Consider the following 72,089-nt stretch of genomic DNA (forward strand, 5'->3'; position numbering starts at 1 on the left):
TGTATAGAATTCACCAGTTAAATATTGCACAGATAAGCCCAGGGATGTTTTCCATATTATCTAGGTTTTCTTCTCTTTCAGAAACATTCAGATCATGTTTTTTGTATTTTAGTTATCTTAGTACCTTGGTGGAAATACCTCTTTCTGTGTCCAAGATGGTTCCCCAAGCACTTTTGCCTAAGCAAAACTGACTTGGAAAGTTTTATTCCATCTCTGAAGAGAAATGTGCCTGCAGATGGGTCTAGAGCCAGACCACAGCAGACTCTGAGCACATTAGAGAAGAGAAGCAGCACATGAATGGAAGAAGCTGAAGGAACTCACCTGCTTGCCCTCTGAAGGGAGGTTGGTTATTGGCAGCAGGGAGAACTGCTCTTCATTGTGCCAGTGTCACTGCTCACAGAAAAGGGTTGAGCACTGCGGATGCTGTCTCAGAGACAGAACCAGCCCAAGTGATTAGAGATTCATTAGTGCTTTTTGTGAATTCATATCCTGGCCAAACTGTCGATTAACAAAATAAAAAAAATAAACACTATTTGTGGACAAACAAACAAACATTCATTATTGTGAATGTCAGGTTCTTATAGTAAAGTCTTCAGACAGTCACCGAAGAAAACTAGGCGCACTCACTCCCAGACAACTCATCACTTCTTCTGTGTGTGCAACTGAGCTCAAAACAGGCTTCCTGTGAGACTTCATCCACTTCCCAGTCATATTTGCAGTTGAGCTAGCACAGCAATGGATAGCAATGCTATCAGAGTATCTCCTCATTCCTGCTTCACTCCAACAAAAGGGTGAAGGCAGAAAACTCAATTTTATAGTGTATTCTTTGTTTATCCAACTGCGAAAGATTTCAGCTTGAAATCAGTCAGATTTTTGGATCCAGGCTTAGCCCATTTCTTGTTTTATTCAAACTGACTTATTTCAAGTTCTGTTACTGTCCTTTTGAACCAGCTGTTCTCCTGCTCTCTTTGTGTAATGAGCTGTACTTGTGCCAAAACAGTTGAGTGAAGTTAAACCATAAAACAATGGATCTCTGCTGAACCTGAGTGTCAAGGAAAAATTAAAAACATACTTTGGAGAAAGGTTAAGGAATCACATGAGCCACCAGTCTGGGTACATTCAGAAGACCCAGGAAAATTAATAAACCCCATTTCAACTGGTAATGTATGTACAGAAGTTTGTGTTCAAAAAGTTCTAGTCTCCTGTTCAACTCACTTATGCACGTAGCAGAATCAGTTCCCTTACCCGAAATGAAATCTTGGACTGAACTCTTCTGTTTCTTGAATTAAATTGTTCCAGGTAGACACGAGTTTTGGACTGCTATTCACCTATTCATAAAAAGTTTTAATGGAACTAAATGAAAATTTATTGCATTCTTTGCGGTATTTTTCAACATTATCTATAGCAATATTAAAGCAGATAAATCACTATATTAAATACACATGTTCCCTAATTGCTATTGCTTTTAGCCTGGTTTCCCATAATTCCTGCAACAGGGCAGTCTGTCTGTCCTCCTCTCGTGACCTCCATGGCCCATTTCAATCAAACTAGAAAGAGTAAAGTTCCAACTGGAATCTTATTGTAGGTTCGTACCTTGAACAAACATTCCAGGGAACTGAAGAAGAAGTCCTCCTAGAACAAAGTTATCCTTTACAGTCCATGGAGACAGGTAAATGCCTTTAGATGTCTTTGAAGGCAGACCTTACCTGTGAAATTTAGATGCCTGGTCTCAGAAAGGCAGTAATGATCTTCTGTTGCTTGTGGGAGGGGCAGAGACACAGAAAGAAGGCTGGCCTCCTGGCTTTCTTGAATTTAAGTTCAAGTTGGGTCCCTCAGTTGGGTCCCTCAGGCTTAATTGCATCCTGGGCATCTAAAGATCCATGGGGATCTTCTGGAGGATATAGGTTCTCAAGGAATTTGTCCTCCACACCAAGTTCAGCTATCAGTTGGTCCTTCTGGCTGTGGCCAGGGGGTCAGCCAGCACACCCACAGCTCCAGATATGATGCCACATATGGTGCATTTCAGCTGGTTGAAATGGTCAGGAGGACCTGTGCAGGGAAGCTGAGGTTATGGTGGGGAAGGCTGAAGAACAAAGAATGAAATCCAGAAGAAACAATTCGTTCCTTTTAGAATTTGTTTGCATTCATTAGTTCTGCCGCTCACAAAAACAAGTTATTCAAGTATGTCACTTGCTTTTGTTCGCTCTTGTAAATGCCAAATGCATTCCTGATTTAACTGCTGGGGTGATGGGTAAGCCTGTCCTTACCGTACCAATTGCTTTTCCAGGACATCAAATGCAAATCCTGTGTTGTAGGAATATATCTGTTGTGGGAGGATTTGCTGATATTGCAGTCCAAATGCCTAACTATTACAGGAACAACCATTGCACTGACTCTTGCTTACATTTTTAATCTTTCTTTGGCCTCTGGCCACTTTCTAAATAAATGAAACATGCCTGTATTGTTCCGTCCAGCAGACAGATGATAAAAAGCCTGTTTCAGACTATAGGCAAGTCAGACTTCAGCCAATCACTTCTAAAGATATGGAACAAGTACAGCAGTCTTTGAGTTTAATACTACCCTTTCACATTTTAAATCAATTTACAATCTCTCTTTGTAATCAGTTTGGTTACTTCCCAAATCCAGTACAGGGGATGTTTTATTGCCAATTCTTCATTTCTGGTATGATGTTCTGGATAAGGGTTATGTCAAAGACAACACTTCTTGATCCATACAGAGTCTTGGATATAGCATCTCAGGCAGGCCCTTCGTTTCAATAAAGCTATGGATGGTACATATATCTTAACAAGTCATTTTTCTAATGATCTACTTTGAAGGTCACAAAATACTGTTAATGATGTTCCAAATAACAAGGACCTTTTGCCTTCTAGAATTCCCCTTGAGAACATACTTGGCTATAATCAGCTTTTATGTATATTAAGAATAAAATCTCTTTGCAGTGTTCACAAAATAATAGACTTACTTGCATTAATGAAGACACAACACTTCAGAAGCCAATATATAATTCAATTGAGAATTCTGATTTTAGCCTGATTTAAAAGTAACCTTAGAATATAGCCAGTTTCGACATGATCAACACATGCAGCAAGCTAAGAATTCACCAAATACCTTATTACCGGAAAGATTCATTCTGTACATGAATTCAGAAGATCTAAAAGATAAATGAAAAACTGTTGTGAAGTGAAAAGTTTTATATAGCACGGGAACTGAGACCATTGCTCAGAACCAACTGAAAATCTTAAATTCTTATGTATATAAAAAACCCCAAGCCTTTAGGTATAACTGCATATTTCTACAGAAAAGGCCCCTTTTTACACCTCAGATTGTTGCATTGTCAGAAAAAATAAAACCATGGTCATTTGTTGAAGATTCCTGCATGTCTGGCTGTCTATTTGGAGCCATGGCAATATGTCTGCCAGGGCTATTAGTTCTGGTCAAATGGCCCCCATGCAAGCACCAGTACCTGCACTCGCCTGCAATTACACAGTCTGTGTGCACACAATAGGGATACAGATGCACAGCATGTTTTCTGCATATATGTGCAATAAGCCCTATCCTTCCAGAAATGTCAGGCTCACAGTGCACAAACTGTCCATCTCTACGCAACCTTCACCCACCACTCCTAAAAACGGATGAGCCTTATAAGATTTATTTGACTATTAATCTCTCACACCTGCTTGTGGTAGACTTATTTGGCAAAAAATTCTCACTGGCCACACTACGAACCACACTGGAGCATGGCTGCACCTATACTAGTAAATAAACCAGGTGCCAGGGTGCCTACCATGACCCCAAGGGAAGAAGCATGATGATGAAATCATTCCCTTTCCCCAAAACAGGGTGGCCCCTGTTTGAGCTGCTTAATGGGAACAGTCATGTTGTCCCTTATGTTGTACTGGGGCAGTGCCTGGGACCTAATGGATTGGCACGTGATTGTGCTGGGAGTTACTACCAGTTAGGCAAAGCAGAGTGGGCAGTGTTTGAGGCTCTGTTTATTTTATGTTTCACACCTACAGTAAAGAAGCCACAAGCAGGAATTAGGGAAGAGGCAGGCAAAACAGCCTGTGTCCCAGGGGACTGGCCACTCTAGCAATGGTAATACTGAACCCTGGCCTCAGGATTGCATGGAAACAAATAAGGAGCCAATAACTTGTTTTAAATACATTTATTTGCCTGTAAGGGCAGCGCCTGTGTTCTGCTTTGCATTAGGCTCCTTGCATATAAAACTTGTGTGACTCAAACTGCTATAGACCTGGTTCTTCTTCCTAATTTTGCTCATATGAGTCCCATCTGCTTACAGATCACCCTGCTTCTACCTGTAGGCATGTTCAGCTCTCAGCTCTCCCCCAGTCACTATACAGCCCACGTTTCTGGCCCTGTGGAGGTATTTTTATGCAGAACCACCGATGAGATACAACTAGAGAGTAGGCAGATCACCCCTCACAACATATTTGGCTTTTAAAATAACAACACAGAACAATAGTTCCAAATTCATCAGTGAAGCCTGCTTTCTAATGAATTTGTATCCTATAACTGATGGAATCCTTTGAATTGTGGCATGAGCTCAAGTTCTCATTCGATATGAGATAATCCATGCAGATGCTAGCCATTTTATAAATGCAATCATTCATAGGTTGGAAGACTTCAGGATATTCACACCTAGTTTGGCATGAAAGGACTCTTAGGAGAGAAATCTTGACTATGATGTTGATACTCCACTGCCTTGTGGGCCTGGACATCAAAATACTTATGGCTAAGGCATTTAGAAATTGTCTTTCTTCATCTCACAATCCTCTTCTGCCCCAGAGATGTCACTGATGCCATCTCAGATACCTGAAGATATCTGACACACGTATACAGAGCTAGATGGTATGGCAAAAGACATACAGGAGACCAGTGCCCTGCTGGACCAGAAGTGGATGCCTAAATGTTCCTTCTCCGCAACCAAATCAACCCTGCAGTTAACAAATGCCATAGATTTGAGAGAGGTGTTGGGCTGTGCAGATATGGACACTCTGGTTTATCAGAAGCTGAATGTCACATGAAGGGTGTTTCTCTCATCAACCCAGATGCGTGTTCTCATAAAATATGAAGCTGTCTCAAAGGTAGCTGAAGTCACTGACCACTGTATGCTCAGACATGTATACATCTATAAAACATGCTCCCCTAAGCCCAGCTTATTTAGGAGACTGGGCTATAAACACCACCCAGAGCTTCCATAATTATTTTTCTGCTGCTGTTTATTCTCTGTCCTATCCTACCCATGGTAGAGGGCAGAGACCTACCTAATCTAGAGAAAGACTGCTGTGATAGCCCCAGTGACAGAAATTCAGTGGGTCTGCTGGGAGACTAAGTCTGGGTTTGAAGCACGTGAATGATCATCTTTGGTGACAATTGTGCTTGGGGGATTGGCACAGTGTTTGCTAGAAAAGAAACTGAGCCTGTGTGGAAAGAGCTGTCTGAGGACAGCACTATAAACAGTTCTGTTCCTTGAGATCCCACCTGGAGCATTTTCTTCAAGAGGAAAAGTCTGTTGGTTTACACAGAAGTATGACTGGAAGCAGAAGTTAACTACTTAAGTTTCGTACTTAGCCTTGATGGACTTCTGTAATGCCTTGTGAACACAGAATGCTGTCTTAGTCATCGCCGGATATTAGAATTATGAATGTGTTGCTTTAGTAACAGGATTGCTGTTAGTAAAAAGCAGGGAGGAGAAAAAAAATGGCAGAAATTAAACCACTAAACACACAGAGGCTGTTCAGAGAGAATTCCTCAAAGGGGAAAAATGGGAACACAAAAGATCAAAGGGAATCACAGCTGTTTAAAGATGGATGAGGAGAAGAAGAGGCATTTTCTGGACTATATAGATAGCATTATAGGAAAAATAGTACTGATTTGTCTGAGAAATCTAGGCAACATCAAAGAAATGAAGCCTCAGGTCCAATAGACTAGCACACAAACTTCTGAAACAGCGCACACAAACAAGTACAGCTAGACATATGCGTATATGTAGTTTAAATGACAAATGTCTACTCCATATATTTTAAATTGTGGTGTCTGTGTGCACAGGTTTATATGTACATGTATCACTGTGTAGAAGGGATTTTTTTCTGGGTTTTAGTGGGGTTTTATCTTCATGTATAGTACACTGTTAACCACTGATACCGTGAAAGGGCAGCATCAAGACTGCCAACATACTGTCAGATAAAAATAATAATAATAATAATAATAATAATAATAATAATAATAATAATAATAATAATAATAATAATAATAATAATAATAATAATAATAATAATACCATTACATGGCACTTAAGAGGTTCAACGTAACATTCAAACTCTAGTATTGTCTTCTTTCTTACCAGCACAGAGATTTTATTTGCACAGTCTTGTTTCAAGTCCACATTCTGAGCCTCCTCTGATGGGGCTAAGAAACCCCTTGAAATCCACAGTACAGGAAGGCAGGGTTAATATGGCCAATACAACACTTCTGATGCAACAACTTTTAACCTGAAAATGTTCAGAAACATGTCCATATTTTGTGGGGTTTTAAAAATATGCTAGTGTCTTTTTTTGTCTTTTTTTTTTTTCTCCCCCACTGTCTGAGTCATAATCTGGAGGATATTTTGCAGTAACTTACTGCTGTGGATGAATGTATCACACACATTAAACAAGTGTTGCTACTGTTCACTTTAAGCCAGCTCAGAATCTGTATACTCATTCAACTTTTTTCTCCAAACAGTATACATCATTCTGAGCAGCTTCTATAAACAGACCAAGTTCTGCTTGCTATAGCAACACACCTCCAATAAGTGAATTTTCTATTTGATTAAACAGAGGAAAAATAATCTTTCTTAGATGCTCTGAAAGAGAATTGAGAGATCCCGCATATTTGGGCCAACAGATACCTGTTTTTGCTAACACCACAATAAGATCCTCATCCATCCTTATGGTGTGATGGGTGCAAAAATGATGGGGAAAAATAGTGGAAGACAATGATAACATCTGTATGTAAAATGAAGCCTGTCCCAGTACAGAAAAAGATAATGGAGAAAGGTTTTTACCTGCTGATCGGAGGTATTTGCAGTTCTAGATGGGCAAACTGAGATAAACTTGAAAGCAGGTCAGATGAATGCTACACAGTTTCTCCCCATTAACTACAAAAACACACTAAACAATTACTTTGAAGCTAGACATTCACAGTATAAAATTAGGCAATACAATTCCTGTGATTTCTGTAGTTGTGCCTGTGTTTCCCCACCTAATTTTGATTTTTGATTTCTTTCCTTTTCTCTCACTTACTCACGTTTGACCTGACGTGAGCAGACTTTGGAACCTGGTAGGTCTAGCCTGTCCAGGTCTTGCTGAATGGCAGCATAACCTTCTGTTGTGTCAGCCGTCCCTTTGGCTTTGTATCCTCAACAAGTCTGCTGAAGGTACACTCCATCCCTTCATCCAGGTCACTGATGAATATGTAGACCAGAACCACCCCCAGCCCTGACCCCGGGGGCACACCACTGGCTACAGGCTTCCAGCTAGACCCTGCTTCTTGTCACAACCCTCTGGGCTCTGCCGTTCAGCCAGTTCCCAGACCACCTCACTCTCCACTCATCCAACCCACACTTCCCAAGCTTGCCTATGCATTAATTTTCAAATTAAAAAAGAAACCAACCCTGAGATTGGGAAATGGTTTGTGAGGCAAGCAGACCTATTCCGGAGGACAAGCCGATTGCGCACTAGGACCTGTTCCCTCCTATGTGCCAACACATGTGTGTTTCATGTGACTGAAGTGGCAATTTCTCCTGCTGCAGAATGAGACTGTGCCAAGGCTCGCGTGGCGCGACGATCCCATTGCGTGACCCGAGGGAGACGGACATCGCATTTTGGTCAGATCAGGGAGGATTTCTGGTCATGCAATGAGGATGCATCATGATTTGCTTTGGTGGGTCAGAGCACTGATACTTCATCGCCAGTGTATGTTCACTCAAAATATGCTAAGAATATACCATTTGTCATTCAAATGAGCTTATTTTAATGTATAATGAAGCATGATTCATGTTTCCTTATGCAGTCTTATTAGGCTTTTCAGTTTTCATATTTAGCTGTTATTTTTCTTTCCTTGAGTCTATCCACCATTAGTGGCAAGGAGGAAAGGGGTGTGATTCTTGTCTAATAGGAACAAAAACGAGAAAAAAAGACCAAGTAAAATGTTTTCAGTTTGTTTCAATGTGACACATATTTGTTTTTAATAAAACCCGACAAAACAATAATTTGACCTGTAATCAAAAGAACAGTATTTCAAACTAGACACCTTAAAATGGATCACAATTATCCTGGTACATCAGATAACATTTCATGCATCAATAGGCTTTTTACTGGGATGCAAGGTAACACTTCCATAGATACAGCTGACCCTTAAACCTGCAGACTTTAAGTTATGCATGTAAATGTTTGAACCACTGATGCGTAAAATAGATAAACTTGGCACATAAATATAATTTCTTTGTTGAAACAGTGTAAAATGAAACATAATCATAAGTTGAAACATTTTTGTCTTTGAAATGACAGCCTTGCCTCCACAAGGAATCACACTTCTTTCCAAACATTGTTTCACTTCTTGCTCCCAGCAAGATTCAAATGTTGCTTCACTTAAGGCTGGTGTAGGGGGGGAGAGAGGGGCAAATCGCACAGCTGAAGGTGGACAAAGGTAGGGTTTCTTTGGCAGCAGAAAGTCAAGTCATTTTTGTTTGGCAAAAAAATGCATTTGCACAGACATTTGGATGATGAGAAGCAGCCCCAGAAGAAACGAATGACTGGGCAGCGTGCAGGTGAAGTCCAAATGCACATCAAATGTCTCTGACACATGTAGAATGACCGCCCTCGGATAAGAAGCTGTCCCGCATCGCATGCATTTAGCTCTCTGGGCATGATGAGTCATACAGACCCAAATGAGAATATCCATGTGTGTAAAATTAAGATTTCAGTATTTACAGTGATATCACCACAGCAGTTCCGAGCAGTCTGGTGTTTTAAAATTCAGCATTTTCTTTCTGGGAGATATCACTGTTGGCAAGCCTGGAGGAAAAGTGTTTAATTCTTAAGCAAATAAGATTTTAGTATCATCAGCTCCTGACAGAAATCTCTAATTAGTATATCTTTTGTTTATAATGATATAGTATATCCTCTGTTTATAAAGACAGATAATATATCTCAAATGTTAATGAGTAACAACAGAAAGTTTTAAATATTTAATATGTATCAATTACTGCATTAGTTTTACTCCGAAGCTGATGTCATTCTGGAGCCTTATTCAGGCCCATTTGTGAATTTCTGTTTGGGGTACTTTGAAGCATCTGAGAAAAGCATTTCTACATGAAAGTTCCCGGGGAAAAAGACCTTACAGATCCCAGGGCCAATATGCATATCTCCAATATATCCAGAGATGCACATTGTGAGATGCTCATAGATCAAAATAAATTAACAGCTGCAACGACCCGTGCAGTTTCACTGGTGTTAGGAGTGGTCAGCACCTCTGAAATCTAGCTGGCCTGAATAAGGATGGATTCGTGCTTTGAAAAATGTGAGCTTAATAAGTTCATTTTATGGATGTACAGCAATGTCTGTTGCAACATTCCCATCACACACCATGGTCAGGGAGGAAATAGGGCATCTGAACAACAGCAGGTTGTGCCTCTAATTTTTTACTGACAGAGTTGTCAGGGCCTGGAACAGGCTGTCAAGGGAGGTGGTTGAGTCACCTTCCCTGGATGTGTTTAAAAAAAAGGACAGATGAGGTACTTAGGGATATGGTTTAGCATAGGACAGGAACGTTTTGACTTGATGATCTTAAAGGTCTTTTCCAACCTTGTGATTCTGTAATTCTGTAAGCTTGACCCTGACACTTGCTGCAGCTGGAGGCTTGCAGGGGTGGATTCCCAGCTTTTCCAGAGCTTTGTTAAGCTCACCAGTGCACAATAGCCTGCAACTCGTCATCGTTTTCAGGACTAGAGGCCAAACTGATGTTGTTATTTATGAAGAACCTTTTCGCCATATGGAAGGCTTTCCTTCGAAGGTTTCAAACACAGAAACCAGCTCTGTTCTCCTCTTCCAGTGTTCTTCTCCAGATGACAGCAGAGCAGTCGGGAGACTCTTCTCTTTGCTCACACAAGTACTGAGGAGGGTTTTGCAAGACCCATTGGTGAATGTTGCAACCCAGGCATATGCCATGGCAAATCGCAGACGCTTTGAAAGCAAGAGATTTCAGTGGGGACTTCTTCAAAACACATGGTGTGGTGCGGTCTTCGGCACTTAGATCTTGCCCTACTTCAAGCAGGGGGGGAAAAATCAGGAAAATTAAAATAAAACAAATTTAGATTAACGTAATCTCAGCGTTATGAATGTATATGCTCAAACTTCAGGAAATTATTTTTTTTCAGCCTTACATCAACTCAGCTGTTTTGCATATGTTGGCCTTGGTTAGTTCTGCTCTGTTTTGGGACATAGATGTTAATGTTTTTAATATTTGATGCGTTAAATCTCCAATATTTAAAATTGATATGAATACTGTAATACTTTGGATAACTTTTGCCTCCTAAATCTCTGGGCCAGTGGCCATCAACCCATTCCTGTGTTGGCAAAGCAAAGTTAATGCATGTATGTGCATGCATATGAAAGAAAATATGCAAAAGTCTGGATCTTATTTTGTGACTATGACTCCTCGGTGTGATCTGTAGTGGAGGACCTACTTAACGTAATCATATTATACACTGGGAAGAATGGCTGCTCATGCCCCAGCCTTGGAGGACCAAAGTTTCACAGAACATCAGGGGCTGGCAGGGTCTAGTCCAGTTCCCTGCTCAGGGCTGGGCCAGCTACAACGGGCGCTCAGGGCAGCGTTCAGTCAGGTTTTTGCATCTCCACAGATGGAGACTCTGCAGTCATTCAGGGCAACCTGGTCCAGTGTTCAACCACTCAATCCGCACCACTGAGAAAAGCCTGGCTCCATCTTCTTGCCTCTCCCCATGAGATAATCGCCCATGGATTAAAATCTGCCCCCCACTGAAGCCTTTCCTTCCCGGGGCTACACAGCCCCAACTTTCAGCCTTTGCCTCATGTCAGATGTTTAAATCCGTTAATCACCTCCATGGCATTTCTGCCTTCACGTCCAAACTCATCACGCCTAAAAGAAGCGGTACTCCCCTCAGGACAAAGCTTTCGACAGGGGCTGGCAGCGATGGAGCAGCGAACAGGCACCGCTCGGCTGCAGCAGCCCGAATGCCTGCCACAGACCCCTGCGAAACTGCCACCTCCCCGCCTGCAAGGGAACGGGGTTAAAAAGAAGCTTTTGCCTGTCAGCACTCAGAGCATGAGGGGCAAAACGTGTATGGAAAAGCAGCCCTACTGCCGTTCGGCTCCTGGGCCGAGAGCAGGGAGAGGAGCTCCGAGGAGCTACACGTCGCTGCCCGCTGGCATGCCCGCCCGCCCGCCTGCCTGCCTGCCTGCCTGCCTGCCCGCTGGCATGCCCGCTGGCATGCCTGCCTGCCTGCCTCCTGCCTCCCGCCCCCTGCCCAACAGCCTACAGCCCGCTCAGGGCGAGGGGAGAGGAAGGAAGAGATTGTGCCGCTCTTCGTCCCGCCCGCAATGGCTTGTACCATCTCTCCCCTTGGGAGGGGGAGGAGAGGTGAAGCGGCGCTGTAGCCCCAGCCATCTCAGTGCTCTGCTGGCGCCCGCCCCCCTTTCTCGCCCGCAGGGTGGCGCCGTCCTGCCGCCTCGCGCGGGACTGCGGGGCGCGCGGCCGCCGGGCGAGCAGCGGCGCGTGGTGCTTCTTCCCGCCTCTCCCCCCCCACCCCCTGCGGTCCCGCCCCGGCCGCCATGTTGCTGCGGCGGCGGGAGCGGCGGCGGGAGCTCGGGGCGTACGGAGCATGCACGGCGCGAAGCAGCGTCCTGCGGGCGCGCACCCTCGCCAGTGGGTGCTGATTGCACCAGGTAACGCAGCGGGGCTCTGAGGTGGGACAGGCTCTGCCGCAGCGCCGATCTCTCGTTCTCCACCGCGCCCTGCTGACCGGCCCAGGCGCTGCTTGCCCGTACCGCGGCGGGGCCGGACCGGGCCGGGCCGTCGCTCGCACAGGCGATGGGTGCTTTTCTCTGAGGAATGGGGCAGGTCTCTGGGCTGCGGTGTGCAGCCAGCCCCAGCCCCGGAGTGGTAAGGACGTTTTGAGACACAGCCTTTTACACGAGGCCCTGCAAAATACCCTCCCTTCTTTCTCTCCAGGGACCCATGTTCCCCCCTCTGCATCTCTGCGTTTTGGTTTTGTGTGTCGTTGGGGTTTTTCCAAAGGTCAGCTCGCCCCTGCTTTGCAGACACTGTTTTGAACCCTGGGGAGAGGAACAGTCTTGTCACCGAGGTCCCTGGTGTAGCCTGCTGCTGGCAGCCCACCTTGCTTCTGTCCTCTTAGCCCCTTTCTGTGTTTGTTTGGCGGGTTTTTTTAAGGAAACGGTTTAGTGCCCCACGCCTCGTCTCTAAAAGAAATTCCTTGGAAATCATAAGTCCTCAGGCAGAGTGAGATGTCCACAGCTCTACCCCTCTATAGGCTGAAGACAATATTCGCAAGGACTTAAACACCGGGTTTGGATTAGTTTCTCTCACCACTGAATAAATGGGATGATACCTTTCCCACTTTACATTTATGAGTGCCTAGTATCACCGTTTAAAATCGCAGATCACAAAAGGTTTTTGTATTGGAGGATATGAGTGAAACAGGATGTGCTTAAACTCCCAAGTCACAATGAAGGAGGAGATGTTTCATAAGTGCTTTATTTAGTTTACTTTTTTAAGGAAATGAAACTTCCACAGTTGTCTGTGGGTCTGTTTTGTACTGTGCCTATTTCTTCCCCCACCTCAAAACTTTTGATTGTCAATTTCAACCAAAGCTGATAAAGAAGAGCTCTTGGGATAATTTTATGAGTCTTGCAAAAATGACTCTGATGACGTGACAAATACTATAAATGACACCACTGAAGTGAAGGTGTAGGAAGAGCTAGCTTAGTTCAGCAAAGGTTGAAAACAAGTAAGGAGCTCAGCCTTGAGGCATGCATCCTTAAGCCATGTAACCTCTCTAGCTAGCAAAATAAGAAACAACCAATTGTTAGGACTTCACTGATGCCTCTCTTCCTCTGGTTTTAACTTTTCACTTCAACCATTTGGTATCTGACATGCTTGATGCCTAAGAAAGGAATTTATAAGTGAGGAGGGTTTTTAAACTTTTTTTAATATTGACTCTCTCCAGGCTAGGATTTAAAGCTGAATCTTGTATCAGATGACTGGCTATGCCAACAGATGTCCATACTGTGCAAATATTTACAAATATGCTTAACTTATGCATGAGTAGTCAGTTTTGTGCAGTTAGTTAAATTCTTCAGTAAGTGTTTGCAGGATTGGAGCCAGAACTTGTAACTTTCGTGAAGCCAGACAGTTTGTATTACCAATTATGCCAGCACAGCTCTGACAAAATTTATATAGTGCTCCAGACCTGTAAGAAAGTTTATTAAGCCTTAGTAGAACCTCAAAGTACATAGTGATTTTTAAAAAAAGTCTATGGCTGATAATCACGGAATAACTCCATGGCTGATGAGGTTTACCAGTCATATGAATAGGACTGCTGAAATTAAATAAATGTAATTATTGTAGTTTGATTTTAACCTTTTTTTCTTTTTTCAGAAAGGAGAATAATTTTAAAGTTAATGTATATCACTTATCAAAGTTTTGAATTCCTAACTGTTTTTGGAATGGATCTCAGAAGTTCTTCATTGGCGATTTAGCAGAATTTGTAGTAGGAAGACCTGGTTACCTTTAGGAATGAAGGTGGATGTAGTTGGATTTGCAACAAAACTTGCTTTTTCTTTGACTACGTTACATTGTATTCATGTGGCAATTCACATCTTCATAATAGCTGCCTGGCATTATGCTACATACATGCATAAAAATGACTGGATCTGTTTCTGGAGGTGAATTTAACACCATTTTTTCAGTAAGTCTACTAAGAGCTTCTAGGCTTATTTATTTTTTTGTATCTGTGCCCTTTATTCTGTATGTAGCTGGAGGAAGGAACAAGGTGTGTTCTAATGCTATGCAAGAAGCTCTAAAACTTATTGCATTAAGGGTACTTTCTGAGGTCGTGATTTTACGTGTTTAAGTTAGCTTGAACTACTCACCTGGGTAGTCTGCTTCCTAGAACAGCTTGTACACTTAATAATGTATACTATCCCACACAACCTAATAGCATCTCCACTTGGATATATGCCATTTATCTTGCTTTGATTGTGACATCTTAAAAGGCCCTGTATGGATGGAGATGATAACTGGTTCTGCAAAGAGGCTAGATATCTCAGTCTGAAAAGGAATGAGATCTGTCAGAAGTATAGAATGAAAACAATGAGAACTCAAACTTGCTTTCTTAAGCATCATTATTTTTAAATCATTCAGATTGTTAGAGGTTCAACAGTAGCTTTCCAGAACAAGGTGAAGATAGAGCTGGATTTTGAACACTGATGCATGTGTTGCTCTGATTCTTTAGTTATTACATTGTTCTGTGTCTCATTTTGCACAAGTCTCTGACTGATTTTGCTGCTTATGTGACAAGTAGAAACACTTAACTGTCTAAAAAGCCCATCTAAGAAACAAGTAAGATTTTTGTCTTATTTGGACTTAAGCAACTGACAACATCAGGTTGATATCTGGAACAGAACAGCTAAAAAGCAGGCAGATTTTTTAACTGGAGAAAGTGAGCAGAGTATGCTTGTCTTCTTCAGTATTGAAGGTTACAAAGTTGCTGTTAATTTCCTTGTTTCAGTACACACATATACTATGTTTTATTAAATAGATATTAAATTGCTTCTGTGCAGTTCAGAGCACCATTGACAACCAAGGCCATAAATTTCCTTTATGATTTCTGAATTTTTATATAGATTTCAGTGTTCTGGAAACAGCTCAGAAACAAGGAATCTCCTCTGTCAGGTAGAACTGCCCATGTTCTTTGTTGAAGGCATGATTATGGCTAGAGGAATGATGAAGTTGGAGTAGTTGTTTTGCCAATGATGTGTCCTACCCTGGCCCTCTTGAACTGTTCTGGAGGGCCAGACTGTCGCTTTCTTTTGCAAGCGTTCAACTTTATCATTATATTTAGGGTATGAAAAAACCTTGATCCTTGGTGACTGTGGCATGGTCACTGTGATCTGTGCCTGCACATCACAGGACAGAGTTATAAACCACATAGGTCAACAGGTATTTTTCATGGATTGTAGAAGTGAGCGAAGTCTGGGAAGGCAGGGAGCAGAGCTGTCTGAGCTGAGAGGCATGGTTGATGTTCAGTCACCAGTCCAGTCACCCTGTGCTTCATTTGAATCAGTCTGTCCCATGATGGTCTTTCCTCATTCACTGTTCTTGGCAGCAGACTGGTGACAGTCTTTGCTCTCACCAGCCCCTTGGCACACCAAGATGCTTAAGCTATTTGGCGTGGGAGAGTCACTCAAGGGAAGAAGGGAAGTCTTATTAGGAAGGGGAAAGGTGAGCCTCAGACAGTCATATGTGGACTGGCTAGTAAGCAACTTCTGTGTGTGGCAGCAAATGTTACCTTTAGAAATGGTAGCCCATTCTTGTTCCAGTGAGACCTCTTGTGATGGTGGTATTTAGTTTTTTCCAGGAAGACAGGATTATTTGATATACCAATATAATAATCTTTTTGTTGTTTTTATAAGCGAAATTGTTCCTATGTTGGGGATTGAAAGACCAAGGACAGGACAAAGGGGCAAGCCAGAAGTCGGGAGAGAGGATTTAGGAAGTGTTGATCTGGAGGAGAACATAGAATGAGGTGTTAGCCATGAGGACAGGGTGCTAACCATGTTAATTGCTCCTGAAAGGCTGGAAGCCACTAGTGTACACTGTGCAGTCTACATTTAGAGGACAGTTGAGAAATAGATGTGAATAGTCAGGAGAGAAAAAAGTGATCAAATAGGAAGAAGGTAGATGAAGGGATTGGTCATATGGAGGGAGGTGATGAGGACAGAAAATTTGGGTATGTGGGTAGGGGGTGGAGCTGGGCATGCTTTAACTATGCTGTGGATGCACAGGCACCAGATTTGGCCTAGAGCAGACTCAGCTCAGCACTAACAGTTTATTAGTTCAAGTGCTGTGCCATGTTAACACATCTCTGCTATTTCCAGGACCAGTTTTGCAGCACAGCTGCTTTCAGACAGTGTCTGAACAAACAAGTCCTGATGGACCCAAGCTGGCTCTGTGCAGACCAACTTGGGTGTTTCTGTGCTGTGCTCCACGTTCCAGGAGGATTTTATTAGCTTGGCTGGAAATCCGGATCTGAACTTGCTCTTTGCAGGGTAGTTGATGGCAATGGTTAAGAAGACCTCCTGAATCTGGAGTTCTGGAGGAATCATGGCACAGAGACACCAAAGTGCTAATAAGTCCTAAAGGACTCATGTCGACTTCATTGGTGGGTGGCTGACTTTCCATATTGTGCTTTTCTCATAGTATTTGGATAACCAGGGATGTTATATTACCCATGTGTCTGAGCCCCCCTTTACACCTTAGAATGTAGAGCTTCCTATATAGACTTCCTGTTCTATTGGTCTAGCCACCAAATAGGTACAAGGGAAAAAAGTAGCTCCTGAGGATTAAAACCTGGCCATCTCACAGCTAGAAAGTTGCTGGTGATGTGCTTCAGCAGAGGAGGTTCTGTTTTCTGTATGTTTTTTTAAATCCCCCTACCTGAACCAATGAGATAAGGTTTGGGTTTTTTTCTGTGCTTATAGGAAATTTCTCTTTGCTTTATGAGTTAGCCCCATGGAACTGTCAATTTTAATGTTTTCTCTGAAAATCATAAGAACTACAAATTACTGTCTAGACAGAGAAATAATACTGACACCCCACCTAATTGTAGGGTTCTAAGGACAGAGCTCTGGAAAACCCTCAAATACTGTGATAAAGTCTTATGACATAAATCTGATCTGGGCTCTGTATAACAAATAAACATTCTTATGTAATGGCTTCTAGCTGGTCTTACCAATAGCAACCAAAATCACACTAGCTGTTTAACAGGATGGGTGTGAAGGGCAGTGTCTTTTCAGTACACTTTCTCAGGGATAGGTGTTATGTCAGAACTGAAACTATTTATATCCTTCACAGGTTTTAGCAAAGAGGTCAGGAATTTAAGGCAGTTTTTTAAGCCACACTACACCTAAAGTTTAGACTGCTGTATTTAATTTGTTCTGTGTTTGCATCTATTAGGAAACAAAGTAAAGGTTAGCTGCAAGCAGAAAATTATTTTCAACCTTTATTTTTCTGAACTAGACAAGTTTAGTTGACTGTGCTTTTTTTTTTTCAATCTGCTGTTTTCTTAAACAGTAAATTGATTAGCATTCTTTTATTATTTTTTATGGGAACTGCCATATGAATAGCACTGGAAGGATTGTAAGGGGGAGGGAAATTTAACAATCGTATTATTTTTAGGAATTACTTATTTAAAAATAAAAGGAGCAGTTTCACATTAGGCTTGGCAAGTTGTTTGAACAAATCTCATATATGCCAAAATTCAGATGGAGTCAGAAATAAATGGACTGTGATGCCAAACCGTAGGGCATCAGCCCATATTAAATTAATCCTTTGCTCTTTCAAATGAGACCAGGGAACTTTTGTATCCATGCAACACCAGAGGAAGAATTTGACTTGAAAATTGGGGGTCATATTGAAAGATGTCTTAGCAAAAGACATTATGGCATACTTAATGTGTGAAAGTAGTTTGCTTTAAAGTCTGAAGTGGGCAGGTTTGGGTTTGTTTTGTGGGTTTTTTTCCATTCTCGCACCTTGCACTTAAAACTTTGATACACGGTTCTGTTTAGCATTTAAAAAGCAGTTCAATTTATCTACTAAATAGACTACGTTGCTAGGCTGTTAGGAAGCTTGATTCAGAAGTTGTAGTGAATGTCAAAATTGAGCAGGATACTCAAACAATACTTCTGAATAATTTAGATAAAGAACTTGGAAATAATATTTGCAATAAACAAATACGTGTGTTTTTTAGCATCTGTCTTTAAACATTAGTAATATATAAAATATATGCACATATTTATATACCTTTTTAATAAGGTGAATGTGAATACACTGATTTTAGAATTTAGCACTCTGTAGGCATATTTTACTTACCCTCCTCCTAAACTGGCATTTGCATCTCCTGAATAAAGCCTTTTGCCTTCAGGTAATTTGTACCGTTTCTTGTATGTCATTTCTTAAAAGGCATACTGAGCTCAGCTGCGTATAAAACAGATATAACTGGCAACCTAAGGAGCCAGAAGGAAGCACAGCAAATAAAATAACTGAAAAGAGATGTTTTAATGTGTAACACCATCTCCTACTTCTGCTTTCTGCCATCTGGCTTGGAAGAGACCAACTTATGCCAACTTAGGCCTCTCTGCACATGGGAGTAGGGCTGATTCAGCCAGTAGTACAGCTGCACCAGTGCTGACCCTATAAATATTGAGAAGGGAAGTATGAAGTTTTTATCCTTTCAAGTGATAACCTGTTCTTGAACTTCTTGAGATTGACCTCTCTTTCATTCAGCTTGAACCCCTGCATGATCTGCCTAGTATCTAGATTTCAGTAACGGGTGAATTAGTACTAGGCATTGCTGCCAGTGAGTACATGAGCGTGTTTTTTTTGGGCTGAAGAAGTGAACTGTGCCAACGTGAGTGAGAGCAAAAAGATGTTCTCAGGCAGAAGTCTTAGTATTAGCTGTATTGCATAGCTATGTACTGGAGCAAAAGACCGCTGAAACGATCTATTAGCATTTCCATGTGAAGTTTTGCCTTTTATAATTATTGTGTTTTATTGTAGAATTTTCTGGTGAAATGGGAGCCAGAAAGACTTTAAGGGATGTACATTATATGACATTAAATGTTATTTCCTTAGGGCATCAAATAATAAATGCTGTGATTACCAAACTGGTAACCATTCTGTCTTTTACAACAGGCATGGCAAAAGTCCCCTCAGGGAATCCAGTACTGTGAATGGTCAAGGAGAGGGTAAGGTGGTGAGGTAACATCAAGTTAACATAACTGAGTAACAACTAATAAGATATGTCCAAAAGTCAAGTGTGCGCAAGTTGGAAGCCCTACCTCTCTATGTGAGCACCTGAAAAAGAGGGTGCTTGCAGAGGTAAATTAAGCTGTATGCCATTTAGTACTCCCCTGAGAGTATTGTGAGCTAAGGAAGCAACAGTGTAGTCCTGTGGCTCATTTCTTGCTTTCCCACCTCTGTAAAGTCACGTATGATCTGGTTTTCTAATGAGCTTGAACTGGCCAAAGACCCCAGTGTCACATATCGAGCAGGTTATATGCTATGTCCTCTGCTTCTGAACATGAGTTCTGTCCCTTTGTTCCAGTGATCATGTAACCATATGGTGAGAATAGCTTACTGATCTGAGTGAAAATTAATACTTCTTTTTTGTGACTGCTTATTTCTCAGCTGGATCAGTGAACGTAGCTGACTTGCTATGTGGCCACAAGATTGATGGTTTTGATAGAAAGAATGCAGCAGAGATGTGCAGCAAGGAGGGAGCAGAGCTGCGAGCTCAGGACTGCGCTTCTCAGTGGCCTGTGATCTTTGGTCTTTTGAAGCCATTTGTGAAACTGTTCTCAGTCTCATTCATTACGCTAATAGTTAATTGCTTTGTAACTTATAAAAATTGACAAAAGTTTGAGTGATACAAAGTACTGGATTTATTAATTTTCACTGGGTGTTTTTCAGGGCATACTGAAGGATAAAGGACACAGGCACTGAATTAAAGCCATTTACTTCAGGGTTGACTGATTCTAAAAAGAACATAAACAAACTGATTATTAGATCTAACAGCTGTACCCTTAGGCTACATAGTTTAAAGTCTTCCATAAAATGTCCATTTAATGGGCTCCATCATAATGTCTTCATCTGACACACCTTTCGTGCATGGTTAGAAGTTAAGAAGGGAATGGAAAAGACTTGTGTAGGTGACATATGGTTTAATATCTGTTTTTAAATGAAATCTTAACTTTATATTTCCAGACTTTTAAATAATCCTGTTTTTTTGCAGGGTGATGGTGGTAGGGAAATTTGTGCTCTCAGAGGGTTTTTTCCTCTTACGCAATTGACAGATATTTACAGCCTTTTTGCTTGCTTGGCTGGCAGCTTTTTGCATGGGAATTCCATATAACTTGATATTAGTCTGTTATATATAGTATTCTATAAGCTATTTTTTTAAGAGGAAAAAAGGTGAATAGACCTTGCATCATCCATAAGAGTTTCATACATCTTAGTGGGAGTTTTATGTCCTTTTCCAATTTATTCGTGTTGCTGTACCAGCTAACACTTCTTTTTTAATGGCCAGATTCATTAGTGCCTTGTATCTATCCATTGTGGAATAAATTATTGCCAGAAATTTGACAGCTGGTTCATTTTCACTTTGTTCTGTTTATGTATTTTATAGAATATGCCTGGTTGCATGTCTGACCTCCATGAAATATGATCGGTTTTTCTTCTTTTCTGTAATGGAAAGCTTTGTTTAAGCTTTTATAGTCTCTCTTGCTCAGCTTCAGGATTCTGAGGTTGTGTGGGTAGACTCCAGTACGATTGATGGCTTTATCACTCACACTTTTAAATGGACCTAAAGGTGTGTCACTAGCGAATGAGCAGTAAACTGTAACTTAAGCAAAGTAGGCATATTTATCAGTCCACTGTTAGCTTTTAGCCATCCTGCATTGTGCTTAGCTCCGGACTCCCTCTGGTATAGCTGTAGTGGTATTGCATCTGGATTCATTCTGCATTGTTGGAGGTGTCTGTAAGCTCAGTTGAGAGAGAGGCATATACGTGCAGGGGATAGTCTTTAGGTGGGTTCAGCTGCCTCCTGGAAGTGTCTGTCATGTATGGCAGTTTAGACAGTGACTTGCTAATTGAGATGCCTCTTTGGGACAGGATTAAATGAACTCCTCTGTACCCTTGTGTCAGTTTTTTGTATCCCTGTAGTGAATGTTGTCCTAGAATAGCATGCTGTACTGGCACCTCTGTAAATAAGCTGACCTGTACTGACTGCATGTTACCTGCAGCTTACAGATGCAAGACAGTTGGTAGGAGAGTACAGTCAGTCAGAAATGTCTTACCTCTCTTGTTATTCTTGTAGATGGACCAGTTTCTATTGGCTGAGCTTTGGAAACTGTTGTAGTAAGTGTAGTGGCAATCATTGGTTGTTTTCCTTTAGGACTGAACAAAAAAAGTTCTTCCTGTGATATCCCTTTTTGTCCACTTATTTTCTTTATGAATTTGTTATCTTGATGTGAATCTTAAAGTGAAAAAAATCCCCACCCAAACCTAGTTTAATTCTTAGTTTTGATAGAAAATTGCTACAGTACTGCTTTTTCAGAAGTCTTTATTTAACTATAAGAGATCTTTGGCCAAATACATGGACTGATAAATGTAATGACATTAAAGAAATCCAGTTACCTTTCCTGTATAAAGGCCAGAACACTCACAAGTTAGGTTTGGACACCTACATTCAAAAATCTCTTGCTCAGCATTTTCCTAATCATGAAGTGTTTAAATTCAGATAAATAGGGCTGCTTTCACCCTTAAGGCCATGTTAATATTGCATCCAGTTTTCCAATCGGGGATTCTCCCAACTTGACATCTAGTAGAGCCCACCTGTAACAAAAACATATTTTAGATGTCCCTGGAAATGGAGTGGCCTATATTTTGAGGAAACTGAAATTGAAAGAAACGATGTTTGCTTTTCCCACTTCTTTCTTCTGTGTGTGTTCATTTGACATTGTCCTGCATGATGTCGTTGTCTCTAAATTGGAGGGAGAGACATGGATTTGTCAGATGGACCACTTGGTGAATATGAAATTGGCTGAATGGTTCTTTGTCAGTGGCATGGACTGTGTCAAGTTTGTCAACACCAAAATAGTATGGTATGGTCAACAGCATGACCAGCAGGTCAGGGGAGGTGATTCTGCCCCTCTGCCCTTGAGATACCCCACCTGGAGCGCTGCATCCAGTTCTTGGGTCCCCAGTACAAGAAAAACATGGAACTATAGGAGTGAGTTCAGAGGAGCACCACAAGAATGATCAGAGGGCTGGAGCAACTCTCCTGTGAAGACTGGCTGAGAGAGTTGGGCCCAGAGAGGAAAAGGCTCCAGGGAGACCTTATTGCAACCTTCCAGTACCTGAAGGGGCCTACAGGAAAGCTGGAGGGGGACTGTTTATTAGGGAGTGTAGTGATATGAGAAGGGGTAATGGCTTTAAAGTGAAGGAGACTACATTTAAACTAGGTGTTAGAATTCTTCTCTGTGAGGGTGGTGAGACACTGGCACAGGTTTCCCAGAGAAGCTGTGGCTGCCTCTTCCCTGGAAGTGTTCAAGGCCAGGTTGGATGGAACTTTGGGCAACCTGGTCTCGTGGAGGGTGTCCCTGCCCGTGGCAGAGAGTTGGAACTAGGTGGTCTTTGAGGTCCCTTCCAATCCAAACCAACCTGTGGTGATTCTATGTGCCTGTCTCTTCTGGTAAACCATCTTCTGTGGAAGCTGTATGGAGAATGTTACATATGCTCTGATCCCATCAGTATGAGATAATGTGAGTGAAGGCTGCAAATTAAGATGTTCATTAGGGCATGATTACTGCTGTCCTCTGTGCAGTGATGAACCCAGCAGAGCTTGGGGAGGACCAAAAGGGCTGAACGGGCAGAGCTGTGTTTCTCTTGACATGGGGAAGAGGTACTGGTTGAGCCAAGGCAGCTGCAGGGCCAGGCTGTGTATACAAAGGGGCAGAGCAGAGGGTGTTGAGCCTGGGGTAGCATGAGACAGGCTTTAGTGATGAAGGGCAGTTACTGGGTTGGGAAGGCAGAGGATTGATGAGGAAGAGATGGGACTCAGTCCCTTGTGTTTGTTATGCTGAGTGCTCCCTATGTGCAGGTGTCTCCCAGGCTTAGCAGGGATGGATAAATTCATTTTGTGGCTAGAAGGTTAGGAGAAGAACATACCAACTAAATAAAGATGTGAACTTCATTAAAAACAGCTACATTAGGAACGACTGTCTACTCTAATTGTTCACGTTATACAAGATACATCTTAGGGCTCAGCTGGACTCATTCCCAGTGTTCATAAATCTGAGCATGAAGAAAGCAGAGTGCTAAGAGTTCCTTTGGGGTTTTTTTTTTTGTTGTTTCTGTTTTGTTTTGCTTTTTGTTTTAAATTTTGAAACTCACATTTAGTGTGTATATTTTAACATGTTCATATGAAGCACATCAAAGTAAACACATGCAGCGTGTTTCTTTCACTGTCATTAATCACTGTAGTGTTTTAAAAAGTAACAAAAAATACACTAATGTTAAACTGTGGTCAAGAATTGAAATATACACAGCTCTAGAAATTTGAAGTTTGACTTTGCCAGGGCAAATGTAGCTTGACAACCGTGTGTGTTTATGTATCAGCATGTGAAGCAAGTCTGGTTAGCAAATACGGACTTTTTCCGTTAAAAACTCAACTTGTAATGAAACTTTTTTAAGCACTTTTTTAAACCACCTGAAGACTCAGTTAAAAATTCAGGGTTAGAAAATAACTGTAAGTTCTCTGAACCACTCGGAGAACTGTTATCCTACAACGTTTTATCACAAAATGCACTTGCTTTTTAAGCCTGCTTATGTCTTTTATCTGGTCAATTTCTGTTAGTGACACAACTGAATAACCAGGAGCAGATGCGAAAGATGAGGGTTACTTCGGGATTTTTTTACCACTGTGGTGCCTGTGAACAGCCTGTGAGAATTCTACCTGTCCTTTTTGGATGTGTAGGGGATAAGCTTTTAGCCAAAGTGGAGAACAGCTATTTTTGGTTGTACTTGAGATTCCTACTTCCCTGTTTGCCATAGAAAAGAACAGTGCTATGTCCCTCTCTGCAAACCTGGATGCTGCTGAAAGGGGAAGGATGATATGGCACTCCTGTTCCAACAACCTCCTTCATGAAACAGCTGTGCAACTCACCTCCCCTGCTCCTCTCCGCTTTCCTCAGCAGCACCATAACAAAAATGTCAGCTTGAACCCTGTCAGTCCATTCTCTGGGGTCTGGATACTGGTGATATATGTGAAATGCTTTAGTAATTTTCTTTGCTCTGATGAATGCCTATGTGAAAGAAACTGGGACAGAACTGGCAGTGTGCAAGCTGAGAAAGATGATGCTGTCATGTTGGTCTTCATTCAAATGTGGGAAGTTGTTTTCATAAATACAGGATAGACTTTCTCTACAAAGAGAACTTGGATAGAATATAATTAACTGGGGATCCTTATAGAAGTTTTTTCAGCATCCTTGTGGGAGCTGTTTCTTTTTTTTTTTTTTTTTAATTTCACAGAGAAATTGCACTTTTGTAGCTCTGGTTTTGTCTTTTTTGCTTAAAGACATAGAAAAGAGAACAGCTGTTTGAGGCTTAAGCCAGAGGTGCTCTATTCTCCCAGCTACCTTTATTCCTGAGGGGAGAATTAAATGAACTCTTTTTTTTTCAAGATTATATATAACAGATAAACAAGCCTGCATATTTTTCATGCAAGTAACAACCACACAGACAACTCCTGCCCCATAGTTCTGTGTAGTCTGACTTCCTGAAAGCTTTAGAGAACCACTGTTTCTTCCCACAAATGTTTTACCTTTTGCACTCTTAACTTTGATGTCCACACTGTGCTTGGCCTCACTTACCAAAGCGTTCTTATTGTCTTTGTGACTAATCAGAGCAACATATCAGTTCATCTCATTTAACTGAGATGTCAAACTTAGGAGCTGTCTTGCCTGAGGCTCTCTAGGGGGAAGTGGTTTTCAAAACCTAAATCATCCCCAGGTGCATATCTCTTCTGTGGCAGATAGAGAGTGCCAGGAAGTCTGGAATCATAATTTAGGTGCCTTGCTCAGGTAGGATGAATTTGGGCAGAGGCATATAACTTTTAGGCAGAAAGTGGCAGTCTTGAAAAAGTGTCAATCTAATTAATTCTAAATGTCTTGGAGAAGCCTGACAGAATGTGAAATACTTCTCCATTTATAGGTTCCTAACTTTTTCCTCTCCCCTTGCAGACGGTGCCACTGACCCCTCTGAGACATCTGACAGTGAACCTTTGTTTACAAAACTGCGCAATCCAAGCACAGGCAAGTTTTGGAATTGTGACATGAGCCTGTTAATGTTCTGGTTGATTCCCTTCACCAAAAGATTCATATTTTGCAAGCTGAAATAATGAAGATAGTATAAGTCTTACGTGCCAAACGTACTGCTGGTGATGCCAGATAGTTAATGCTGTGCAAACATTTAGGATTTATTTTATAATTTTAATTGGTTGAAGTGTTTATTCATCAGGAATATTGGCAGCAAAAAAGAAGAGGTGTAATTTAAGTTTTGTTTTTAAGTGCATTAGTTTTGGGGAGCTTACAGTGTTGGGTGTTGAGCTTGAGCTTTTTTTAAAATCCAAATTTAGATTTCATAGCATTCATCTTATGCTATAAAATAAATATTGAGTTAGAAGAAGTGATTTAGTTATACTTACCAAGTTTTTTGAGTCTTTTCATTTTTAAATCTAATTTTCTTCTTTCCGTGGTCCAATTGATGGTGTCTTTTTTCTCATTAGTAGATGATTAGGCACTTTGAATTCAATTGAACACGATTTGAATTGAGCCAGCAATGTGCACCAGTGGTATCCTCAAGTGCACTAAGAAGAGTGTGGCCAGCAGGTCAAGGGAGGTTCTCTTCCCCCACTTCTCTGCCCTGGTGAAGCAACATCTGAAGTTATGTGTCCAGTTCTTGTCTCCCTGGTTCAAGAAAGACAGGGAACTACTGGAGAGAGTCCAGCAGAGATCTACAAAAGTGATTTGGGGACTAGAGCATCTCTCCTATGAGGAGAGGCTGAGAAAGATGGGTCTTTTTAGGCTGGAGAAAACTGAGAAAGGATCTCATCAATACTTCTAAATATCTAAAGGGTGGGTGTCATGAGGTTGGGGCCAATCTTTTCTGCTGTGCCCAGTGACAGGACAAGGGGCAACAGGCACAGACTGGAACACAGGAAGTTCCATCTGATTATGAGGAAAAACTTTGCCTTGAGGCACTGGAACAGGCTGCCCAGAGGAGTTGTGGAGTCTCTTCTGGAAATACTCAAAATCCACCTGGATGCATTTCTCTGTGACCTGTTCTAGGGGATCCTGCTTTAGCAGCATGGTTGGACTAGGTGATCTCTGGACTAGGTCCCTTCCAACTCCTATTGTTTGGTGAAAAAAAATTAAAATTAATTGGAAAGACCAGCAGAAGTAGGTAATAGAATGAAATGAGCATCCCATAGTTACTTTCTTCTCACCCTATTGTTCTTTTTGTGAAGGATTTGTTATTATCATATGAGTAATATAATAATTGGAGTATGAGATACTGCAACAGAAACTTGCAAGGCCTTTGTTAGAGTTAACATTTTGTTTGAAAAACACATTTCATGCTGTTTTGGTTTTTGTCATGAGCTTGTTTGTTTCCTATAGATTTAAGTTGTATGCTTTTCTTTTGAAATTCACTGCTCATTTGTATGTTTGTAACTGAAATCCTACGGTACATTTCAATGTCACAATATAGTAACTTCTACTTGTTCTTGAAAGAGTAAAATAATTAACAATAGACACAGAATGTGAAATTACTCATCATGATGCCTGTTTTTGATTGCTCAGATTTACAGTGGGAATATATAACCACAGATATTTTCCACCTGCTGTATTATATTGGCTTTCCAATTTGTTATGTTTTTAAAAGTCTAGATATTAATTTGCTTTTCTCTGTGGAAGAAGCAATCTGTTTACCTTGTAGAATTAGGGATCTTGGGAAAGATTTCTGGGGAAAACCTGAAGTAAAATGATTGCCTGGGTGTGTTCCTTCAGAATTTACAGGAGCTTATTTATAGACCTGCATAAACTTTCAGTTATGTAGCTTGTTATAAGTGTAGGGTCTGAAAATGGAAGGACCAAGAACACCCTATTAATGTATTTTCCTTACATTTGAGTCTAACAGATGAATTGTTGATGCCAGGTATTGTATAAATATGCACTGAAGGACTCAGCACACTATAGAATTTATGCTAACCACTTTATTAAATAAAAGAATGCATGGTCTTTTTTATAGACAGGTAAAAAGGATAAAATTTCTATCCCTTACAAAGACTATAAACTAGGTTCAGCCTGCAATTCAGAAGTACCACAAGAAGCGTTTTTCAAAGTGCTGAACTAAAATAAGGGAAATAACCACACCACAAGACTTAAGTGACTCACTGAAGTGGTAAAGTAGTGAGCAAAGCTGCCTAGGTTCTCTCTACATCCTCTGGGGTTTCTATCTAATAACACTGTTAGGAACCTGCGGTGACTGTCCTTTTAACATTACCAAATAAATTATGGAGCTGGAGTTAGGCAGTAGGAATAGTCCCTTTCCCAAGTTTTTGTAGCTCATCACCACATTTGGCTAGCACTCTCACTGGTAGGACACTTAAGTTGTTCAGTGAGCACTTCTGTCTCAGTAGCTTGATGTCTGGCAGTGATCAAACTGTGGTGTAGACCCTTGTTGAGAGCCACATGGTAATGATTGAAACCTCTGCTCCCCCTTAATACCTACTTATCTCTCCTCCCCTTCCCAAAAGTAAAAATATCAGAGAACTGAATTTGTATCCTTAGGTGAGGTTAAACATCTGGTCAGCTTTTTGGATAAAGAGAGAAAAATGCCATACCAGTAGTTTTTGGGAAGAAATGTGTCTGCCCATTTTAGCTGATCTCCCTCTACACCTAGAGATCTCTACAGACTGAGCAGCGCTGACATCAGCTTGCAGGGGCTTACGGTGAGACTTTTTTTTGAGCCAGCTCATGATTTACAAGTTGGTCCAGCTTCTAATTTACGTGTTTTAAGTGCCATGTCATAGTTGTTCTTGTCTCTTGAGGATGGATTGATAACCAAGGCAGGACCAGACTCTGCTGACCAAATTTCAGTGACCCCCTTCTGTAGTTCTGGCAACTTCCTGGTTTAGATACAGAAAATGCTGGTCTTGTTGGCAACACATTTGTTGCTTGTTCATTGTAACCCAGAACTAACGTGAAATGGCAGATCTGTGCTCTGCTGTGGGATGGCCTGAAATAAAGCATTCCTTTTCCTTTGCAAACTATCAAGATTTTGATGGGCACTTTGACGCAACTTTCTTTTAGCTTCCTTGTTCACCTTCTTTGTCTACTTGTATTGAGTCATCAGCAATCCATTTTGATGCACAAAAGGTTTTTTTTCAGATTACCACTGGAAGGTTTGAGACCTTTGTTCCCATAACCCAGAGTCTGATATCTTGGAGACAAATGTGATGGAAGGAGAGGGAATTTTTTGTTTTGTTTGTTTTCCACCTTCCCCCTTCATTACAGACAAAAGCTGATTTCTTGAGTGATTTTTGATTTGTGTTTGGATCAAAGGCTTTGTGTTGTAAGATGAAGTATTCGCACATCTTATTTATTGATTCAAATTCAGTTTGGTTTATAAAGCTGGTAAGTGAACATCTGTATATAATAGTTTTCTTTGTGCAAGCTTTCTTTGTAGTAAGTTTATGTAGAATGTGTGTATGTTTGTGTGTCTGTATGTATATAAGGCACATTCTTCAGACGTATTGGGTATTCTTTTGATTTTTGTGAAAGCATACAAACACAAACCAGATTTCTTTTCAACAGGGGAAGCAACCCTTTACTTATTCAATAGTGGTGCACAGCAGCTGTTTGAAGTAAAAGTTTTTGATGAGGAGTATCATTCCTGGTTTATAGGTCAGACAGTTCAACAAGGTGAGTAAAACAATGTATCCTACCCCCAACGGTAACTAATGTTCATACACAGACTTTCCCTCTCTCTTCTAGTAAATTTACAGGTGTTTTTGCTAGTTGTTTGAGGCATGCTGCGTCACATCCCCACCTTCTGACACACTCATTTGCCATCTGGATTTAACCAGGGCTGGGGGCTTTGTGGTCTCTCTTTAAAAGGCTGCCTTTGGCAGCCTCAGTTAGACAGATGTTCATTTGCCTTTGAGGAAAGGGGGGGGAGAAGCGGGGGAAGTCATTCAATTGTATTTAAACTGAAGTGCCATAAAATACTTAGCTTGCCTTGTCAATCAGACCTGCAAGTCCTCAGTGTAAGTAAAATGCATGTTACCCTACAGGAGGGGAGAAAAAGGGCTGGAAGGCCTTAGTTAACTAAGCAGAGTGGTGTGTTACTGCTCCAAGCATTGGACAGTATGGTCTTGATTTCTTCTAATTACCTCTGTAGTCCCCTGTGTGAGTGCTGGGATCTCAGGATATGACTGCTGTCTGAAGGTGCCATTTCAGTGTTTTGTCTGAAGTGAGCTCATCTTTGCCATCCCATTCGTTCTCTGATCTTAGCTTACCTTTCTGATAATGAGGAGGAAGCTTATGTAACTGCTTGTGACAGCTTCAATAATCTTTTATCTGTATGGGTGCCACTGGAGTCATGTTTCTTTGTTGGCGTGTCCATAGAGCAAGCAATAAGTATGAATTCAGAAGGTGAAGGTATATTTGTTTTATCCTTTTTTAACTAGAAAAAAGACCATTTATAGTAATAAATAAAAGCAACCCCACCAGACATATGCCTTCTTTAATGGTAATATCCCAAAGCGTGTGTTAACTTTTAAACATCCTCTGCAGGTGCATATAGCAATGCAAGCAGTATGTCTGTGAGCTTTCCCTTGCTCCATCTGGGGGTGAGCCAAAAAGACTGGGTCTGCTCCCTGCTCCCAATTATGTCCACATTGTATTCACCCCTTCCCGTTCCAACCTGTATTTTAGCCCATGGGAAACAGTTGCCTTAAGGAATCATTGCCTCAGTTTTCTTTAGAAGATAGAGGGGGAAAAGTTGTTCCTCAGTGTTAGGACTGCTGCATCTCTGAAATGGTCAAGGGAAGAACAACACAAAAAAAGCTTGGTGTTAAAGAAAATGATCTTGTTATCTGCAGAGAGGAACAGAGATCCTTATGCACCTCCAGTGAGCCTGAACCATTTAGAACAAATAAAAATGCCTCTTCTGGAGGTACAGTGGAAAGCATTTAAATGGAAGCATTGAGAAAATGGCTAGCCTTTGTTTTTTTTCTTTTTTTTCTTACAAGCTTTCATGTTTGTAAGTTCTCCTGGTGCTTGCTGTGCCTCACGCAGTGCATCGTGTTAGTAACACACACGTTAGATTGGGCATCAGCTTTGTCCAAAGCGTGTTCTTCCCACACGATCTGTTGTTAGTTTTCAGGCCATCGTGATAAGATTTCCTTTTCTTTAATCGTCTTAATCATGTGAATTAAAACAAAAAAAAACCCCACCATTTATTTGCTTTTGCTTTGTTAATTAATGTGAAATTGTCATCAATTATTTGGTCTCATTAGTGAATTTCCTTGATGCTACATTGTTTCCAAGTATCTATAATTATACAAAAAGCTTTACTAAGCCATTGGCCAGCAATGAGCTCCAGATGGGCAGAGGTGTCTGTTTCAGTGGGAGACCAAGTTCTTCTTTGTGTGTAAATCTGAATACAACATAATGAGCCATATTTTGTGATCTACTTAGCTTCATTTAGTTGTATGAGGAGACTGCATGCAGATTCTTCCTGTACAGATGAGAGGCAGCTCTTAAATTAACTAGTTCTTGAAATCCTGTCTTGCCTTGCCCACTACTTCTACCAGCGGTGTGGCCTTGCAAGGTGGAGTATGCTGGATAGATCTAGTATCCCAAAACAAGTTTCTGTAATACCCAAATCTGCCAATAGAGGGCGGCTTCGATTTTGCTGGTTTTAATATAGACTAGGAAAAGGCAAAACTGTGCATGAAGCCAGCAAAGTGCTTTGGTTTGACAGGACTGAGGATTGAGTTTCCTCTGTAATTTTAATACAAAATCAGAAATACTGTTTTCCTGTTCATTTTATTACAATATTGGGATACTTGCTGAAAAAAATAATTCTCCTCTCCTTACCCGTACTCCTGAAAAAAATCCAACCCCCCCCAAAAGGTCAATATATTGTTCTAAATTTATGTTTATGTATCTGTCACTTAGATGGGCGCCTGCTGTTTGTGACACCTATGGATCCCTTGTTTCTGATACTTTACTACCTCATAAAGGCAGACAAAGAGGTAAGCTTGCTTTATTTTTCATTGGAAATTTTAGGAAAAGTGTTTTATCTGATTTCCTTTTCTGCAGAAGTTACATATTTTTACAAAATCCTCTTAAATGTGATTCACAGAGGCACTAAGATTGTAACTGGTTGGCTCAGCCTTGGTCATCAGCAGGTCCAGCCTTGAGCCTAGCTGGTGTTTACTCTGTCAGGCCTAGGGAAAGCTTCTAGCTGCTTCTTGTAGAAGCCCCCTGCAACCTCCACCAGAACCCCGCCACGCAAAACCACAACATATAATAATGGAAATTTTAAAGCAGAGTTGTCCAGCCAAAAGTATTTTTGTTTGCATCAAGGTTTTTTGGTCATTCCAGGGGTCAGCTTGCAATCTCAACAAAGCCTGTTCACCTCCATGTTAAGATAAGCAGAGAGTCTCTTCTGTCCTTTGGTGAGAGCCTATCCCACAACTATTGAATTTAAAATGATGACATGTCATCGGAGTAAACCAAGCTAGTGCCCTTTGAGGTATCAGTAGATGAGTCATTTGGGGAAAAAAGGGAAAAGGAAAGAAGAATTTAGATACTATGGGGGAGGAAGAAGAAATATTTCTGTGGCAGTTTGAACTTGAAAGGAAACATTGCCTTTTTAGAAGCAGTATTTGTAGAGGTGCTGTATCCTAGAACAGCAACTGGATGATCAAGTAAGTATCCAAAAGTTGGATAATTAATAAATGGCTTGAGTTATGTGTGCAGCAAAACCTCACTTGAATTTCCAAAGTGTATCACAAGACATAGGCAAAGTTACTCTTTTATTGGTTTTAATCCACCTGTGGAAAAAAGGCATTAAATAAAATAGAAATGTTGATCCTTGTTTCTTGTTTCATGGAGGCAGTCATTTCCCTTTATACATTCTAAGAGGTTTTGCTCTAAGAGCATTTCCTGTAAAGTTGCATGCTGTTTTCTGCTTAGATTGCAATTGAGAATGCAGGAGAACAATTTTTCTGTGGTGAAGGAATAAAGTCCTGCTAGACATTTCTAATAGTAACCTGTTCTGCAATTATTTCTATTTTTTTCTTATGATATAGGATATGCAAACATATTTTGTAGTTTTTTGGTCGGTTCCTGCTTCAGGGTGACCCATCAGAAGTTGTCATTTCACAAGGAATTGTTTAGCTTGTTCTATAGGCTCTGTGTTCTGTTTTAATTCACCATCTCTCAAAGCTATTACGTATAAAGAACTTAAAATAGGGAAACAGTAAATCTTCTCTGTTCATATAGTAGAGTGTGGAGGTGGCCTGAATAAAGGACTATTGCTGCTGTTTCTGTGCATAAGAGTCCTCTGCTGCCCTGTATGTTCTTGGTACATTGTTTTCCAGGTTTTGTAGGCCAGGCATGGTGCCAGATAAACGCATAGAAGGGTTCTGGATCCTAAAAATGGGCAAATACGTTCCTGCAGTGCCCTGCATTAGCATATTATTCAGTGAGGGCAAGTTTTGAATATCGTGTTGCCAACACCTCATGTAAGGGCAGCTTGAATGCAGCACAACCACTTCTGGCTTGAATTAATGACAATCAAGGTGCCCTCGGGTGGCTTAGGATCATCCTTTGCACCATCCTTTCATTTTGATCAGGTGATGCAGGGTTGCTTAATGTGGCTTCTGAGCAGAGCCATCTCCTATCCAGCAGACTTTTTCAGCTTAGGCTCTGTGCTCTTGCATGGTGTAAATGTGGTTGTCTTGCTTCTGGAACAATGTAGGTTTCTACAGGTAAGTTACTATAGGTAGCAGTTTATTTCAGCTTTATTTCTGCCTTGTATAACCTGCTTTTTAGCCATTTTTACTGTGCCTTTTATTTTTTCCAGAGATTGGGATTGGTGGTTTTTTTTGTTGGTTTGGTTTTTTCTTGGGGTTTTTTTGTGCTTTAGAAATGGACCTTTACTTTAATTAAGCCTGTGACTGTCTAGCAAGAGGCTTAGTTAATAATGAAAGCAGTATACCCAAGTGCTGCTTTTCCTGCTGACCAGTGTAATGACCTCAGTTTTGGCTCCTGAGACCACGCACTCTCTAAGGATGGAGAGCTCACTGAGTCTTTGTACTGATGCGCTCAAGGATCTTTCCAAAGGGACGGCTGCCAGTTGTGCCAAACCGCGCTGAATGATTATGCATTGTTTGGCAACGGTAACATTTGTTTGATGGTTCTGTCATGTGTGGGGCTATTTAAGTTGTGCCAAAATCACTTATATACATACTCTGGCCAAACTGGAATTGACTTTGCAGAGGTGAAAGGTTAATACTGTGTTCCAGAAGCTGCCCTGCTCCTTTGAGATTTATCTTTATGGAAGGAAAAGCAAAATTTCAGTGGAAGTTATGACACTGGGTTTAATCCAACAGGTTTTGGTCTAAAACACTATTGGCACATACTGACTACTGTGTCTTATGTCATCTTCCAAAAAATCTCACTGTACTTCACATTAGTTTCTCCCCATGTTGTTTTAAATTTGTTCTTTTAAGTGCAGTAATTGTTCAGAGTTCAGCATTTTACAGGTATTTACTGGTTTGAAATAAATATTTATAGTTTGCTTTGTAATCAGTTTCTGAATGTCATGTGTTACCATTCAAAATACGATCTTCTTTAAATCCTTTATTTGAAAGCTACGTGTCTTAACATTATAATAACGCTTTTATAATCCTTTTAATGTATTTTCAGCAACAAGGAAAGTTCCAGCCACTTGATCAAGTTGTGATAGATTCAGACTACCCTTGCTGCCCCTTGCTGCTGAAGTGTGCAGATGTTAAACAGTACATTCATCACGTAACAGAAGAAAAAGGTGAAAAAAGTGGGGGGAGGAAGCTGGATTTTTTAGTACCACTTCATTACAAGATAGATTTAAGTATTGCTTTTTGATTTACCAAGTCCTTGAGGTGTGCTGGATGAAGCTTTACTTTTAAAACAGAAGCTTAGTTTTAGAAATTGTCATTGCAGTATTGTAAATAGTAATTTGTGAATCTCAGATTATCTGCTGTAACTCGAAAATACTTGTGCTGTCTTGTTGCTAGATGTCATAAAAATTATAAACTTCTCAGACCTGTCTTCTTGACATTATTCTATGTGTTATAAAACTTTGATCAAAAGGCAAAGAAATTTCCCATCTCTAAATTCTTTATTTGAGTGTAGGATGGTCTGGTGTGGAAGAAGTTTACTCTTGTTCATTTGGCCTTTTTTCTCCTGTTGTTGCCAAGCATTCAAAAAATAAGTAGGAAGAAGCTGGAGAAGAGAGAATAATGCTGCTAAGAAAGGACAACACAATTTTTCTTGCTTTGTATAATGTAGTGATGTGGACTTAAGTTCCAAGACATAATTTTTTTAAAAATAAATTCTTGACTGGGATGCATAGATGAGAGAGTAACCTAAATGGGAAAACATAGCAAAGTATCCATTCTGTACCCAGTGACCTCAGCCTTTGCCTGGAATTCCCTTTGGGGTTTTTTTTTTTATTTTATTTGAGGACAATATATGCTTTCTAAGGAAGAGCATTACATAATTTTCACAGCTTGGCAGACCTGCAAAAGATGCAAGACCTCAGTTTTCATATTCAGACCTTTAAAGATCATCTTCCTTAACCTTGCTGATTTCCTGACAGTGAATGGGCATTTATCTACACACAGATGGATATCTATAGGAGGAAGTACAGGAGTCTGAGAACACAGAATCTACCACTAAGTGCAAAACAACTAAGCTGGCAGACCCTTGTGCATGTAGAGTCTCCTTCAAGGAGTTGAGGTACACAGATTAAAAGTCAGAAGTATTAGAAATTTGCTTTCACAAAGCACTCTGCTCTTGTCATTAATATGTGTGAGAAGAAATATTTAGGTGAACTAAGGATAATTGGGAAGTAGCAAAGGAAATGTGATGGAAGAATGAAAACACTGCTATAGAAATAAAACAGCAGACCTCTTCATTGCTGCATCAATGAGAGGAGGTGTGTGAGTTTTTCCTGAAAAATCTGTATGTACAAGTTTAAGTATTTTCTGTATGATATGATGCATATGCAGTAATGTAGGGCAGTTGCTTTCCCCAAAAAAATCAATTTGAACTTTAGAGCAGGATATGTTTCCATTGAAAATGATCGCTCTGACAAGAGAGCAGGAAATCTGGGCAGAAGAACTGTTGCTACATTCTTGCTGGGACTGGGGCAGTTGGAATTATGTGGCGTTGAGTTACTTTTGGGTTTCCAAAGAACCTTCAGAAAGCATTCAGTTTCATTCAGCATCATTGGGAACAGGCATCCATTTTCTCTGGGAGAGTTCTGACTTTTGAGAATGCTTAAGACAGGCTCATCTGAACCGCAAAATCACTTTTGCCCTTCCCGTGAAGTGATAAATGCTTCCAGTAAAAACTGTTATTAAGCTTTTAGGAAATTTCTGTCCCTGCATGTTAACATTGAGTGGGGAGGTAGGGATGAGAGAAGGGGTACTAAACTACTATGCACGTATCTGGCATGGTGAAAAATCATGGCAGATCCTCTTGTCTGTCCTATGAAGAAATCTGTATAGGAATGTAGGACAAGGTCTGGATTATTTTTCTGAAGGAGTACTTTCTTCGAACAACAGTGCTGCTTTTGGGCAATATTTATGTTCTCTTCTTAATAACAAACTGAAAGAGAAAACCCAAACAAAACCTTCACATTTACTATAGACAATGTCTAATATCTTGGTCTAACCTCTGTATCCATTTTGAAATTGTATTTTCAGTTGTTACATATCAGAGCATCCTCTGATAAACTATGCTCTGGTAGACAGCAGGGAAGATGCTTTACTGCTTGGGTTTTTTGCACTGCAGTTTTTAATAATGTGCTACCTACAGCTATGTCTGTGTCATTTTGCCATCAAATATGAGCTTATAAGAAGCTATGTTACTTTCCTGGTTTCTGTTTTGAAATTAAGGTAAAAATTGCTTTTGCCATTAAAGCTGTACACACATGCATACACCACCTGTATGTGGTGTTCTCAGATGTCATTAGGCATTACCTGCTGCTGCTTTTCTTGTTCAGGTTTGGGTTTGGTAGAAGGTATCAGTGGGACTTGTCCTTTGGAATTCTTCCTTTTTCTAGAACGCCAGGCATATTGTTACACAACAAACACATTGGCGCTTGCTTGCCTGTAATGCACAGATCACCTTTTCTGTTCAGTCCACTCCTATGTGTTTCATATTCCTATGCCTTTTACTGCCTGTAAAACATACCAGTATTATGACTAGCTCTAAGACCTGTTGTCCACTTTGTAGCCTTTCTCATTTCAGGAGTAGGGCTTTAGGGCAAGAAGCATCTGTTGTATTGAGTCTTCTGCAGGTCTGATCTGTTTGGCAGAACCTAGCAACATAATTATTTCACTCTTAATTTAATCTTAAGGCATTTAACATCTGTCTAACAAATTCTTACCCTAGAGTGCTCACAGTTTACACTTACTAAATTAGCAGAAAGTCCACCTTCCCTGGCCTCAGTGTTGAAGGACAATGAAAATTCATTTTGCTGGATTAAATTCCCAGTTACCTGCTTTAGTAGTTGGGCAAAGGGTGTGTTAAATCTGGGTGAGGTAGGTTGTTTGCTAATAAATTCAAACATCCCATAGAAAGTACAACAGAGGAGGTTTAAGAAAGGGTTATGAATTCCAGTTCTAGAGTGTTACTCTTTGTTTCATTTTGCGAGGCAAAAACTACGCTGTGATCTTGTCTGATGTGATTAACATGAAGAGCCAAGAAAACTTACCTGATTAGAATAACTAAGTAATATTGCCAGGCTTGTATTCCCAGAAGGTTGGAAAAAAGGGGCCATATGAGTTTCAGAGTTATGGAAAACACTGAGAAAATGGATGTTAAAATGTGCTTTAGGCAGTTTGCTCAACAATACATCAGGGAAACTTCCAAGTCTACATAGCGATTACCCGATCGCTGAACATATTATTTAATTGTAGAACCACTTATATTCCATCTGTATTTCTCAAACCCAATCTTTCCAGATGTCTCAGACCAGTTTTATAGGCACCAGACACATTAGGGAACAAAAGGCTTTCCAATATATACTCATATTATCAAACATAGTCACTAACTCTCACCAATATCAAATGTGCATCACATGCTAAATCCACGTTCCAATATTGAATCCTTTTGTCAGCAGTTTGTGACTTTCATAACTCACTTTAATTCTTCAGAGGTCTCAAATATTGTCATTTTCTAGAGTTTAATAGTCAAAACTGTCAAACACAGAAAATATTTTCAAACAAAGTGATCTCTGAAGGGTTCTGTGTAATTATTTTTCACGTTTTAATGAAAATGGCTTCATAGTTCTACGTTTCCTTTCCCTGACTGAGTCACTCTGAATCATGCTGTTGTGGGGGAGTCTGCCTGGGAATCCGGACTAGAATTACTTTTCAGCATGGGTTGGGGGATGGGGGCCAGAGGATGTCCCTTCCCCGAACTTTCTTAGATAAGAGAGGAATCCACGAATTGTACTCACTGTACTTGGACCCGAACCATGTTGGCTCTTTGAGAAGCAGGTTCAAGTATCCAGAGCGTCTCCCCCATTTTCTGCTTCTTTTCTTTCAGAGTCATTTAAAGGCTTCTAAGTCCTGAAGGCTGCAGCCAGCAATGTCACAGCTAATTACTTTACCTGCAACTCATCAGCTAGCTTCATGAAGCAAAGTGTATATTAGTGGTTTTTTCCTTTTTGCTCTGAAGATTTTTTTACATTTTACTCTTCCACAACTGTTGAGAGAGATTTAAAGTTTGTCTTGTAAACAGCTTTTCTCTGCCTCTCCATACCCCCTACTATGCATACATAAAGAGCACATAATAGTTAGTTATTTGTATGCAGTTTGAAAGAGCCAAGATAAACCCCAAAGAAGGAAATGCTGAAGGAATCATAAATAATGTGTTGTTGTTTGCAAGGGGAGAAGGAAAATCCATGAACTGAGTGTTGGAATATGATACTGAATGGGTAAATGACATGAAACAGATGTAGGTATTTATGGGAATGGTATACAGGAGATTAAAACTTACTGAAATACCTGTTAAAGGAAAAGAATGAAACAGAGTGGGCTCTAAAATCTCCTGTGAAATCTTATTAGGCATTTAATTACATTTCCAAAATGTAGTTTTCTGTGAATCAATACTGATTTGTTTATACTGAAGTTTCCATGAATTTTTCTGATTTTCCCTCTCCTTTGCTTCAGCATCGTGAACTTGCATATCTCCAGATAACTGACCACATGTGAATAGCCAATACACTAGTTATCACAGGGGAAATGCTTAATTTGAAATTCTTACATCGTTGAGTTAATTTATGTTGCTCAATAAATTGTAAATAAATTATGTACTTCGTCCCACAAGGAGTATGTTTCACTATTTTGTATTCTGTATATTTTTTGTTACTATATTGAACTACATAAAAGAGGGATTGAAGGAAAACTTTTGCTTTAGTCACCCTGTGAAGTGATAGGAAAAAGGGTGGATGGTTTGTCTTCATTAACCAAGAACCAAGCCTGGATGATAGAATTCAATAAGTAAAGATTTAAGATACTGTGGTTTAACAAAAAAAAAAAAAAAAAAAAAAAGCCAAACCAGAATGTAACAAGCCTGTTGTGAAACCAGGATTTTCTGTTATGGACTATGTAGTTAAAATGACCAATCTGGTGAAACAGGGCAAACTACAAGGGCTTGACAAGAGTCTTTAGTAATTCAGGTGGCCCAAGATTACACATAAATAAATAAAATATGTGTCTTGTTGGACTAGGGCCTAATTAAAGAATTGTCAAGTTGTTCAAACTTGTGCATATCAGCTCAATCTGTTTATTTTACCACATTTCCAATATTTTTCAAACTTATTGCCCTGACATCAAACATGTGCAAGCTACAAATTAACTTTCATGCTGTATCTACAACTTAAAAGATTTTAAATGTATTAGAAGTGCAATCTAAACCAGTCATGACTTACTTTCCCATACTTGATTTTTTTCTCAGAGATTGGCAGTCAGAAATTCCACAGATACAGCCAAGAGAAGACACTGAAGTGGTTAAAGAAAAAGGTATTGTGTTTCCCTTCTGCTTTCAAAATTGTTTTATGTTTAAAATGGAAATGTTGATTAGCTTATTCATATCTGCATTTGAACCATGTGCTGTGCCTCAGTTCAAGATATGTGTCCAGTCCAAGAAGGGCAGACATCACAGTGAAGTTGAAGTTGGTAATGTGATGAGGTATTAGAGAAATGGCAAGTTTGGTATATTTCTTGTTCTGATGGGGCTGGCATGAAAGGGGTTCATGGAGCATGGGGAAGCAGAAGAAGAACCTGAAGTTCAGTTTATTGCTGTGTTCTGTAGGCTTTGCATAAGGTGCATAATTCACAGGTGAGCTAATTAGTCAAAGCAGGCACAAGATCTGGTCTCATTTCTACAATGACAAGGCATGGGGATATCGATTTTGCAGTAAATACTTGATTATTGACGTTTGAACAGATACCTGTCTGTGTTGGTAGTTTAAATAGCTGCTTCTTCCAGTTATCACTGTTAGATCCAGTATAGCAGTGCCCTGTAAAGTCCTTCATCTTTGATTTCCATCAGGACTGCCTTTGCAATCGAGCTGAGTTCAGGCATTCTCTGTTCTCTGAGCAGGTGTATTTCTCACCTGTATAATCATGGCTGTTGGATCTGAGCAGCTCAGCTTATCTTAGGGTGCTGCAAAACTGGTGCCCTGTTGCCAAGGCAACATGTTCAAAGACATGCTAGTTTCTTTGGGCTTTTTGAGCTCATATGCTAGTCATTACAAATGTATATTAAATTTCACCACAGTCCATAACTTGAGTGTTTTATATGCTTGAAACAAAATTACAAGAGCTTTGTCACTGCATTAACATGTGCATAACAACACTGATACAGACATTTCATTCTGTGGTTTTCTGTAGGTCAATCAAACAGTGAAAGCACTTGAAAGCAGCAATATATCTGTAGGTGAAAGGGTACTGGCAGCTACATTTATCAGCAGTAAGCTGATCACAGATACCAAAGAAGGTAAGAAAACATTTTAGTTAATTTCATTTTTGTGAATTCATTTATGGGGAGATAAAACACAATTGGAATCTAAAATGTATTGAAATTGGCCTTTGCAGTGAATCTATTCCTTGTACAGAAAGTTCCATATATGTTGTGACTGTCTGCCTTGACTTTTCTGAGTTCTTTGGTATCTTGCAGTTATAGAATCATAGAATGCTTTGGGTTGGAAGGGACCTCAAAGATCACCTAGTTCCAACCCCCTGCCATTAGGTCTCAGCTGGTGTCTTTTAGCTTCTCCTTAGTTCAAGTAAAAAGTAAGGAAAAAGTATTTTTCTCAGTGATATATGTGTTGAAATGCTTTGCTGAACTAAGACTGCCTTGGACAATAGCACACATGCTTATAATATATATGTGACTATCTACTCAATAAACGTCTCTGTATTAGAACAGACTTTTAAAAAATTATTTTTATTAGCATGCAAATTCTTCATAGAATTCCCTAAAAAAGGGAATGGATCTTAGGAAGCCATAGTCACGAAGTAAAAGTTCTGGTTCCAAGCATTACTTTATGTGACTAATGTATAGAATATATAAGTATATGCTTATTAAGAGCAAAAACTTAACATGTGTATTAAAGTCCCCTGAAATTGAAAATCCTGGTATCACAAAGCCTGGAATGATCCTTTTTGTTTCTAGTCAGTTCCTAGGGAGGGAAATGTCCTGAGTACTGGGATGAGTAGTTGTGTAGAGAAACCTGAAAGTGGACTCAGAATGAATTATTGGAATGTTAATGAAAATTAAGAAAAGTATAACAACACGAACAAAAGCAAATTGTTTCTTACTACAAAGAAATCTAGAAGTCTGTATGCTGTTGAAAAATAAGGAGAAACAAAGCAACTTGCTGACTGAGTGGAAAATGAGTTACCAAGTAATGATATCAAAGGAAACAACATAAATGAGATTTAAGAGGCAACTAGACAGTTTTATAGAACAGGGATGCTAATATATGGTTTATAAAAAGAGGCAAAGCTGCAAAACTTGTAAGTGACTTTAACTTTATAGTAGCTTTTCATCTTTTCTCCACCCCTGTTTTTTTAAAGAAAAGGAAAACTGTCCTGACAGCAACGATCTTGGCTATGCTTAAAATCCTTTATCTCTGAAATTTGTAATTAAATAGCTCATCTGCTGTGGTTTTTTTCCACCTTGTTCCTTGGTTACTGTAATGTGGATATAATAGTCTTTTTAAAAGACTGTTTTAATTTAAAAGAGCAACATTGAAATAGGGAATACTGAGGGTTAAAAGTAGGTGAGTTTTGCAGGCAGTCCTACTGTATGTACCAAGGTGAATGACAGGAAGTCAAATGGACCTTACTCAACACTTATTTTTAATAAGCCTAATTTTCTTGTCTGATCCTTTCACTGTCGTGACAGTGCAATTTATTTCTGTAGGGAATTGCTTTCATAGGGATATTATGAAGTTTCAGTACCTTATAAATATATGGGTACGTGTACTTAGCATCTACAGATCTAGGGCACCAATCTGGGAGCATATAATGAGTGCAAATGGGGAAGGAAGGCAAGTTTACCAGGAGACCTGAATATTTCGTTTGGAAGACAAAGGAAGGTGTGTAAGTATTCCTGCTGTTTGATAAGAGGTTAATACTAAAGAAAGGCTAGGGTGAAAACACTGAGTCCCTGAAAAGGTGGTAGTATTTTAAAACTGGTAAAGGAAGTCAGTGAAGATTGCTTCAAGGCAGAAATGCAGAGAAATGGATTTTGTGTTTAGTACAAAGTAATAGTAGTTGAGTTGGCCTCACCATTCAGTGTCATAATGCAACGAGTGAAATGATGGGAGTATTTTTCTTAAGCGATAAATTGGACATACTAAGTACTGAGGTGGAATTGTCTTGGACGGGAATTGTTTCTTGTTCTCTGCCAACCCTGAAGTGGGTTTAGGGAGTTGACAATACTTGAGGAATCTAGGCTGTGGAGGAAGGACAAGTGCAGATAGGAGATATTATGATGTCCATTTGCTGATGCTTTCTGCTTCGGTGCCAGTTTGCGTTGGGCTTTTTAGAGTAAAAAAAAAAAAAAAAGAAAAGAGGAAACTCTGGCATAGAAGAAATAGCAGTTTACCACCCTAGGGCCTGTTCACCCTCAGTGTGGAGGTATATGAACAGATAGGGTTGGCCAGTTGCAGATAGAATTCAGAGGCAAGATTTTAGCCTAACGTCTGTCTTGCAAATACTTCCTGTGCAGTATTACTCCCTAGCAGCCCCAACAACAGCAAGTTTAAAAGATCCAGCCCATGATCAGTAAGTGCTTGTGTAGAACGTGACCGGAAAAGATCTGTTTTAGGACTTCATGTTATAAAAGGGTCACATTTTTTTCCAAGTCTCTCAGAAAAACATTTATAGCAGGAGTGCCCTGTACTGAAAACAGCTTCTAGTAGTTCATATTTCCACAGATAATTATCCCGTCTTGCCAGTGATGTTTAGATAGGCCTTGGCATTTTCTGTAAAGTACTGAAATTAAGTACAAGACTTTGAAATAGACTCATTGTCTCATCTAATTGTTTTCAGTTGAAGCCAGAAAATGTACTTTAGTACTGAAGCCCTTGCCAAATAATTGTAAGATCCAGATGCTTTAAAATTAATGATTGCGTGTTCTGTTGAGTCAGCTTTTTACTTTTGCAGGTTTTTAAAATTTAATTTCTTTGGAAAAATCCATGATATCTAGTATTCTCAGAAAGTGAACAGCTTTTGTAAAGTACATACAGCAGATATTAATAACATGTGCTGACAAAGTGAGTGTAGTAAGTCTTTTCTTTTTAAATAAACCTACAAGTGTCATATAACATAAACTACTCAACACAGAGAATCATCACAGTGTATCCATTAGACGTTTCTTACTATTAATTCAACCTTATGATTTATTATAGCACATGCAACATGGCTAAGGCAACGTGACTATATAATGTGAATGTTCTTTTTCTTCTCCTTCCCACTCCCTGCCCTGTTCCTGAAGACTATGTACGGTATGCCCATGGGTTAATATCAGAATATATTCCTGAAGATCTGAGTAAGGAGTTGTTAAAATACTTAGGGTAAGTGTTGTTCCAGCTAGCTGATAGTTTTATATGGCATCTGTTAATATCCTTTTGGGTTTTTGTGTTGAATACTGAGATTTGTTCATCATGGTTGCAGTGAACGACACAATGAGATTATATTTGCTACACTTTAAATATGATTTTTTTTCAAATGTAGATTATGCTTTTCTGTTGTTCCTGTGACACTAAGGAACGTGGTCTGGATGAGAGTCCCATATGTCTGTTATCACAGTTGCCTCGTGGAACCCTGAGTAACTTACCCCATTTTAAAGCAGGGCAGGGAAGGATATCCAAAGTGTTAAAGCAATTTATACAGAGTTGTCACGAACAGCAGAGCCAGGAGTTGAATGATCATGTCCAGTCTTCTTTCCTTTTCCCTACTCAGTGCTCCTAGGGTTTGATTTCACATATCTAACATGTGTTAGTTTAATCTAAAAGGTGAGCCAGCATCCTCATGCTGGTGTTCCTGGCCAGCAGCAGACTTTCCTTGGAGCATCACTGGGAGCCTGCACCTGCATCTCAGTCCAGTCCTGTTCAAGGGGTTCTTTATGGCTACCTATGCAAAAGTGTGCAATTTGCATCTTCAAGTCCCATAGATTAAGTTTCCTTGAAGAAATATTGTGTGCTCTATAATACCGTCTTACTAATAGCCAAAGTTTTCAGAAGTAAGATGGAGTTCTCCTGTTTTGGTTGCTAGATCTAAGCACTTCTTTAAAAAAGCCCATGTTTCTGGTGATCTAAGTAAGAAATACGGAGTCCATGAGGTGCTCTTTTTACAAACGCGTGCCATGTGTGAGCAGCTGATAACCAAAGCAGCCTTTGTGGGGAAGGAATTATAAGCTTTAGGTTGTGCAATTCAGCTGTCTTAATTTATAACTTAAAATCTTTTGTTCTGCAGACTCCCAGAACTTAAAAGCCTAGCACAAGAGCCACCATTGAAGGTAGGAGAACATTAAAATATTGATAGATACATTGTCTTGTAAGCTAATTTCTCTGAATAAAACTAGAGTAGGCCATGCACTTGTGAAAAGCCAGTCAGGAATAATGCAAGACGTTTCCCATAAACTTAATATATTTTAATAAGTAATTTTTTATTTTGTTTTCCTATTTAAAAAGGGGGAGGGAAACAGGCATATTTTAGGTTTTGGTCAAAAGTCTTTTCATACGTGTTTTGCTTATTTAGTTTTATTGATGTTGATGGGACAAAATGACCTCATAGGTTTTCTTTTATATGTAATTTATGAGGACCCTGAAAGGGACCTCCTGGGTCATGGATTCCCAGACAACCATGTTGGATAATCCCTCATACACTGACCATTCTTCACTGTAAGTCTCATTAGGACTTTTTATTTCCATTACTTCTCTTGGAAGACTGTTCTATAACCTCATTCCTCTGATGCTCAGAAACCTTCCTGTAAATTCCACCTTGAATTTATTCATGGCCAATTTACTCCCCTGCGCTTTTGTGCTAACGTTATCTTCTTTTTTTTTTAAATTGAAATGGCTCTTTTCCTTCCCTAACATTAGTTCTTTCAATGTGTAAAGGGAAAACATATATCCTTTCTGTTTTCCTTTCTGGGAAGTCAAACTTGATTGTGTAAGATGGATTCTCCATCATTGCAGGAACATTTCTTTACACCTTTTCCAAGATAAATTCAATTGTTTCAAAGCAGGTGACTAGAATCGTATGTAATTATTCATGATAAAACCTTCATCAGTGTAATACGATGGCATTCTTCCCTTCTTGTCTTAACTGGAAGTGCTTTATCTCATTACATCTTAGAATCCCATTTGCCTCTATTACTGTGTGATGTACCAGATAGCTCACAGTCATGCTGTGAACAGTTGAGAGAACACAGTTGGGTTTTTTTCTCCACCGCAATTTTTAGTTGATCAGCATTCAGATTTATGAGAAATTCATGCAGTTAGCTGCTGTGTACATGACCTTGTACTTCTGTACATTTCTTCCTTTTTAATATTTCCAGTCTTGAATGTTCTCTGGCTTTTCTTTCGCAGTGTTTAAAGCTCTTTAGGTATTCATAATGCTACTCAGTGGTGTACATTCAGCAAATGTTATCATGCTGTTATCTTTAATGAGCACCTAATAAACATTTTGAATAGATATTGTTCATGGCACTCCACTAGTAATCTCCATCCATTTCTGCATTATTTACCTTTGTTTCCCTTTTACCCAGGTTCTTACTTACCTTAAAATTCTTATGCAATCTTTGTTCCGTAATTTCAGTTGCTTTAAGTGGCATCATGTCAAGTCCTCTGGCAATCCTTCACATTTTCTTGTGGCAGGAAATATGTTATATATGAGGAAAAAAAAGTTGGTAGGCATCACCTTTGTTTAGTTTTCATTTACTCTGTATTTTTAATTATTCTTCCCTCCTTCACGTCTTCTCCTCCCTCCATTCTGCTGAGGCCTACTATCACTTTTTCCTTACATATAGATGTGTGTTTGGCTATTCTGCAGCAGTATGGTCCCTACCTGACAGAATAGTTGCCAGGTTTGCCTCTGGACTTACAATGTCTGAGGCAGTCTCCCAACAGTGTCAGCATACTGAGCTTTACCTCTATCTTGAGTAGAGGAATTTCTATTCTCTTTTCTGCCCCTGTGTTTAATCTCTTCATCTTTATTGAAAACAATTTACTGAGGCAAAGTATTTATTCTATTGTCGAGCTACACATAGATTAGCTTTAATATCTATCCAGTCCTTACTGTCTAGCAGCTTCACTTTTTCTTATTTGATTCCCTTTTTCCCTCTATGCCTAAACAACCTTCTACTATTTGTTTTAATTTCCTTTCCAAGGTCTAACTCAGCTTGACTTTTTGGCAGTTCTCACTTTATCCCAGTATTACCTGACCCCTAAACCAATTTTTTTTGCAGTTTCGTTTTTTTCCCCATTCACTGTAGAATACTGCTTACTCCTAGTATTTATTTTTGGGGTGGGGCAGGGGGGAGAATATGTGTGCATCTGTATGAAGAAGGAGGAGCATTTAGATGATTCAGTCTGAGAAGCTCTCTACATCAATATTTTTCACATTGTTTGAAGTAGAAGATCTCAAATCACTTCTTGACTCCTCACACATCACATCCCTTTGCTCTGGCTTAGAGAAGAGTGGCATTTGTTCTGCAGAGTTTGCCCCTCTAGAATCAAGAGCCCCACTTTTGATTATCCTTTCTGTTTCATTTAAAATGAGGTACTCTATGTCTACTGAAACCAGATTACTTACTACACAGACCTTTCCTGCAAGTTCCTGTTGCTTACCGAAACAAAGTCTAAAATAACCTCATTTCTGGCTGGTTCAGTGACTGTTCTGTTAAGCAGTATGTCAGCTAGCACATGCAGGAATAATTGGGCCCTACTGTTATTAATAACATTTGTTCTCCAATGTATATCCATGGATATAAGTTATTTCCATGTGGTTGGACAGTTGTTCTGGCTACACAGTTACTTGGCCCTTTGATTCAGTTAAGAATTATCTTTATGCATTGTAAGAAGTATTAAATACACATTAGGAGCCAACTGATATTCATTAGCCATATAAGCATGCTACAACTTTATTAAACTACATGTGATGTACATTACGTACTATGTACGAATAGATTTTTATACCATTGGGATAGTTCTGAGAATCTATTTTTAAAAATACTTTTATTTCAGCAGTTTGGTTACAGAGGAAATGAGGCTTAGAACTGTTCAGTTCTTGGGCAGTGAAATCTTGCTGAGGATCTGATTAATTTCCAGAGCACTGACCAGGGTTTGTATGATGCTTCTGTGTTTAAGTCTTAGCAACTTCAGAGATTGAAACACTTCTTTATTTCACAGTCTCAGTGGTGCTAGGCAGGTTTCTGTACTCTGGAACCTATAGTCTCCCTCAGACCATTTTTATTCACTTGCATTGACACTTTTCTTCATGAGGGCAAGGTGTATTGACAGACACAGTACAGAATTATTGCAAATAAAGAAGGGTATAACATGTATTTCCTCTAATGATGTTGAAACAAATTCTGAAGGGAGGAGAGATTGGAAACTTAAGTGGTTAACAGAAAAGCTATGACAGATTCTCTCTGTTGTAACACAAGAGTAAGCCAGGTACAGTCTGTATTCTGTGATTTAATGATTAAATCAAAATTACGTATTCTTTGTATTAATTGTAAGCTATTGATCGTGTGTTGTAATCATCACACTATGCAGTTTGTCAGCATAAGGGAGTTTGGCCATTGGCAGGTGATGACAGACATCTAGAAGAGTATGTAGGCCTTGCTGCAACTAAACAGCAAATGTTTTGCTGAAATGCAAACATTTTGTTGTAAGTTTTTAAAACTTACCAGATTCCAAAAAGAGGATAATAGTAATTATTCATTAGGTTGTCACTTGAAAATGTAATCACAGCACTGTAAACAGCCTCCTAGAGAGGCTGATCCAGATCCCATTGAAATCAAAAGAAAAAGCTGCTGTTGGATCTGGTTCTAAGAGCTGAGAAATCTAAGCTGCAGACCTGGCTTCTGTGCCAGAGAAAGGGAGGGGGAAAAGAGAGAGAGAGAGAGATCACAAGCACCATAAACAAAATGAATAAAACAGGATCTTAAAATGTATGGTACCATCCAAGTTGCTTGCAAAATCACTCTGTTTGGCACAAAACCTAGGAAGGCCGCAGTTTAGATTTCACAGGATATTAAGGACAGGGTAGTAATATCAGATATATAATAATAATAAAAATACAGTGTTGTAAAATGCTATATACTTTTTTCCCCCCCTTTTGGAAACATACCAGGAAGTTTTCACCTTTAAACTAAACACATGCTCACAGTTTATGGAAAGAAATATTCATTCTTATGGCCTGATCATGTGAAGTGCCGAGAACCATTCACTTCCATTATTTCTGAAGTTAGAAGGCGCCCAGCACGTGCAGAGTCAAGCTTCTTACTGTACTGTTGGATTCAAGTGGTGAAGCAGTCAGCAGAACTGTGTCAGTGTTTCACTGTTGCCAAGCTGTAGAAACTAATTACTTCTAAAGGTTTTGCACAAACAGATGATAGACTGGACAGTGATCCACTTCTGCTGGCAGATAGCAGTAATGCTGGAGTTGCTGCACAGTTCCATGAGACCATGGGGACCAGAGCCTAGGTTCCCTGGCTGTTAGACAATGTCTTCCAAAGGCTGCTCCGCACAGGTTCTCTAAGCAGACTCTGACACCAAAGTCACGATCATGGAAATAAATGGGATTCAAGTGATTTCTAGAAGTCATTCTTCAAAAGACTAGGAAGAAGAAAATGCTTCCCATAACACTGAATGATCTCTTCTGAACACTGTAGAGATGGTATATATTTATGTGTAAAGAAGACAATTGCAAAGAGAAATCTACTGTTACTGCAGATTCTTCAGTTGATTGTCAGTCCTGTTTTGGTGCTATGGTTACATTATAAATCCAAAGCTTTAAGCTTCCACGTGTGTACATCATAAAAGTGGTTGACAGAGCAACTTCCTCACTCTAACATTTCAGAAAAGGAAATTATCAGATGGCCCTGTGGAAGCAGAAGAAGACTATACTAAGTTTAACAGCAGCAATCCGAAAACCAAGAAGGTAAGCAAGCCTACCATTCGTGCCTATTTGGCTAAAGCATAGATTAATATCCATCACTAGCACAGAGTGCCTGTTTTTCTGCTCCCAATCACATCAAAAAGACAAATACAAAAAAGCAGATGCGTGTAGATATATCTATATATATGTTCAGGATTAATTTGGCTTCGATATTCTTAATGCCCCATTCTGAAGTCTTCTATACTGCTACTGTTCGACTGTATTTCAACTGTGAACATTCCAGTGCTAAGGTGCTCAGCTAAAGTTTGCAAAGCTCTTTGAGATCTTTAGATGAGAAATCCTATGGCTTAATGATAGCAACTGTTAAACTTTTGTTACTTGAAAAAGAAGCAAAGATGGCAGCACTCACGTAAATTCCAAAGGATTCTAAGATGGGCTTTATTCTTACCTAGAAATATTGCTTGTGCACTTACTTATGTCAACTTAATGAAGTTAAATAAACACAGAGCTTGCTGATTGCCAGCTCCAACACAAGTTTGGAGGCCAATTCAAATCTGATTCCAGTGGTGCCTGCCACTGTACTATTCCTGGGAGAAAACAGAGATGTGAAATGAAATAGATTCTGTCTCTGTGTGCCAAAGATGTGAGGCTTGCACTGGCTTATTCCTCTGAATATTGAAAGAAAATGAATCCTTCTACAGTCCATTGGGAACCAGAAAGGCCCTCTGTGCTGGTCTTGTGACCTTCAGACTAATGCTGACTACTCTTTATCCCTTTGCAAAGAGAAGCAGCTGATGACAGACGCATTCCTTACTTCCTCCCCGCTCCCCAACCCACAGAATTTTTTGTATTCAGGGCACATGCCAGTTTTGAAGTAAGAAGAGGATTGCCCCTCTAAGTGAAAAATACCGTTTAAAATACACGTTTCCCCCTTTCCCCTATTATGTGCCTTAATCTTTTGAACTGACCATAAAGATAGAAGTAGACTGAGGAATGATAATTCATTTTAACATTAAATGTGATTTACTCCTGAAATAATGAAGCACATTGTTGAGAGAATCTGGGAAAGAGAAGATATCTCTTGAACTCTGTTACTGTATGCTACTCTTTTTTAAAATACTTTGGCAGTGGTTTTGTTTGTATAGTAACACAGACGATCACACTGTTGTTGAGTATCTCCATCCTATCCATAAGCTTCTAGCTGATCCCAAGTATTGTAATTGTGAAGCCCTGCAGACTGAAGAGTATCATAAAGAAAGGTTAATGCAAAGTTTTCTTTATAGGGAAAACAGCTAAAGATTTAAAATATAACATCTTAAAATGTAAAAAAGTAAGGAGGTCAGCTCTATAAAATATGGCTTGTAAAATGTGTTTTAGGTGTAAAGGTCTGAGAAGTTTTCCCAGTGGCCTCGAAGTGCTTTGCAAATTCTAGTTACCTTCTTCAGTCTGAGTTCTTCTGTCTCTTTTCCCTTTATTTCACTGTGCATAGAGTCTTTGATAATAAATCAGTGTGAATTATTCATCATCTGTAATGCAAGGCTGTAATTCAGCCTGCTGACAGCATAATCATGAGATTTGAGTCGGAGGGTACAGTATGCATCTGTTACATTGCATGCATTATTCCTCTTAATGTACACTCAGGGATTATCCCAAAGTAAACGTTTGGGTTGGGATACCTCATTCTGCAGAAAGGAAAGATATTTCACCTCCTTGTCCTTGTAATCAATTATCTGTCTTTGTCTGCGGTAATTTGTGACAAGTGTTTTTCTGTTTGAATAATCTCAAATTTGTTTAGTAAGATTTCTATTTTTTCTGCAGTTTAAAGCCTGCATAACATCGTTACTGCTGTACACTCAGAAAGCAATTCAAGTTGTTGCTTGACTTCTGTATTTAGGAGCTTGTAGTTTATACTCCCTTCCTATGGAGATGCTGCTGAACTTTTTCTGTTTATCATTTCACTAACAGGCAAACACCAAGATGTCTGCAGCACAGAAGGCTCTGGCCAAAGTTGATAAGAGTGGAATGAAATCCATTTCTACTTTCTTCAGCTCCAAACCTAAAGCATCAAAATAAAAAACATGTTATTGAAAAAAATTGTATACAGTTGTTATTTTTATGTTAAGCTAGAGATGTATCCTGGGGGTTTTCTGTTAGTATAGTATATGCAGGGCATGTCTGTGTACGTGGTGGAGTGTGATGGAGAGATCTGTGAGCTAGTGTGGGGCAGAGCTGTTAACGCCTCAGTGGGACAAGGCAGTACCACTCAGATACTCCAGCCTGGGTCAGGAAGACAGCCTAGCTGCATTAGCATGCTCCTGTGAGCTGAGAACCAAGGTTTGGTATCCTAATGTAGTATATGCAGCTGGTTCTAGAGCAAGTTCAGCCAAGGCCACCACAGAGTTTCCTCCATCACATTCCATTCTGGGCTGGAAACATGCCTTCCTTTGATGAGTTTTTAAGGATAATTTTTTTTTCATTGATGAGGAGCATTATGTTTTGAGACTTCCTGGAGATTTTTATCCAGTGTAACACCAGGGTAGGATGGCATTGTTAGATTTTTATGCAGACCCATGCTGTTATATGCTTTGCTGTTGGTAGCAATTTATCAAGGCAAAGATTGGATCTATACCGGGATTTTGGTTGTTTTTAACATGCTAGAAACAAATTGCAATAAATGTCAATGCACATGTAATGCAATAAAGTTCTTTGTGTAACAGGCTTGTGCTTGTTGTATGTTTCAAGTGTTGGATTAGGTTTTGGGACATTTCTTAAGGGGTTTTGGTATTTTCCTGTGCATGACTTTTAATCCTTCAAGACTTACATGATAAATCTGTTAACACATAGCAATATAGGGCTCTTTTTATGTTCAGTTCCAGGGTCAAGAGGTCCTTACAAAGATAATCAGGAAAGATTTATTTTAAGTCAAAACCAGAGCTTTTAAAGAAGCCTGCTGGAGATGGACATGCAGTTCAAAAGCTTAAGTATGTGGCTTGGCTGAGGTTTAGTTTTATGAAGTTTTCCACAAGGTAGAACTGTTACTTAAAACACACTAGTCACTCTTGGTTCTGTTTTTTCCTCATTACAGAGAATTCCTGCATATTCAGAGGGATAACTATATTGCAACTTCCCTGGTTCACAGAGTTGATAAAGAGATGGAGTCACAGGGATGGCCTGCATAGGTCTACTCAGTTCTGCACGACCCTAACTCATAGTTTCACCCAACAGTTGCTGCACTGAGCTATTACTGTGGATCAACTACAGTGTGTGTTCTAGAAAGACACTCAAACCGCGTCATTCTGTGCTACTTCAGCTCAGTAGAGAATCTGCCTGTGTCCCTTGACAATGGGGAGTCTCAGAGAAACTAGGAGTTTCTTCATTTTTAGTAACTCCTGGTTTTCCACTTCAGCCTTACTTGCTGCCATTTACAGCAGATGGATGATGGTGTTGTCTGTTAGGTTAAAGAGTTGCATGGCATTGTCTTCCAAGCAGAACTGAAGGAGAAGCCTTGGTGTGTCTTTTGTGAAGTTCTGCAGTTGTTGAGGTTTGTGTGCCTTCCAAACCAGTGGGTTTTTTTCAGTTTCAGGCATGGTTTGTAAACGTGGAAGTCAGTATGGCTGGAATTCCAGATAGACAAGAATATTTGGAAATCTATTGAATTGATTATCTCTGATTACAGAGATGTTTACTTAACAAATGTGGATGGCCTCCCAATAGCAATACAGTTAATGTTCCCAGTTTTAAAAATGTTGGATTACCTATAGCCAAAATGAAGCCACATAAAAAAATGCTTTTTTAGACTTTGTAAGAAATTGCTACCCTTCATAAGTCTTCCTGATCTCTGAAAATCAACCCATATTGCTAGTGTTTCAATGTAGGTTGAGAATTGTGTGATTCAGATGCAGAGTTTACTGATTTTTCAGTTAGAGCCATCACCTTTAATAAAATGCCAGTCATGAATGTCAACCTTCCGAAACAATGTAAGGAGGTCAGAAGCAGTAGGGAGACACGCACCAAAAACAAGAAAAACAAAACAAAAAAACCCTATCAACACCAACCAACCAAACAAAAAAAAAACAACCCCAGGAATTGCTGTGTGGAGCCAGGGAGAAATTCCTGTTATACCACACCACCTCACTGTTCAGCTGTCCTTAGCAGAATTTCACCAGCCCTATCAGTAAAATTTCCTTTTCTGACATGAGGCACATTTAAAAATTAATAGTAGGTGTCAGGGTATGAGACCATTTCTGTGTGCACCTCCTTTGGAATTCCCTTCTTGCTTTTTTTCCCACCTTGCTTGCCCAAGGGCTGGTAAGTGACAACCAGCCCTGTAGCAGCACGTACTGGTTTATCCAAGAGGTCCTTGCTGTGGTGGGACAAAAAACAGCATTTGGTGAACAAGATGAGCAGTTGGAGACATGAACCAGAAAGGTTAGATTTTGGAAAAGATTCAGTTTATGTTTATTTGGCAGTCAAAGAACACCCCCCACCTGCCGACTTCGTATCAGTAGGAGCAGGGATGCACCAGTGCTGACAACTAAAGGCAGGGTGATATTTGTGAAAAAAGAACAATTGCCTACTGTCATGCTAATAGGGATGTTTGGTGCAGTAAGCAGCATCTTAGGAAGCGTTTTGGTAAATGGAAGGAACTCTGTATCTACTAATGGAAAACCAATTCCAAGCACTGGAAGATGTTGAGAAGGCAGACAAGCATGGGGTGGATCTCTGAGTGGAAAACCAAGAGTGGGAGAAAGTTATATAAGAAACAGGAACAGAGGTAGGACAGGTACGTGGTAGAGGCTCTTTGGGATTTTTAAACACCAGTTGCAACTGAACAGTTTGAGAATCTTTCTTGCAGAAAAAGCCCCAGTTTCTCCGCCCAATTTGGGACAGAAGGAAGACAATTCTGATAGAGACGGGAGGCCTTTGTGCTGACTTCTGATCTGGGCTACCTTTTTTTTTCCCTTTTCTCTGACTTTCAGATCTGCTGCTGCACTCAGAGACCAAGTCTAGTGTTCCTCTGCACATAGACGCGCTGCACTTTAGCGTGTCGCACCCCAACTTCAGCTGTCAGCTATGCCATAACTTACAACAATGGTAATTTTATTAGTGACTCTGCTTTTGGTTGAGCAGGAATTTGTGCATGACAAAAAAAAAAAAAAAGCCATTTCCAAAAGCCATTAGAGCTTTCACGTGAAAACAAAAACTCTTTTCCCTTTAGAGAAGAATGAAATACATTTAGTAACTTTGAAACTTCCTCAACATGTAGCTGTAAGAAGTTATGAAGAGCATGTGGTGCCAAATACATAAAACAATATTTCCTACCACAACGAGGATTTAAATATAGTTACTATGCCTGGCCAGCAGTAGCAGTAGGTCATTATGAAGTGCTGCTTTGCTATTTCTTCCTTGGTTAGCTCAGAATGAAACGATATGCCAGCACCATTACAGAAATGTGGCCTTACTTTTATTTCTTTTTGGCATTGACATGCCATCTCTGCACGTTCGTGTAAATATCTGATGAGTTGTGATGCCTTTATAGTTATTGTTTTGGGATTACATGATTTGGCCTTTACATTTCCATTTTTTTAGTCTTCACATTGTAAATGAATTGACATCAGCAGGCGTGGAAAACTTCATATGGAAATACCAGCACTGACTTAGGGTTGGACTTGCACATCATTTTCAGTCTTAAGTAATAAACTCAGTTCTATTTGTAGAAGTGACAATTGGTGATTCGACTGTTTTCAGTGGAAAAGGCGGCATAGTTGGCAGCACCTGCATTCAGTTCTGAAATTCATACAAGTTTGGTGATGCTTGTTTTCAGGTGTTCAGTTCCATCTGGCTTGTTTTTTAGAAGGAAACTAAATGCATGGGCGCTTATTTGAATAGATTAATGTTTATGACTAGGGTTTTCTCTTTCCTTTTCAGATGCCTGCGCGAAGACATGCGAAGAAGAAATGAAAGGAGCATGAGGAGACTCGCTAATATTATTTTAACTCGCCATAATCTCAAAGTAGCTTTTAAAGGCTTTTTTTTACGCACTTTCTGAAAAGAAATGCTCGAAGTTAGACGTGCCCTGCTCCAAGAAAAAGCAAATCTCAGCAGATTAACATTGTTAAATATGCGGTGTGTTAAACATACATTGCTTCAAATTTTATAGCTTATACACTATTGGTCTATCGGGCCCTTCCAGGAAAGCACTTACGAGCATGCCTAATGTTAAGCACATGAGCAGTGATCTTAAAGTCAGCAGCATTGTTCGTGTGGGTAAGTGCTTTGCTGGATCAGCGCCTAAAGTCCTGTTAGGTGCTGAGCATCCTGATCCATATCCAGCAAAGCACTTACGTCCATGCTTATCTTGAAGTGGAAGAGTCAGTCTAACTAATATTTGTGCATTAGTGCTCACCGTAAAAATCTCTCTTGGCACCATGACTCACACGCTTAAAATTAAGCACCTGCATAAGTATTTTGCAAGGTCAGACCAACAGCATCCTTGAGCAAATCCTAAATAACTACTTGATTTTGTATTAATTTTCTTTTTTGGTCCTTGGTTGGTTTTGGGGTTTTTTATCAGAGTATGTGCTTTTAGTAATTAGAAGTTTTAGAAGCTGCAAAGCGAAATATGTTGTGTGCCATTTACCCCTTTTTTCAAAATCTAGCCAAATTCAGCAAGGTGGCCTATCTAGACTAGAAGTTCAATGTCCAGACTTAGAATCATACAAAATGAAAAAACAAAAAAACCTATTTTTTAGGGCATTTACATTTTTTAAATTATTTTATTTAAATGGTTTTGTCCAACCCTGAGCTTTTATCCATAAGATACTGCCTAGCTCTGGTTGTGTGGGCAGTCTGACTCTTGAAGTGCTAAACCTTGAGGTGGGATGTGAGTGAGAATGGCAGATGAAGAAATTAAATTTTTTTGTTGGCCTAGGTGCTCTGGCCGTCTTGATTTTCATGAACATGGTGGTGAACCTCTGAGCGATGGCGGGGTGGCGAGACTGGAAGTGAAGATAGTGATGTGATAATCACGTCATTTTTTACATATTTTGTGGTCTTCACATGTAGTATGTAGGCACTCTGTCACAGAACTGGTAGGCAGTGCTTTTTCCATGGGTTTTATAGCGGGCAGCTAATCAAACACAAGGGAAAAGCGGTTCCTCTGCCAAAACCTTATACCGCTGTCACCATGATGCTGTGCTAAGCGCTGACATGAGGCTTCAAGGCTGCTAGGAAAGTTGTTGTCTTTTCATTTGAGAAATCCAGATAACAAGGGGCAAGCAAAGGTGATGTGTTTTGTGGGTTTTTTATTCTGCAATCGAATTGGTTTGTCGGTATTAATGAGACCCAAGCATGGAAAGCAGTATGACTGGTACTGTTTCATAAACCAGCATCCATCTGTAGAAACAGAACCACCTGTGCTAAGCACAAAGCACTGAGGCAGCTTCTATTTAAATAACAAAAGAGCATTTACACTGCTTAGTGTGCCACGAGGTCAGTTCGCAAAGTAATGCGATGACTAGAGGAAACGGCACATCACTTTCCATCTTCGAAGAAATTCCCTACCTCAAGTGGCTTAAACTTGGCTCTCTAGTGCCTGCTGTGTGCACAACTGTTAAGGTCTCTTAGGGTCTGTCACGTTGGGAATTGCTCTAATTTTTCCAGAGCTCCCTTTTAAAATCCACCTGGCAGATATTTGAGATAGTTGCAAAGCAAGCAGTATTACCGCGGGTAAGGCAATGCCCCAGAGAGGCTTGTCCATTTTAACAAAGGGAAGCTGATACAGAAATTAAAAGCTGCACTTTAAAATTTGGCTTCTAATTTGGGGTTCTGTGCATTGTTGTCTTCACCCATAGTCTTTTCACTCTGAGGGCCTGATTCTGCTTAGAATCATAGAATCCTGAGTTGGAAGGGACCCATAAGGGTCATTGAGTCCAGCTCCGGGCTCTGCACAGGGCCAGCCAGGTCAGAGCATGTGACTGAGCGCATTGTCCAGATGCTTCTTGAACTCAGCCAAGCTCGGTGCTGTGACCCGTTCCCTGGGGAGCCTGTGCCAGTGTCCAACCACACTCTCAGTAAAGAACCCCTTCCTAACATCCAACCTAAACCTCCCCTGTCTCAGCTTCATGCCATTCCCTCAGGTTCTGTTACTGGTCACCAAAGAGAGGAGGTCAGCCCTGCTCCTTCACTCCCCCTCATCAAGAAGCCACAGACCACAATCTCCTTCAACAGATCTTTTTCAAACGATGCTAACTTCCCACAGCCCCACCTCCCCTTGACTTCAGACCAACCAAGCAAACTGCTACACAACAGGCACCTGCATTGATGAAGACAGCCAAAGCTTTCTGCAGCCCTACAAATGAGTAAAGCCGGTCCTGGTTGTGGATGGAACCACCAGCCGCTTCCTCTTGAACTCCCTGTGCAACTGGCAGTGCTCAAGGTGTTTCATAAACAGTTCAGGCTTGATTCAGTAGGAGTGAAAGCAGAAGAATAGCTGGTATACTTTATGATCTTGTTGTCAGTCCTACCCCGGAGAAACTGAGCAGAATGGTTACGGTTTCGAAGCTGGGGTTAACTGAACCTTCCTTGAAGGAAGTAATTGGGTGATTCCACTTCACTTTAACCACCTGAAAGTTAGGTCTCTATGCAGCTCTACACAGCTTTTCTGTTATTAATCCTGAAAAGGTGACTTTTGTATTCCAGGAAGAACTGTCCACTGGAGCTGTGTCTTTTCCTCAGGCACAGTGAGGTGAGCCTGCACACAAAATTTGTAGGTGTCTGTAGTGCCTTCAAGAACTGTAATCAAGGAGTTGAATTTTGCCTCCAGGCTAGACAGGAAAAGTCTCAACATCTCTTTGGTTTTACAATAAATATTGTTTCTCTCTCTCTTTTCTCTCTCCAATTTTTATGAATACATATTTTTTATGTATTTTATGAATACTTAATTTTTAACCTGTTCTGTTAGAAGGGGAAACCTCCCCTCTCCACCCTACATGTTGTATTCTGCAGTGTTGCTGGTTTTTTTCCCCTTACCTCCCACTAAAACAATATTTGAAATTTTTCCCTGTTACTCCCCACCACCACCACCCAAACTACTGTTCTATGTTTGACAGGGTGAAATGTCTAATTACTCCGCAGTCCCCTGTCTGGTGCCTAAAATATTCCCACCATCCCACAAGGAAGCACTCAGGAGCTGGACTAGACTATATGTTTTATCTGCAGGCAACGAAGGTGCGTGAGTTGATCTTGGCCTTTCCAGATGTGCTCTTGTGACTGATTTTAAGGAGTTTTAGCCCCTTAATTTCCAGTTACTGCTGCTTAGCTGTTAACTGCCCCTACCCCTTTGGCTGTGATGCTGTGGCTTATTGTGCGAGGCACATTCAGCCTTTCAGTGTGAGTTAAAGCACCGACCAACAGCCAGAGGGTCGTAACTGCTTAAGCTGTTAGTGCTCAAGTGAGAGAGTGTATCCAAGTGTACTTCTACTCTCTGTCCCTCGGCCTTCCATCTATAAACTGTGAATTATGTCTCCCTACCTCATCACAGTAAGTTGTGGCGGTTACTAGCTCACAGGATTACAGTTTAAATACAAATACACTCAAAGCTGAATCCGGTGAACTCAACCTGAACTTCCCTGAATTCCCGTATGCCTACCACAAAAAGGAATATGTCTTTGGAGACCAGAGCTACACACAGACACTGATTTGCTCCAGCTTCAGGAAAAGCAACGTCAGATTACCACTTGGTTCATAACACCGTGTGAGGCAGGCAACCTGCTGCAGAGTGACTGGGCCCTGACCCAGGCTCCCAAATCTTGATGGAAGTAAGTTTTTTTCTCTACATCAAGGTCATGAATGGTTTAGGTTGGGCTCTGTGGAATAGGAGCTTTGTGGAAGATTTAATGCTGCAATTTGTTCCCACAGACAAAAGCCCCTGCAGTTTTTGTGCTGCTTTGGTGTGATTTTGCCCTTAGTAAGCACAAAGTGTAACTTCTGGCCGTCCTGGAGTCTGGTTATACCGTAAGCCTAGCAAAAAAAAATTGTTCACAGGATTTTAGTGGGCCAGTTGCTCTCAGGATAAGTTATTGAATGTCAGGTTATTTGGGCAGCTTGCAAGACTGAGAACTGTGAGGACAGGGAGAGATTCCCCACGCACACTCCTGCCAGGTAGCACATGATTTTATCCTGTGCAAGTGCTCCACACCCAGCACAAGCACAAGCGTGAGCTCTGCTCTGTCTTAGGCAGATGGAGCAGTACAGAACTGGAGTGAGATTGAAATGAGGAGATAAGTTCAAATGTAGTGGGGAAATTTAGGAAAGAGAGACATGATCATCCCACTCCTGCATTTGTCAGGATGCACCTGGAGAACTGTGTCCAGTCCTGGTCCCTGTAATTCAAGAAAGGCGTGAACAGACTGGAGAGGGTCCAAAGTAAGGCCACAAAGGAAGGCTGGAGAATCTGCCCTGTGAGGAAAGACTGAAGGAGTTGGTCTTTTCTCCCTGGAGAAGAAGCAAAAGAGGGGACCTCATCGCAGTGTCCTGGTAGTTAAAGGGCAGCTACAAAGAGAAATTAGGTTCTCTCTTCATGAAAAGCAATAGGTATAATTTGCACTGGGAGAGGTTTTATCTTGAAGTAAGAAAGAGGTTTTTTACAGTAGGAACCACCATTCACTGAACAACCTCACAGAGATAGGACAGAGTTCCCATCACCAGAGGTTTCAAGATGTGATTGTACAAGGTGCTAGATAATCTCACCTAGGCCTCCTTTCCCACAAAACATTGGAGTAGATGATCTTTTGAGGTCCCTTCCAACCTGGGCTGTTCTCTAATTCTGTGAAATCTGCAACGTATGTGCTGCCACAGAACTGCAGCACGTGTGCTATGCCCTTTTTTCCCAGCCAGTTGGTTAGAGAGAGCAGCTTTGGCAGAGAGGGGACCTTTGGGGAGGATTGCCTGCTGTGTTTTTTATTTCCAAGGCTAGTTATCCCTTTGTGCATAAGTTGGGCTTGAAGAGATTGACATTTCCCTCCCATGGCCAGCTTAGTGACCAGCAGCATGGACCAAATGGTCTCCTACAGGGATCAGAGCTGGTTTTGGTGGTCTGGAATTTTTGGGTTGTTTTTTGGGGGTTTTGGGGTGGGTTGTTTTGGGGGATTTTGGGGGGAGGGGGAGTGGTGTTGGGTTTTGGGGGGGGGTTGGGTTTTTTTCAGGAAGTTATGGCGGAAAATGCTCAAGATAGGACATAAAAGAGGAGTGGTAGGAAGGGCAAAGAGGACAGAGAGAAAGAGTTTGGACAGCACAGAGGAGCAGAGGAGCGCGGTTCAGCACTTTTCCATCCTCTCTTTTTGTCTGGGAGCTGTGCAGTAAATGTTTTTTACTTGTGCCAGTGCAATGTGAAAATCACTATGTAGCAGGCAACTACTAAAAAGCAGTAACTCATTAGAATGGACATTAGCATAGCAAGAAGAAAATGTTACTGGACCTTTTTAAGAGAAAACCACCACAGAAATGAGTTTGCCAGTAGTGCTTGCAAAGATCAGAGAGATTTTGGGCACAGAGTTTTCTAGGGCCTTTTTCAGCAGTTTATTATAGAAGACTCTTTATTTTCATGTAAGTCCTACTTGGCTTTGAAGATCATTGAGAGATGAGGTATCGGTCCCAGAGGACTTGCAGAATGGCTATAAACAGTGACATTCTCAGATGTCCTCACACTTGTGCCTGTGTGTTCTGCTCTATGTGAGTATTATGCCAAAGCATAACCACACTAAATCCTGTTGAGCAGAGTGTTGGGTAGTTAAATGCTGTCCTGGTGTTTGGAGGCACTGAGTTTAAATGAACAGTATGTATTAACATACTTTCATTTATAGGTTGGCAGACTTTGAGCCATTATGCTCATAATACTTGGTCTCCATGAGTGAAGGCAAGGGCTTGTGGAGAAATAGTGGGTCCTGGTGTCAACAGGAATTGTTCATTTACAACCATGGGACCCACCCTGAGGTTTGAGACCTCTTAAGGAGAGATAGGATCCACCTCACAAAGCATAGCAAAAGCATCTTTGCCAATTGGCTGACCAGGAAGGACAAGGGAGGGAGGCAGCAATGATGACCTGGTTAAGCGAGGAAGCAGTGTACAAGGTCAGAAGCAGAGGCTGCAACATGTTGGATAAAAGAAAGAATTTCTATATGATAAAGCAAGGCAAACAGATATTTGCCTCAGGTATAATGACAGAAATACAGTTTGTCTGTGAAACAAGCAGGAGGAACTAGAGCTCTGCACACTGCCATGATGCTACAACACCATTGGTATGACAGAGATAGCAGAATAGTTTGCCCAAATTAGAGCTGTTTTTGACTGGTACAAACTCAGAAAAGAGGCAGGGAAGATGAGGAGAGGGACTACTGTCTAAGTGAAGAGGCAGTTTGGATATGGAGCTCCTCTACAGAACCAACAACAACCTGGTTGAAAGCCTGTGGGATGCAGAACCAGAAGAGAAGACAGTGAGTCTGATGTCATGGTTTGAGTGTGTCTCAGACTGGGGTGAGGAACCACATGAAGTTTTTCAACAGTTTGAGGAAGTATCTGAATCACAGACCCTGGTTCTCACAAGAGATTTTAATCTACCTAACATCTGCTGGGGGGACAACTCAGCTCGACATAAGCAGTCAAGATTTCTGGATGGTGTCAGGGAGAATTGCTTTGCTCATGTAACTGGATGCACCGACCAGGAGCGATGCATAGCTGGGTCTGATATTCTCTAACAAAGAAGAACTGTTCAGGGATGTGATAACAGCAGCCCTAGCTACAATGACCACGAAATAGTGGATACTAATGGGAGTGGGGAAGGAAAGCAGCACAATGCAGACCCTGGGCTTCAGGTAAGCAACATTCAGCTAGGTGAGATCCTATGGGGCTGCTCTGAAGGGCAAAGGACTTCATGCCAGCAGCCTCCAACAAGTCATTCTGAAAAACTGAAAGTAGACCAGGAGACCAGCTTGGTAAAGCAGAGCTGGTGGTAGAGGTGCAGGACAGAAAGGCAGCACACAGGAGGTGGAAGCATGTCCAGATGACAGACAAGAACTCTAGACACGTTTCACAGGCATGAAGGGATTGTGTTAAGAAACTGGAGCACAACTGGAATTGACATTTGCAAGGGACACAAAGGACAACATGAAGGGCTTCTACATTACTGGTAGTAGGCTGAACAAGAAATGTGTGGGCCTGATGTTGAATAATGCAGGTGATACATTGACAGTGGCCATCAGTCACATCTGTGGCTCCTTTTGCTTCAGTCTTCACCACAAAAGGTGTTCCAGACCTCTGTGTGCATTGAAAGGGTTCAAGGACATCAGCCAGCAGTTCAGGACTGAGTCAGAGACTACCTGAGTGAATCCAACCTGCACAAGTTAATGGGACTGACAGGCTGCGTTTAAAGTCAATGACAGTTCAGGCCAACACCCTTGCTAGGTTGTGCTCTATCATTTTTGAAAGGTTGTGGAGATTTAGGGAGATCTGTGATGGCTGGAGAAAGATGAATGTTGCATTCATCTGAAAAATAAAAAGCCAAAATAGTAATCTAGGGAATGAAAGGACAGTTGGCCTCACTGCAATCTCTGAGAAAAGCATGGAACAAGACCTTCTGGAGCACATTTCCAGGAAGATGAAGGAGAATAACAGCATATATTTACAAGAAGGTAAATCACACCTGACCTGCTTGATGGGTTTCTATTATAAAATGTCTGGATTTGTGGTTGAGGCAAGAGAAGTGGATGAAATTGGCACAGATTTTACTAAGGCTTTTGATGCATTTTCCTTTCGTATTCTTGTCACCAGTCATGCTGGCCCACACTGGGGCCCACACCATACTTTTTTCTCAGATCCATTCCTGAGATGGCCTACGCTCTTTATCCCCAGACATAGCAGCCATGCAAATGGATTGCTTGTGGCCCACTACCCTGACAGTGTCACTAACTTGTTTTTCTCCTTTGGCATCCTATCAGCTGCAAACATTCCTAGGAAAGATTCTATGTGTTTTGATAAGTTGTAAAATATGTATTTGCAGAGGGCCAAAATGGGTCATGTCTCTACACACCAGCCTTGTCTGACAGGAGCCCAGCTGATGCCCCTTCTGCACTTGGAGGGACCTCCATCACTTGGGCTTGATTTTACACACCTAATCTGTGGGGCATTTAATTCTTCTCTTGCTGAAGAAGCCATGTGGCACTGATCTACTAGTGTTACAGCAGCACTTGTTTGTCCAGTGATCCACTGATCTCAGGTTTCATGTGGTTTATTTTCTGCAAGGGGCTGAGGACCAAATAAATGAGACAGAAGGAAGGATCAGGAGAGGGATGTCTTAATAAACAAGTGATGCCTTACCTGGAGGACTGGGAAAATAATTAAAACCAGAACCTGCAACCAGCATCAGTGAGCAGGTAGGAAAAGCAATCAGAGAGCTGCAGAAGACAGGGATAGAAGGGCTCATGTTCTGAAGCCAGTGACACCAGCATTGATTCCCAGCCTGAGAGCTGTGGGTGGCAGCAGGCAGTTTCCCAGCAAGGTTCCTTGGGCTATGGGAATGGTGTAAGGTCTCCTGACATTCAGCAAATGTGTCCAGGTGCCAACAAGTGCTTCTGCTCTGATTCTAGGAGCAGCAGACTCTGGACACTTGCACCCAGCTGGACCCAAAGCAACATCTGTGGGTTTTATTCCCCTCTCACACAGGTAAAGATGACCTGACTGACCAGAGGATGAGTTCAAAAGCTGAGACTGGCATCTGAGCAGTCTGGGTTCAGTTTTGGCTTGCTCCAAAACTCCACTGAGACATGGGGTGAGATACATGCCTTTTTTTTTTTGTCCTCATGGAGGAGAAGAAAGATAGAAATCTCTGCTTTTCTCCCCCACCAGTGTTTTCCTGATGATTTGTATTTTTAATGTGAGCTCCTTAAGCTGAGGTCCATTTCCTCAGCCATGTTCATGCAGCTCTTGCCTTACAGGAGTCCTGATCATCAGCTGCCCCTCTGTAATCTCAACTGTAAGAATTTTTCCTTAGCAAAGGCTACAGCATTTACTGATCTAACATATCCATCAAACAAATTCTTCCCGAACAGCGCCAAGTGCATTTTGATCTTGTCTAGAAATCTATTTAACCAAACGCTTGGTTTTCTATGTGCACTGCTGTACTCCTTTACAGCCCTTGCTGTAAAACCTCTGTGTTTACTGGTGTAGATTTGATTGAAACATTTTTAAAAGACTACTTTTTTTTTTTTTTTTTAAGATACCCTCTTCCTTGGGCCCCAGATTCCTGTTGATTTCAATTGGGCACAAGTACAGCCCTTTGCTTGCGCTCACTGGCTGCCGGCCGTGGACTGCTGTTGGTCTATTACACCCAGGGGAGTAGTATGAAGCTAATGACCAAGGGCAGAGGAGAGTTACACAAAAGACTGCTGAATAAAGCCTGTAACAAACCAAAAATAACTGGGGGGAGGCGAGGAAGATGGAAGGCGTGTTGTGCTGCACGAGGCTCCAGACCGGCGCTGTGTGCTGCATTACAACAATGGAGTCATGGGGGCCAAGCAGAAGGTCCCTGTCCCCAATTCATGCACAGCACCAACCTGCAGCACATGATTCTCACCCGCCTGGTGAGGAAACCCCCAGCTCCCTGCCCCAAGGACACTGCCCAGCCAGCTCGGCTAGAGGGGTGTTGTTTAATAAACCAACAGGGCTCTTTGCTCCTACAGCACTTGTCCTGGTGGCCACTTAAACCAGTTCTTGAATAAACAGTGCAAACAGTAAAGGTGCAGTAGCATCCTGGTGAAGATAGGGTGGAAAGCATTCATTTGTGGGTTAAAAGACTACTCAAAAACTCGTTTTCAAGGATGAGTTAAGTAGCCTCATTGTCGTGCCGTTATTGCACTTTGAAGTTAAACAGCTCCATGATCTATGAACTTGAATCACACAGCTAATTACCCCACGTTTCCCCTCCTTGCTCCCCTCCCCCTCCCTGCTTTGCTCTTGAAATACATTATATTTCTTTGACAGTCCGCTGAGAACAATGTCTGCTTTTGTGACAGCGACATTGCCAGTGGTGTAAAAATCTATGCGTCTGTCAGGTTTCCCCATGTGAAACATAATTGCTTAATTTCCATTTGAAAGTACATCCCTGACATTAGAACAACGTAGACACACCAAGGATAACAATGATTTCCTGACACCTACAATGGGGCATAATGCGGTAATAAATATGTGTGCAAAATGAATGCTCCGCACACAGAGGGAGCAGGTCCTGAATTTACAGCTGCAGATGAAGTGTTCCTCGAGGAAAAAAAAAATAATAAAAAGAAAGAGACCTACAGATTAGCATCAGTGTGAGTCTATGTCAACCAGATGGCTTGCTATGGAAAAAGAGCTTCCCTGCTTTATTCCAGTAACCCTGGCTAGCAAGCTGAATCTCTGAGATGAGAAAAAAGTGATCTCATTCAGTTGGGTTTTGGGTTGTTTTTCTTTTTCTTGCATACATACAGTCTTAGCTGGAGCAGGGTAAAAGCTCTGAAAAAAACACTGGAGTTGTCCCCTAACAGTGGCGTGTGATGGACCAGGAGAGCTCACAGAGGCAGGTTAAACTTGCAGAAAGCCTAAGGGAGAGTACTGCCAGCTGGGAGGAGGGGAGCCCTCAGGGGACTGCCCCTGGTTCTAGCCAGGCACCTGCAGTCTACCTTGAAATGATGATAAGCTTTATTGACTGCTCCTTCCCTTGTGTGCCCCCTAAAATGTTTGAAGAAGTAGTCATCTCCCCAGGCCCTAGTTTCTAGCATCCTTAGATGTTAGTGTGATGCAAGTCACAGTCAGGCATGTTGGACTTGGCAATACAGCACATAGGTAGTTCATGTGGAGGCAGCTACACCGGGCTACTGCCTGGTCAAAGTAACCCTGCCTTGTTTTAGGCATTTAGCTGGAAGCTTTGTTAGGAGCTTAGTTCCCTCCAGAGTCACTGGAAACAGAAACATATCTTCATTTGAATGCCAAAAAATGGTCTGGTGGTTAATCTCTCTATGGACTGTGGTAAAAAAATCCTTGTGTAATAACGCTCTCAACTTGACCTGAAGTTAAATGGGATGAGTCCAGGCTCAGATGCCTACCTTCAGGGCAATAACTGCTCTCCTTTGCTAGAGCAGGTCAGGATGTCCTCACCATTAGACAATTACAATCACACATCACTTCCTCTTGGAGACACTGCAGTTCGACAGCCACATAAGGGACCTGTAACTGGCAGTTCGAGGAAGGCCAAGTGTGCTTATCTTTATATAGACTTTTGAGACCCAATACTAGTTTTATAGCAATGGCTTGCTGCTAAAGTATCATTTAAAAAAGCCCACTCCTGTACAATGGTTCCTAGGTCAGGCATCTTCTTTGGACAATGTGCTTCACACAACAGGCAATTTGGCTTGGAGTTTTTGGATTCCAGTGGTAACTAAGTGCATTTGAATGACACTGTGATGAGAGTCACCCTATGGAGAGGCTGTAAAAGTAATTGGGGTGGTTTGACCTCTCTTATCTGCAACAAATGATGAGATGTGACTGTGCACCAAGAAAACGCAGATTCTTCCACAAAGCTGAAGGTGTGACACTGTTTGTGGAGACCTGCTTTGAGGCTCGGGCACAATTCCCAGGGCAAGAGCTGAATAGTTGTTTTTCATTTCTCTTTGTTTAAATTCTGTGCCCAATGGAAATTTCTGACAGTGAGAAGGGAGGAGGAAGTTTAACTTTGATTGGATCTATAGTAGAATTAATGTGCGTGGAATATCCAGTCCTTGATTCTTTACTTGTCTTTGGCAGTGAATGAATGTCTGTCATTGCGAATGTCTACAAAATTACTCTTTTAATGACCTGTTTGCTTCAATTAAGGCCTGGCTATTATCTTTCCAAGAGGCAGAGGGTTGGGGAGGGGGAGACAGAGCAGGAGAAAAAAAGCTGATCACCAGGACGTGTGAGCAGAACATTTAAGGGGCCAGCTGAAACCGAGAGTGTATTTGGAAAGGCTGTGTGATGAATCTGTGACATTGCAATATTTCAATCATCACATTTCAGATTCTGGTTCATGCATCATTTGCTATGAAAGTTTTGAGATTTTAATCAGTGTTTCAAGAGTAAATTGATACAGCCTAATCATTTAGAATCTCTGGCACAAGACCAAAGTGTATTATGTTAAGTGTATGTTATGTATTATAAAAGCTGCTTGCTGAAAATTAATTGAGTACTCCCGTGCTAGATAATGTTTCTCCGTTCCCCAGAGCCCATCCCTTTGCGTGCGAGTGTTTTCCCAAGTGCAATGCAGATGCCAGAGAAAAGGTGAATATATAACATATGTAAAAGACTGGCTCAGTTAGACACAGCACAGTATCAAGCCTGCTAACCTCCCTGGCTAGATTGTGGCGCTGTTTATTTGTCTGCGTGATGTGTAGGAGGAAAACTGCCGGGTGCAAAGTGAAACAAAACCCCTATTTTTCCATAGCAGCAGAATGTAAGAAAGCCCGTGCCGTGACTCTCAGTCGTGTAAAAAATTGGAAACGTGTTTGCATTTCTCCTGATGACTTATGTGGACTTGGCAGAACAAGCAGCCCGAGTAAATGACACGGTTAGCAGCCAGTGAGTCTAGGTAACAAATGTGCCATCATACTGAGTACACGAAGGCTGGGCAAAGCCATTTTGTCCTTCATTTTGTACCTGTGGCCATGCTGACAAAAGGAATGCATTGAGAGATGAAAGTTGGGCACTCCTTTAATTTGCCTAAAGCCAACAGTGGGTGGCCACCAGCATTTTTTATGCCCAGCGCTGACATTTCTGATACAAACCATTTCCATCTGGAGGGGGTGGTTGGTTTCTCGGGGGGTCTTGGTCCCCTTCTGCGAAGAGGGGTTGTTTTTGGAGCTCTCCCTAGCTATTTACTACACAGGCCATCAGTTCAAATACTTTTAACCTGAGTTCAAATACCCCTGCTGCCTGATTCGTGGCTCTGTGCAGGGGCTTCCCAGCTGAATCTCCCCATTATCAGGATGTTCTCCCCAGCATCCTGGTTGAACCTATCCTGACTCATTTGTGGTTTTCAGTCATTCTCAGTGTCAGGTGCAAGAAGACAGGTGTTCGCTGCCTGCATCCGGAGCTCACTTCCTCCAGCTCCAGCCTCAAGTCCTCCTCATCACACCTTTACTTCCTCTTGCCCACACAGTATTCAGAAACTGAAACAGGGTCAAAATCCAGAGCATGTGCCTACTCTCTTATTCTCACGTAACATGTCAATGCAAGTCTGTTTGTCTGAACTGAGCAGACCAAAAGATTGAAGCCCGTTTGTACACATCCCAGGCAAGACCCCCCACTCACTATTGCTTAAGACACAAAGTGAAGAGAAAGGCAGCATTTCTTTCAGCAGCATTGGCAAGGACAGAGCCTCCCCATCTGACTGTCTGTCTTTGCCTCTTTCCCTTTTTTAAAGCCCCAAGGCAATGAAAGGAAAGCATTTGTTTGGGGTCACTTCAAATGCTTCAGTCAGCCAGAATTAATTGTTTCATTCTGCTGAATATTGGGAAATTTTTGCTTTCTGTTTCAGTTCAATGCATAATCTCCTCCCCAAATGGAAAATCAATAATTCTCAGTGGCCTTAATCAAAGCACAGTCATTACCAGGCCTTTTATGATCAGACATGGCTCATAAAATGAAGGAGGGAGATAGCTTGCAGGTGGTCATCCTGCTCTCCCGAGGAGACAACACCCCAAGACACTCAGGTAACTCCTTACTACTCAGAAGGTTTGTAGTCCCTTGCCCCCACACAGTAACCAGTCTGATTAAGACCACCACAGAAGGGTCAAGGGTACATCCGCTGGGTGCACACATGCTGTATCTCATTTACTGAGCAGGGAAAGCCCACATCTGACTTCCCACCTGGGGTTTTGTCATTCTAGAGTAGTACATCTGCAGTTCCACTCTATAGTACTCTCTGACCTCTCTTTCAAAGGACAGCTAGGTGGCCTCATCTGTCAGCAGCTTACTCATCAACTGGTGGCCACAAAACAACCGAGGGATGTCCTGTAAGTGGGTCCCTTGCTTCCAAAGGAGTCTTCCTGCAGGCTAAGGATGCAGCTTTTGCCCTATTGCCTGATCATCTGATGTGCTGCCTTTGATCACTGTAGAATGTATTTTGGGTGTCCTATGGGGAGAGGTTTCACACTCACAATCACGGGTGATTTAACATTGCAAGGAAATGCAGCTTAGCTAACTAATCTTAGCAGAAGAAATCCAAGCATTTAATCACTGATTCTCTGTTCATAGTGGCACCTTCTGGTAGGTAGGACAGTGAGCAGGAAATAGAAATGGTATATCCAAGAAAATAAAAAATACTCCTAAGGTTCAAAACTCTTCAGCCCTGGGGTTGAGTGTTCTTCCCTTTAGGAAGAAGTGAATGATTTGGTGACTACATTCCTCCAAGGACAGGAGGTCAAGCTCTTTCTCTGTAGATCATGGATGCTTAAGAAACTTTGGGAATGCCTGCATCAGAAAACGAAAAAAATAACAGGCGAAATATTCAGGCAGGTCTGTGCAGACACCAAGGAGGCACAGAGCCCATCACCATAATGCAGATGTCAGGGCCAGAAGTCATAGCCTTACTCAATTCTCTAAATTTATGGTTTCCAACTTTTTTCTTCCCTGTTTGCAGATGCTTTAAAGTTTTATTCTAAGGGAAGGACAGATCACAGTTTAGTGAATTTATGTCCACTAACAAGAGGCATTCCTGGTGTCCATAGGTCATAGAGACCTAAGGTTAAAAATATCTGCTATAGCTGTAAGTAATAACTCTAAGGTACTTGCTGTTCCAGACCTTAGAGGACAACACAATCTCAGTTTCTTAGCCAAAGTATTACATGGGCTGCCTACTACCGGATCTCTGGCTCCCCATGCTTAACTTTTTGCTGTGCTTCACTTGTGAATGAAAGCAAGCATAGGGAGCCAAAGTCCTTGGTCAACATTACTTCTGAATCCTCCATATAGTGCAGAGAACTTGAGTTATGGCTCCAGATCTAGCCTGTAGATACTTGCCCTCCTCCTCTATGTTTTTTATTGAAGTAGTCTCTCAGGGAATGTCGTATTAGCAAACCAAAGTTTGGGGGCTCTTTCCTCTTTTAAAGGGCAGTCACTGTGTCATGACATTATATCTCATCATCATCTTTATATTAGCAGCCAAAGAGAAAGCCTCTAGACTGTATTTGATTTTTAAAAAAATAAGTAATAAAACTTAATCTTTTTTTCATTTTGGGACTTGATAGCAAAAGCACTGAACACTTCTGTTTACCTTTTTTATTACATAGTATTGGCATTCTTAAAGTCTGGACTGAAAACTCATCATCTTTTTTCATTACAGTGCTCAATATCAGACCTTCAGCAATTTATTGTTCCTTATTTTCCATGTATTATGAAAAAACACTAAGCCTAGGATGTCCGTTGCCATTGCTAAATCTCTGCGTCCTTGTCTGATTGGAAAGCCACTCTTCATTGTTCCCTTCTGTACGCTCTCCATTAAGCCAACTGGCTCCAGCTGCTGGCAGATAACAAGTGAGAACAAAAAGAAGTGTTAAAAAAAAGTGCCAGGAAAATCTCCAAGCAGTCTTCAGTGTGAACAGATCTAGCTTGTTAACCACCCCAGGAGAAAACTCTGGTGAAGTTGTCAAGCTCCTTTCCTAGATGCCTGTGCTGTCCCGTGGGACCTGCTGCTTCTCCTAGGCAGGACTGGTGCGTTGTGGCCAGCTCTGTCTGACAGAGCTGCTACTTCACTTCTGGCTTCTTTTGTCACCTGCCATATCTCAAGTTATACAGGTCATGTAGCAAAAGCAGCAAAACCTAAAACCTCAGAGGAAAAGTGTGCTAGAAACTCGCTTTTGGGGGACAGGGGGAGACAGGGGAAGACAGGGGTGGTGGAGCATAACCAGGCATGGCAAGGTGGCTTGAAGGAACATACCAAGGCCAAAGGAGTGGAGCCTTAAATTCTGGGAAGAGTCCTCTTCTGCTTTGCAACTGTTACCCAGGGGAAGTAAGATCTTGTGCTATGGGAGCGACCTTGCACAGGGTGACTGCATTCATATATCCATTTTTCTTCCTTGGACTGACTCATCTACCTTCACTTCCCCATTAAGTGAATAGCAATTTTTGTGTTCCTAGGAGGTTCTGGACTCACACAAAATGCCCTTGAAAACTCAGTGATGAAGATGACTTATGACTTTGAAGTGAGGCTGCTACAGGGCAAAAGGCTATTGGAGGGAGACATGAACTGGCATCAATAGGACTGGTTGCGAAAGCAGCCTGGGAGGTGATGGCTTGTTTTACACAAAGTAAATGACCCTCATAGTAACTCATCATCAACTCATAAAAGTGTGAACTCTGCTGTGACCAGACCAGATTAGTACTGTAGTTAATGGCAGCAGTATTCAGAGTGAATAAAGCAAAATTGGGTAATAAAACTGCTTCAACTTGCGTTAAAGGGTCCCATGTAGTGCAAAATTTGAAATCCATCTTTTAGAGTTGTTTGCTGTGGTGGGAACCTGGTAGTGATGCCCTTTAGCTACAGCTGAGTTTATCACTGACATAAATCCCTTTTGCCAAGTCCTGTTGCTGCTGTGCAGGTCGTCCAGGCTGGATGTAGCATGGCTTTCCACTAGCATGGGTGACCATGAGTCTTTGCCTTAAGGACAGCCAGGGACTAAGTGCAAACCCACATCAGCAAAGCCACAGCTTCCACCAGCAACAAGCACAGGTAAATTGTTAGGGATGTAAGGGCTCCAGTAGCAAAGCCAAAGAGACAGATTTTATAGGCACTTAGTTCCCTTGCTCCCAGGACACAGATTTTATAGGCACTTAGTTCCCTTGCTCCCAGGACAATCGGGAAGAGTGGAGCACATAAATGCTGTGGGGAAAAAATAGGAAAAAAAGAATATATATATATATGGCTTCCAGGGTGTTATTTGCCATAGCAATCAGATGAGGTAGGACCAGGCTTTACTAGGCTCATCTGGATCATCCTCAGCCCACCTCCCTTTGAATGAAATAAAGTATCAGCCTCACTGCCATCAGTGCCGCTGGTGGTGAGCAGCTGCTCCTCAGCAGTGTGACCACCTTGCTGCCCTGGCTTCCT

At 41.0% G+C, this 72,089-nt stretch overlaps 1 protein-coding gene across 1 annotated transcript; it reads left to right on the top strand.

The window, feature by feature from the left end:
* Window positions 1-11,930: 11,930 nt before the first annotated feature.
* Window positions 11,931-51,643, top strand: RNASEH2B (ribonuclease H2 subunit B). The gene is made up of 11 exons (XM_084279735.1): window positions 11,931-12,008; window positions 25,164-25,235; window positions 28,800-28,907; window positions 31,170-31,246; window positions 33,930-34,050; window positions 39,237-39,301; window positions 40,175-40,280; window positions 43,290-43,368; window positions 44,270-44,312; window positions 48,887-48,967; window positions 50,891-51,643. Exons 1-11 carry the CDS (start codon window positions 11,945-11,947, stop codon window positions 50,996-50,998), a joined length of 924 nt encoding a protein of 307 aa, XP_084135861.1. The 5' UTR covers window positions 11,931-11,944; the 3' UTR covers window positions 50,999-51,643.
* The last annotated feature ends 20,446 nt before the right edge of the window (window positions 51,644-72,089 follow it).

This window comes from Gallinula chloropus, assembly GCF_964237585.1.
Source record: "Gallinula chloropus genome assembly, chromosome: 1".
Taxonomy (NCBI): domain Eukaryota; kingdom Metazoa; phylum Chordata; class Aves; order Gruiformes; family Rallidae; genus Gallinula; species Gallinula chloropus.

Excerpts from the sequence above, each read along its gene's own strand:
- RNASEH2B (XM_084279735.1), top strand. The coding sequence starts at position 11,945 with ATGCACGGCGCGAAGCAGCGTCCTGCGGGCGCGCACCCTCGCCAGTGG. Across the intron at positions 28,908-31,169 it reads AGGTCAGACAGTTCAACAAG|ATGGGCGCCTGCTGTTTGTG; the intron begins GTGAGTAAAACA and ends TCTGTCACTTAG. Across the intron at positions 39,302-40,174 it reads TGAAGTGGTTAAAGAAAAAG|GTCAATCAAACAGTGAAAGC; the intron begins GTATTGTGTTTC and ends GGTTTTCTGTAG.